General features: G+C 37.7%; 3 protein-coding genes across 5 annotated transcripts; 1 reads left to right on the forward strand and 2 right to left on the reverse strand.

Annotated features, from left to right (window-relative positions):
- Nucleotides 1-6,081: 6,081 nt before the first annotated feature.
- On the reverse strand, nt 6,082-18,093 carry LOC589352. Of its 3 annotated transcripts, none has more exons than XM_011670245.2 (10): nt 17,926-18,093; nt 14,040-14,167; nt 13,750-13,798; nt 13,363-13,444; nt 11,583-11,722; nt 11,152-11,228; nt 10,029-10,401; nt 8,791-8,890; nt 7,288-7,456; nt 6,082-6,405 (listed from the first exon to the last, which is right to left on the reverse strand). In XM_011670245.2, exons 2-10 carry the CDS (start codon nt 14,141-14,143, stop codon nt 6,264-6,266), a joined length of 1,236 nt encoding a protein of 411 aa, XP_011668547.2. In that variant the 5' UTR covers nt 14,144-14,167; nt 17,926-18,093; the 3' UTR covers nt 6,082-6,263. The 3 variants fall into 3 exon arrangements, with proteins under 3 accessions (XP_011668547.2, XP_011668546.2, XP_800553.4); XM_011670244.2 differs by having other exon boundaries at nt 14,040-14,175; XM_795460.5 differs by having other exon boundaries at nt 6,253-6,410; nt 14,040-14,175.
- Nucleotides 18,094-19,964: 1,871 nt separating this feature from the next.
- Nucleotides 19,965-36,513, forward strand: LOC589303 (deubiquitinase DESI2). The gene is made up of 6 exons (XM_788947.5): nt 19,965-20,101; nt 22,252-22,593; nt 25,236-25,308; nt 32,741-32,834; nt 34,012-34,153; nt 35,455-36,513. Exons 2-6 carry the CDS (start codon nt 22,480-22,482, stop codon nt 35,650-35,652), a joined length of 621 nt encoding a protein of 206 aa, XP_794040.3. The 5' UTR covers nt 19,965-20,101; nt 22,252-22,479; the 3' UTR covers nt 35,653-36,513.
- A 4,497-nt stretch (nt 36,514-41,010) lies between these two features.
- On the reverse strand, nt 41,011-48,242 carry LOC115918580 (coiled-coil domain-containing protein 97-like). Its single transcript, XM_030983795.1, has 3 exons — nt 48,104-48,242; nt 45,670-46,408; nt 41,011-44,809 (listed from the first exon to the last, which is right to left on the reverse strand). Exons 1-3 carry the CDS (start codon nt 48,113-48,115, stop codon nt 44,352-44,354), a joined length of 1,209 nt encoding a protein of 402 aa, XP_030839655.1. The 5' UTR covers nt 48,116-48,242; the 3' UTR covers nt 41,011-44,351.
- Nucleotides 48,243-72,089: the final 23,847 nt, after the last annotated feature.

Genomic DNA, 72,089 nt, shown 5'->3' on the forward strand with positions numbered 1-72,089 from the left:
CGGACGAAATGTGAGGGACGAGGGAGCAGTGGCGTAATGAGCAAAAACGTTTTGGGCAGAAAAAAATCCACATCACCACCACTCTTACATGTAACGCATGCACTGGGAACGTTTTTCAAAGTAGGGGGGGGGGGGGGGAGGGGGCTAAAGTATTTAAGATCAGGTAGAGCAAAGCAAAGCAGATTGGAGCGTAAATTGGCGTGGGGTCCAGGGGCAAAGCCCCGGCGGGTGTCAAAGCTCAGGGGTGTTAGGCATTTATTAAGGTCAGATGAGCATATTTTGATACCTTATTTGTAACAATGGCATGCAGGTCACTCATTGGAGTGGGGTACAGGGGGCAGAGCCCCCAGAAGCTCAGGGGTTTTAGGCATTCAATTACGTTCAGATGAGCATCTAGGGGCCACCTTAGGGCCCTTGATGGGGTCCAGGGGGCAGAGCTCCGGAAGCTCAGGGGAAAATCATGCCATTTTAGCAACATTTGTAAATCACTGGCATCATATTGGAAATAAACCACATTTGAATTTCATTCGGGGGGAACTGCCCCCAAAGCCCCCCCCCAAAAAAAAAAAATAAAAAAAAATCAGTACGCAAGTGCGAGGGAGCAATAGTGAATGAAAGGGGTGAAGGTAACGGAAGTGACTACCCCCTCAAGGTTTTGTTGTATTACAAAATTACAGTCCATATAGCAAAACTACAGTATAAAAACAAGCAATATACTTTTTTCACACTTCAATTTTCTTGGCATACATTACATCGCATAGGATATTATGCGAGGTAGCGTAGCTACCGAGTGAGAAGATGTCTGCATTTGTATTTGTTTAAACGCTGCACTCTTGGGCCCTCCAGAGCCTAAAAGTGTGTTGCAGTCTTTAGTCAGTATTCGAAATCCTTATTTTTTGAGGGGGGACGATCCTCCTAAAAAAAATTGAGGGGGGGGGGGGACGTGTCCCCCCGTCTCCCCCCGGATCGCCGCCCCTGGTCCGGAGGGAACTTAGATATCATGAAACAAGAAGTTAGTTTGACCAAACTTTGTAAAGACCCTAGTGCTCGGTCAACCGTGGCAGAAATATTATGAAAAGGTCATTGGACAGAAAACAAGTTACTTTTCAAGATTGAATTTAACTCATATTGGTTATCACTTTTTAATTAGGAGCTACCAAAGTTGGGTACACTTTTTGTATACGTACTAAATGGCACAACAGTATCAAAAATTATATTACTGTCACAACCACAATTAAGGTTTGCGTCACCTTTGAAACATGCGAACAGAGCAGTATCACATACTATCACATAGCATGATTTCTATACGCCGGGCAATACGATATGACATTTAGAGTTAATTCTTCGAAAGTCCTTGCGATTGTGTTTTGTTTGAATGTCATAACTGAGGTATATACTACTACGGTGGAAGGGGGCTGGTGTTACAGTTCTTCTTCTTTTGTCAATACATACCACAGATTTATACAATAATTTGGCTATAGGTTTCTCTAGAGCTCGATCGCTCCGCTCCCTCGCACAATACAACAACATGTAAAGCCCCTCATTGCAGGTCTTGTTATTCTTTGTGTATCATCTTTACAAAGACACAGGCTTGATAATGTGAAAAAACGAGTTTCAATTGGCCCTATATACCAAAGTGTCTAAATTAACGATTTGAAGCTGCCTTACACCATTGAGAGAATGAAGAAAGGGACGGTCATCGAAAGTGATGAAACTACGTAATACACATTTTCTTGCTTGTATTTCACCCATGTTTGTACTACCAGGAGATTGCTAGCAATAGCTAATAAATCGAAATGTTCTTGATATATATATATATATATATATATATATATATATATAATATGATGAATTCTAGTAAAGTATAACATTGTGGATCATACGGTCAGGCTTCTTTTGACAATGGTTCTGGTACCATCCAAACATATGCTTCAATGAATATTTATCATAAAGCTAAAAATAATAAGCTGTTATAGGAGGTTGTGTCTTACAATCTGTGTCTGTAAATTGAATATAATATACAAATAAGCAATTTAACTTTTGAGAAATCTTTAGAATAACTTGAAGTCTTATTGAAATTTGAAGTTTAGTTAGATGAAATTGTACTTCACTGGCCCCTACTGTACACATATTTCTGTTATTCCCCAGTATTTCTTAGGGAAATCGCCAACCATGCAATGTTGTGTTCCTGGGTCTCGACTCCACGCCCCTCCCCCCCGAGAAAAAATTGCAACAGAAGCACATTGCAACACAAATCATCCCCCAATTTCTTCTAGAACTGAGCCTTCGGGCATGTTCAGCACCCCGCCTCCCCCATATAAAAAAGTACTCTGTGGTCCCTATACTAATGCTACTACTACTACTACTACTACTACTACTACTACTACTACTACTACTACTACTATTACTACTACTACTACTACTACTGCTGCTGCTGCTGATGCTACTTCTGCTACTACTACTTCTATAATGATACCATGCAATAAGTTACATCGATTAAGGAAATATATAATAGAGTACGTCATGACAAATAATTTCTTTATGACTTAGTGGACAGTTCATACCCCCAATACAGTTTTACCTAATATTACAGCTGGAAAAATTACCACAAGAGCAATCAGATTACAGAAGATAAAATTAATCTAGATAAAAAAAAGTATTCAGATAAACAGATGTGACTGTCACAGCGTCTCTCTAAAAAGGATAAACTTAGGGAGGGAGGAATATTTACCAAAGATAATGATTGACCTTAAAACTTTGTTTATCATTATCATTATCATTGTCGTGGTCGAGTGGTTTAAGGCGCTTGAATGGAGATGCGAAGGTCGAGGGTTCGAATCCCGACACGGCACTAATATCCTTTGGCAAGATATTAACCTGCACTTGCTACTCTCCACCCAGGTGTCAAATGGGTACCCGGTAGGATGCGGCCGTCTCTGTTCGTCAAACAGCTTGTGAGCGTCAAGTAACCCCAGCTGGAATGCTCCCCAGGGAGTGGAGATTGTGCACACAGTGTGTGCGGGCAAGCACTGAATTCAATGACCGGGGTAATAGTATATTTGTAAAGCGCTTAGAGACATTTGTATTAAGCGCTATATAAAAATTAAATATTATTATTATTATTATTAAGTCATTGTTGAATTAAAAAATTGCTCTCAGCCAATCTAATGCGACTGTTTTCTGCAGTAGCTAACATCACTTACTGTGACTTTATTTATTATTTTAAAAAAAGCATGAAACAGGGCCCAGGTATGACACCAAAAAAGCAATAATGTGATTTTAATCAGTATTTCCCTTAAGCTAGCGCTACCGACTTTTGTTCTGTTTTCAAACGATTTGTTGTACAGTATTGATAACTAAAAACCATAATCCATACCTAGCTGAAGTTTTAACACACATCTTTAAGGAATATGTGTATACACTTTAACTATTGTTTAGAATTATCAATGTTTTTACTTTCTGAGTGAACCAGACCAGAAAACTTGTATGCATCAGTAATGGTGATAATTCAGAAAACAGCAAAACTCAGTTTACAACACATTTGCCTTTCCACAACATTTTCTTACTTTTATAATATTAACAATTCTGCGTTTATACATCAACAACGTCTCTAAGCACTTTACCCAAGTCATCGCACTTCTGCTTGCCCGCCAATGTATGTTCATTCTTACAATAAATACAACGTGGCATAAATAAAGAATTAAAGAAGATAGATTTGACATGCTGGATAAGTAAACTCAAACATATGTTGTCTTCCTATAGGTTTCCATGTTATCTAAAGATAACTGATTACATGTACTTATAATGGTGTCAGGCTAACTATATGCACACACTTACAAAAAAAAAAGGAATTGTCATATGTAGACACTGCATGTACATCTCGCAGGGGCATGTTTCACCAACTAAAATTGATTTCGATTTTAAGATCAAATTTAAGACTTGATGAAACACCCCTAAGACAAACATGTTTTCACACCAACCATATGCAGCATGAAAAACATTTGCTTGCAGACCAACTACAATGCATGTGCAACAAAGAAAACACATGTTCGCAGACAAACTTTATGCATCAAGAAAAAACAAAACAAAACAAAATTATATTCATTCATAGATCAGCATGATGTACCAAGAAGAAAAAAATTCCAGATAAACAATGAGACAAAGAAAAAATACAAATACGAAGTACAAATTTGTCATCAGCTCAGCTATATATCTGCAGAAAGATAAACACAATCGTTCTCAGACCAACTCTATGCATCCAGAAAAACACACATTTGTTTCAATATCAGGTTTATGCACATCTGTTACCAAAGTCCGCCATTATTGGGAATCTTTCCTCTGCTGAATACGTAACACATCACAATGTAAATTAATACCTACATTTTATACACAAAATGAGTGGTGCACATCAAATTCAATTTTCAAGAAAATTTTGCTTTAATGTATATCCCAATCATAGAAACATAGTAAAGCATTTACTTGCAAATGTTGAGTTGCAAACATAAATAACAAATAAGTATACATGTATTGGCAAGAAAATGGATGTCCGTTTCAATCTACATGTCGGGATATATTTACATTTGGTACCTGACTTAACTCAAAATAGAGATGACATTTCTTTGCTAAAGAAAGTTACAACTTTCATATGTGAAAATTCAATTAAGAAACTTCAATCTAGATAATGGTGAACATTTATCTTATCTTGTAATTCACAACTGAACAATTTAAGACTGAATCTAAAGTAGCTCATGCTGTATGGTTTTGTCTTTCATTACTTCTCCAATAACTGGTATACATGGTTCAAAGGTTCATTATCTGAGACATCTGTCTGATTGTTCGAGATACACTTTTTGGTACCTTCATCAGAGAGTATAATGAAAACATGATTCTTTAACTCCTGTAGTAAATACTGGTAAAAATTTGATGAAAAGGAGAGAACTATAGAATCAACTGATTGAAAGCCATATGTAAACACAACACATTACAATGAATAATGATACAACACAATCTTGTTTTAAACAAGGTGGTTTTTGTATCCAACTTCTCTGTCATCTATTTTTTCCCTTTGAATTCCCGACACCATAGGGATTCCATATAACAAGGATTATTTAGGAGAAACAAATTTGTAAAAACAAGGTTCCACTTAAAGAAGGAATAGAATATATTAAAGGCAGTTGGTAACTTGGCTTGTTATCTAAAATGATATTTGCTGAACTCACACCTGCTGTTCATAGATATAAACACTATACTTTTACGACTAAAAACTGAAATGTCAAAGCCTTTCACTTCTTTTAAAATCATATATGTGATTGAAATCTCAAACACAATGACTCACAAGCTCTATTGGACATATATACATCATATACACACACAAGTCAGAGCATTGCTCATTGCCGCCCTGTGAGAAGTTCTGCGTAGGGTGACTTTGGCATATTGTTGTCATGCCGAAAGTCATAACTATGGGAGTAGCTTCACTGGAGCATTGCTAAAGCTTGACGAAGGAATGCATCCACTGCTAAAAATCAAATTTCGCTTTTGCATACTACTTACTGAGCACAGTTTTCTTTTCTACAACTTTCTGACTTGCCTCTTAAAAAAAATTCTAGACCACATGTAGATTCAAACAAACAAAACATTTTTTGTTCATTCTATTTGCACTGTTACCAAATGGCTTTGATATTTGGGATTATCTTTACCCCATCACAAAAGCCATTGATTCTGAATAAAAGTAAGGTACATAAGAATATCGATACATACCAGAAAAATTTCGCTAAAAGCTCAGGGCCTAATTAAAAAATATCTACCCCCCCTGAAAAGACCTTATGCAGCCATGAATCTTTTGATGCAGTTAGCCCCTGAGGAAAGAAAATCCCCCACTCAAAGATTTTCAAAATCTGTACCTCATTCTGAAAACTTCATTTTTATTCAGCTACGTAGAACAAAATGAGAGAATTCTATCAAATGTTTAAAAGTAAAGAAGCATCAATAGCCTTGAACCTAATTGGTCAGGCGTCTAATAGTTTCTATATAAGGTATAAGTAAAAGAAAAAGAAAACCACAAAATAATTATAATCTAAATGTTTGCTATGTAACTGATGCTTTTAATATAAATAATAACTACATGAATAAATAATTTTTGACAGGAAAAAAGGTCTAGATGAAACTAAAGTATTTTTCTTTCCAGTGTGGCAGAGTTTTCTTTTGTCAATCTTTATACATTTTTTTGATCGGCATATTCTGTCTACAAATTTCTCTTTGGGTAATCATATAAATGCAAGACCTTCTAGCTGAAATTTTGGGAGAGGAGAGAGGAAAACGGAGGGGATGGCAGCCCCAGTCTTGAATGGACAAATGTCCTGGTCTTTCTTCAGTCTCGAAAGAAGAACTTCTTCACTGGCGTCACAACTGCCCTGCAAAGAGAGAAACCGAGAGAGAAAGAGAGAGAGAGAGAGAGAGAGAGAGAGAGAGAGAGAGAGAAAAATGGGAAAATTAATAAGTTAGCATTCTTCAAACTTTGCCAGGGCAAACAGAGGCTGGTCAAATGTCGTGACTGGGATTTGTCCTGGGTTCAGAAATTCAACAGCTTGGCTCTCGACATCCATGCCATGCTCAATCATAGCAGGAGTTGCAGACTTCTCATAAAAGAGAGGAAGGAGTGCACATTGTGCTGGAGGGTCTTCTACCAAAGGTTGATTAGAGCCCTGTACCAAAAATAACTGCAAACCAATGTGATCTGTCATGATATCTAACACGGGGGCTCTGGTATGACGCCCCCACCCCTAAAACACACCTATATAAATGTTTTGTTGGGGGCTCCAACCCTAACATCGTTTAGTAGGTCCTGTTTTTTTGTTTTACCTTATATATTATTAGGGGGGGGGGGGAGGAAGCCCTGTACCAAAAATGGCGCTTTTGTCCACCGTGTAATGATAATTTTGCTAAGCCACCTGACTAAAAAGAGAGGGCAGAGAGCTTTCTGGTCAAATCAAAATCATGATAAACATACTGTTTTGAGAAATGAAACAACTAGTGAAATTATTAAATGGTACAAGGTACATAACAATCTCTTTAGAGTAGTCGATTAGAAGAGTTTGGCCAACTCAGTTTGAGTTGGGCACAATATGGCGATTACTGCTTTGTTGGGCAAGCAAAAAATAGAAGAATATACACCATGTTGTGACCGACTGAAACCAAGTTGGCCAAACTCTGTGTATAAATGGCTCTGACAGGGTCTTTCTGTAAAACAGTACCCTTCGACAGAACCACCCAACTGTTCCATCAACTTACTCAAACATGTTATGGATTAATCCTCCTCTGTCATTGGGCTGTTCCTCTGCTTTGGCATCCCCTACTGGACTGGCCATCTGCTGGAGCCTGAGCTGCTCCTGCAGGACGTGTTGCTCCACCCGCTCCCTCCCAGGATGTCCTGGGACACCCACCCTAGCTGCTCCTCCATCTACAGAGGTTAGAGGTCAGAAGAAAAAGAGTGACTGGAGGAAATCGCACTCATCTTGCAAGAAAACGTAACCTCCTATGCCTTGCTCAACTATGATGAGGCAAAACTGTGGCAGATGTTTCTATGATGATGTAAAATGTTAAACGCTTCACATTCCTACATATTATAATGCATAGCTTAGGATCTTTGTTGCCATTCATTTACACAAACAAAAAAACATTAAAAAAATTTGCGGTGGCTTGCCGCATATCTGAAAAAGTCCTGAGTGCTCCCTAAAGGCTTGTTCGTTTATGGCATGGTAAATCGCTGCAAAAAAAAAAACCCTCACCATTTTTGTAAATGAATGGCAACTGCACACAACAAATGGCTGGCATGTATTCACTGATCTCTGCATTATAAAATACAGACATTAGAAGGGTATTAAAGATAAACTTGAGTTCTGGTAAAAAAAAAGAAAATTAATTCTCACAGAATCAAACGAAACTTACACTGAATGTTCAAGATTACAAATAAATGACATGTGCCAAACAATTTTGGAAGAAAATGTATACTGGCTGAGTAACGAGCATAGAAAGACAAGGAAATCAAGGTAGTACCAGCCCCGACACCATGTGTGTTGTCCCATATATAGCTTTCTGTGTCAGTGCTTGTTACTTTACCAAGACTCGGTCAAATTTATTATGATTTTGATGACTCCAGAACCTTGCAGTGCACACCAATACTTACAGGCTACATGATCAACTGTTTCTGTTCCTTTCCACACCTTTTCTTACACAATGCAATCGCATTACCAGTACTAAAGTTTATCTTTAAACTTTACGTCATGTCTTATCTGAATGAGCCTTTAGGTGATCAACACTTGCTCCACTCTTCATTTCATCAATGATATCGGGTTAAACTTGAGTTGCAAGTTAAGTTACATTTACGTTACATTTACGTTACATTTAGCATCTGGGCCAGGATTATAGGAAATAGTCTGAGCACTACTTTTTGTAAACACTTCTTATTCATCTCCTTGCTACATATATCAACTCTTTTAATCTTCTGTTCATACTCTGATAATTGTCCCGAATAGATTATGGATCATACACAATGTACAATGCAATTTTTTAATAATTTATAGATGTGCATTGAACAGTGAATAGAAATTAGTTAACATGTTAAACATTGAAAGGAAGGAAGAAAAAAAAAATCAAACATTTTCCAGATCAAAACTTTAGAGTAGTTAATACTCCATCTTCAAATTTGTGTTGTATATGTAAAAAAGAAAAATCAGCAAAATAAAAAAACAAAAACAAACAAACAAACACACAAACATGTACGTATAAACTCACCCGATGGCCTGGCAGGCATAGGCCCCTGGTCTCCAGTGCATTCAACATGGCTCTGATCCCTATCCGCAGATTCATTTGCCCTTGGAAATCTTTCTGGACCCTTCAAAGTCACATGGAAAGAAAAAGTAAACAAATGCATGTATGTGAATGCAAATTCATTGTGTGTTGCATTCATTCAATGATTATGTAGAGAAACATACTCATTGCCTTTAATCAGAGTATGATGCATGTACTAGGCAGACATGGAACAACAATCTAATAGAAACAACAATTCCTGAACTTGATACAAAACATTGTTAAGTTGTCAATGAATATTACAGTTTGCTGTTATGAAAACCTACAGGTTTAGTCCTCATTATGTATGATACTGGTAGTGAAAAGGAGAAACCAACACTAAATATTCAACACAGAGAAAAGAATACCTACAAATGTACACATTTTCTGAACCAAGAAAAACAAGAAAACACAACCACTAATTCAACGATAAAAAATAAATAAACAAAAAAAAAACCAAAAAAAAAGTTAAACTAACAAGTGTTATAAAACAACTGGATTAAGAAAACTTTATTTCTCAGAACTGTTGAGATTCTAGTATTTCTGCAATGAACTGAGTATAAGTAAAATTCTGCAAAAAAATTTCAGAGTAAAATCAAACTTAATCTGAGAGCCAGAAAGGCATAAACTTGTGTACCGGGATATGAGTTACACCCCTTTTCCTCTAAGCAGAGGGTTTCTTGCGTTTGCACCATACCCATCCCCTTTTCCTAGAAAACATGTCTTCCTCCCCCACCATTCTTCTCTTCCTCTATATGCCTCCTCAAATCTCCTCAAATCTGTACAACTTTAAAACTTACCAAAATAAACCTATTACTGCAACTAATGAAAACGAACTAGTTCAAGTGGGACCCACATAACATGATTATAGGAACGGTAAACTACCGCTGCTGCTTGAACACAATTCATTTCCATTGCATCCCACCCCTTTCTGCATATCTTTATCAAAACTACCAATTAAACCAACCGGAATTTAAAAATCAAAATTAACAAAAAAATTAATATATGGAACTGTTGTCAACACATCCTAACACTGCAGTTACAACAGAAGTCAACTCCAACACATCCACTTACTTTTCAATTCCATAGCAATTATAAAAATTTAAAAATCCAAACGATAAACTTTAAAATCAAACTCATCAAAACAACTTTTTTTTTCTGGACTTGTTGACAGTACAACCTACCACGGCAGCCTTCCCTTGCACCAGCCTACTAAATCCCGACTCTAACTCAGGTGAACGTTCCCTCTTCTGTCTCTCTATATCTATCCGATCCCTATTCCTTCTACCTGTCTGTTCATCCCAACCATCTAACATCCCTGCTTCATCTAATCGTTTATCATCTGGTGGGATTGTGTGGCTACCTCCTCTCTGCAACATGTTGCTGTTGTTGCTCGTGTTGTTGCTGGTGGTGACCCTCAGGGCACGCTTCCTCAGGATGTAGCCTGGCTTGTTGGAGCTGGAAGCAGAGCCGCGTGATGGTGCCATGCGCCGGTTTGAGCGTCGGGGAGAAGAGGAGCTCGATATGGGTCCCTCTTGAATGAGTTTCCTCTTTGGTCTATAACAGTTAGGAAAAAAAAAGAGATTATTATTCTAAACATCAATTAATTATAATGCTAGTTACATCTTTACACTGTAAATTCAAACCTGTCATTCAGGGGAAATAAAAAAGTGGCCATTGTAGCCAGGTAGCAATTTTTATTCGGCTTCTAAAAAAAAAAAATCCTGAAGAGAGACAATATAAATGACCCCTATGAGACAGTTGGCCTAACAGAAACACGACAAGAAACTACCGGTAGGCTAGGACAGGTTTGGATGTACTTCAAATTCGATGACAGTTTTACACGTTGAATGAAATGTCATCATCTGACTACTGACAAGATAATGAACAAGAGCCACTCCCGTCACCCATCCTCTCCAATCGGCGCTATAGTTCTCCTTAGAGCTATAAGCTAAGAAAGATAACCAACAGTCTTTTTCAAAACTACACCAACAGTCCTTTTCAGGACTATACACCCCCAAGAAAGACTACCAAGAGTCCTTTTCAGGATTCCTCAATCCTTCCTCTCTCTCACATGGTGTAACCGCAAGTTAACTGTATAATGAACAACTTGTTGCTAGCATTTCTTTTAGTAACGAGTGGTCTCACAAATAAAAAAATTCTAAACCTGTAATAAAAGGCTGTGATAAGCCTATGGGAATGAGAGAAATCAGGGAGGGGTTAAACAAAATAAAAGATTGTAAGAGAATTTGAGAAGATCAGGACACTTGAAAACCAGATCTATTTGTTTTCTAGTTCCTATTGTACCTTTTGCTTTGTTCAGTTGATTTAGATGGCGATGACGATCGTTCAGCTTTCCTCTTGTTTGATTCCATGTCCTCTTCCTGTGTATAAGATGGAAAAGCATAAATATATATTAGATACATGGCTTTTAAAAACCTGATGCAGTATATTTGAATTTTTAAATATTTCAATCTACAAGACAGTTTCGTTTAATTATTCATTGATCATGAAACATTCTGCAGCATCATGGAGCACAGGTCGTTTACCCTTTCCCCTTCTATTTGGAGACAATCATTTCTATTCTGAGAAACATTACATGAAAAGGACCCTCCTCAATAACAGTATGTTCCTATGATAACCAGTGTGAATCATAATTATTAATACTAGTCCCATTTATGCATTTCTGTGTTTGGCTGCCAAATTATAGATAGACAAAGAACATGCTTGGTCCATACCTGAATCTGTGGTTCCTCAAGGGTTTCCTTTTTAGCAGCATAAAGTTGAAGATTAAGGACATACGTGTAAGGAAGAGCAATGAGTGTCTGACCAGGTTGTTTGAATTCAACTTTGTGAGGTAGGTTCCATTCTTTTTTCTCTGCAGATGTGAAAAGAAACAGTGAAATCATTAGAAATTAGAGAAATCATGCCTCTGCAATAGGATGAAAATGAAAGTGCAATATGTATTTTTTTTTTTTTTTTAAATTTATTTATTTATTTATTTATTTATTTTTTTTTGGGGGGGGGGGGGAGTATTTACCTACAATGCTTTCTTTAAAGGTAATACAAAGTTTTGGCATGGGGTCATGAATTTGGTTCAAATGAACATATTAGAAGCATATGCGACCCTACAATATTCAGTGATCGTTGTCGCGGTCAAAATCGAGTCTTAAGTTATGAAATTATAAATAATAATCAGTTTATGTTGTATAGCTCCCTCTCAATGTCAAGATATTAATTCAGCTATAAAACAATGATTCTTGACCAATATCGACCAATTAGCTATTCCCGTTCGCTAATTGTATACCACAACTACCTATTCTGAGATTTCCATGGTCGCATCTACCATAGTACGGCCGTAGGAGCCATTTGAAATTTATCAAAATTTACCGGGAGCACCGGTAAATCTTTATATTCAATTTTTCTCGAAAGCAGAAGTGTTTTAGGGGCTAAAATTTCTAGTGCTTTTAATACATCCACATGGGCATCCAAATATATAAAGGATCACTATCCACCCATTTTTCAAAATTTCCCAAAACTTTGTAATACCTTTAATTAAAAAACAAGAATATCTACACAACTTGTCTTAAACACTAACCCACAGTGTGATAAAACTTAATGTCTTCCTTGCAGTGATATGCTATTCTTAGTTATGAATATGATATTACTTTTTCTTTTTATGTAGAATATACTTACTCCTTTTTTTATGCTAATGCTGTATTGAATAATTGTGTTTCTAACTGATGCAGATTACATGACAACAAGCCAAAGAGACACAAGAAAGAAAGAAAGATTGATGAATGGAGAAATAATGACTGAGCAAGAAAAAAAGACATGCATGCATGCTTCAAATTAAATTGTATCCAACTTTGATAATTGAAATAATAAACACATTAATAATGCTTCTGACTACGTTTCTAAGCGCTTTAAAATTTTAAATTGTAATTATTATTACGGTGGACATTGGATTCTGCTAATCCGCACTTTAGTGTACAGTTCTGCTCCATGGGGAGTAATCTGGCCAGACGCCATTTTACAAGCACACGCATACCAATCCAACCACATTAATGTTTGTATCCTACCGGATACCCATTTAACACCTGGGTGGAGAGTGGCAAATGTAGATTACTGTCTTGCCGAAGGATGTTAGTGCCACGGCGAGACTATAACCACAAACGATGCAATGCTGGGGGGTATTTCACAAAGATTAAGATTGACTTTAAGCTGGACTTAACTATTGCAGGCCGTTCATGCCACTGTTTGCTCTCACCATTTACAGGCATTGGTCTCTCAAGGGACATACAAATCATGGTCACAAATCTACATTTTTTGATAATTCATTACAGAAGGAAAAAATATTATCTAAAGATCATAATGGTGAGAGCAACCAGCGGCATTAATGGCTTGCCATAGTTAAGTCCCACTTAAAGTTAATCTTAGCCTTTGTGAAACACTCCCCTGGACTACTATATACTTGAAATGGCATTAATAGTGTCATGGCACACCTAGAGGTCTTACCTGGCTGTACAAACAAGTGTTCTGTCCTCAACGTTACTGGGTCCACACTGTGGGGGATGCGCAAGACAGCCCTGATAATGTCCTGTAGATACATGTGAAAAAAAGGATGTGTACAGATGAGATAATTACATAAGATTGTACTCTTAAACTGAACCAAGGATCAAATGCCTGCTCAGTATCATAACTGAAAAACAAAGAAAAAGGTAAATTATTTTCAAGATAAAATATACATGCATGAAATAGAACATGGCATAAACCCATTGAATTTGAATTTTGTTTTGACCTATCATTGCTGCTAAAGTGACCCAGCTTTAAAGATCAAAATTATCAATAATTTCTATAAATAGTTACTCAGACTCAAAATTAACCAAAACATAGTATACTAACCTCAAGTTCTTCTTGGAGAGTTTTGTTATCAATGTAGTCACCGATGGTCCTGAAAAGAAAATTATTATAGAGATATAATAAAATAGCACCCTCCTTAAATATCACAGAGCCATTATGAAGCTACCAAGAGCAAATATGTCCCCTGCTCATTCCTCCTTCAGAAAATATTTTTTAAAGTTAAAGACAGGTAAACAGAGAGAATAAAAATAAGTGTCTTTAAGTACATTTAGTAATCTAAACATTGCTTGCACCTACATGTCTAGGTACTACATCTTAAAGCCTATACTCACCCATCTGTGAGGGGTGGCATCAAAGTCTTGATCTTGCACACTTTGCCCTCGTACACGATGCAACGGCAGTCCTTTCCAGGTAGGGTAAATTTTGTCAGAGACATCTTTTGGCTGGCTATTCTTAAAACCTGGATGTCTACAGAATAAAGAAGACAACACACACAAAAACATCAGGTGCTGAACTGGCACTGCTGCTGAATATGTGCCTCTTACTAGGGAAGAATCTTATTCAAGTTCAGGCAATTTTCTTTTCCGATGTGTACTGTAAACAAACTAACCAGGGTAGCAAGTTATGTAATACAGGTGCATTAGTTTAATTTCAATATCCCCACTCCAGCAGCCAAGCAGTTTGCACAATTCACTTATAGTTATAGCTAGCGGAACGTGCATACTCTCTGGGCGGCTGGATTATGAGGTAAAAGAGTACCTCCATTGTTCATTCTTTACTTTACTTTACATGATGTTGTAGGTCTAAGCCTGTTCATCGATCTAGGACTACAGTACGCCTAGACCGGCTTATACAGAAGGCTTGGATTCTTTGACCAATGACTATCAAGCCTACCGGGTATTCTTAAAAGAGGTGACCGACCCAGTTCACAGCCTCACACCACCTTTTCTCAGAGAACGTTCCACAGCTCCACAACTCTATCGCTAAAAAAGTATTTTCTAATATCTAGTCTGGAATATTTCTTTTCAGCATTTCAGAGGGTCCTTGAGGTCTATCTTCTGTACTTATCTTAAAGGGAATCTCTTGCACAGTGTACTGTACAAGCAATTCAAGTACTTCAAGTACGCTCCTGGTATGATACACACATGTATATTAAAAGCTGTGCTATTGATTTTCAACATTTCAAACACCACTGTACAAAACTCAACTAATTTCACTAAAAATCGGTACTTTAGTGACCATTGATGACACCTAAATAGCAGTAAAATACAATTTTTTTTCAACTTTCCAATGTTAGAAAGAAAAATTCAAATTCAAATTGTGAGTCTACAGTCAAACTTGCCGATCAGCCGCATCGGCATGATTGTGTGCATTTGTGTGTTGTGAGTGTATTGACTATTCATGTATTCAAATACTGCCCATTAACACGTAGTGCAGTGCTAGTATAGTATTAATGACTGCTTTGAGAGAAATAGTTGTTTTATTACGCTCAAGGGAAGGTTAGAATTGTGCTATTCCCCGAGGCTTGCCGAGGGGAATAGCCCAATTGTAACCTTCCCGAGAGCGTATGAAAACAACTATTTCTCGAATATTAAAGCAGTCATTAATACTTTTATATGCCGAAAAAAAATAGACTAAAAAATAAAAAATAAAAAATCCTTTTTTTTTTTGTCGAAGGTGAGAGTCGAACTCTTGCGTATAATGAGTGATGAATCTTACACCAACGCCTTACACCACTCGGCCATCGCGCGCTGTTCACATGCTTGGCAGTTTTGTACAATATATACATTAAAATGGATTGAAACCGGCTTCGGCGTGATGAATGCTTCGCAAAAGCACCCTTCTTTTACTTTTGCAATGCATATTGGCACGAACTTAGATCAAGATCTATCGGCAGATGTTGTTTTTTTGTTTTTGGAAGTTTATTTTCGTCTTCATGTCAACAATGCAAGATAAAATTGTCGGTAAGATCGATCGAGATTCAATTGTATTGAAATTACCGACCAATCCTTCGCACACATACGGTATCCTCGATCGCTCAAACCATTTTTTAACATGTAAACCTATGGGGTAACCATGGAGGCTGACCTATTTTTTTAATAACCATGGTTATTAAAAATATTAAATGTTTTATGCATGGTTACCGGGAATTTTACAGGAACAGTTGAAGTTTATGAATGCAATTCGACCAATCAGATGGCTGGATTTCTTAAGTGAGGTATATAAAGCCAAATATTCCTACATACATAGTCTAGTCTACCAGTAGTCTAGATTTTCTAGGTCTAAATCCTAGAAGTATTACTAATGACTGTGAAAACCTTTGCAGACATACCGTACAAGGTTTAAAATTTCAACATACAATTGACCTCCAAACGTTTGAATTTCCCAATCTCATACCCATGCTTATCATGCAGCAAAGCATAGAGAGTCAATGCTAATGCGTATTGACCTCGAGTCTAGCACTGCATGCTTGCTGTGAGGCAGGTATTATTAGACCTATACACAAATACACACACCGCATAATATAGCATAGACTGTACACAATCATGTCGATGCAGCTGTATGCAAAGTTTGACCAGTAGGGGCGCTGGTCTGAGAACGAGGATAATCCTCATAAATGAGGATATCTTCATAAACGCAGACAAAATGCGTCCTCGAAAATAAGGACCGTCTGCATTTTCGCGGACGTTTTTTTTCATAGGCACTCTGCGGGTTTCGGGTTACCAAACAGCCTGTTGGCGATCCCAAAAATGGATTCCCCAGGGGAAAATAACCCTAGTTCACCGTCTTCCCAAGGATTTATTACTCATAATGTGAAAGTCTCTGTACAAAGTCAATGTATCAATGCATCAAGAAAATCATTGAGCAATCCGTTTTTTGCATCGCCAATGCGCCGATCAAAAATATGAGACGTCTGCAAAAATGCAGATGATCCTCATTTTAGAGGACGCATCAGTCTGCGTTTACAAAGACGATCCTCGTTTATGAAGACGATCCTCATTCTCGGACCAGCGCCCCTACTGTTGACACGAGACTTATGAAGGGGTGACCAAAGTTCGCGGACATTTTAGAACATATTACAAAATGTGATATTCGATCTATGATTTCTCACATTCTACACAACTTTATTCTTTTCAATTATTACCAAATGGACGGCAAAGTTTTTTACTACAGATTGGTTCAACTAGAAAAATTTACCGTCGAAGGATTTCGGAGATATCGCGATCTAAAAATTCGATGTCCGATCGTGCGCGCGCGCTGCATCTAAAAAAGTCATAAAAACAATGAGACCTAACTTCACGCACGGTGGTTTACAGTTGATTTATCAAAAAATGCGATCCATCAAAAATAAGGTAATATCATAATTTGCAAGGCAAGATATCGTACAATCAGTTCGTACCACTCTTTACTTACAATTTTCAGGATTTCTGATCTCAAAATGAAGATTTCCAGACCCTTATCGATAAGTTGATAATTTTTCGGAACGGACGCAAATAACTGCAAAATTTGCCGATCTTTTGTCAATATTTTCACAATTTCGCAACCAATTCTAAAGAAAATTTCGTTTCTGGGTAATTTTAAGACCCTCTTTCCATTGGTGATATCAGATTTTCGAAATCTTACCGATTTTTTGAGAAAGCGAACTTTGGTCACGCGCGAACTTTGGTCACACCGCCATACAATTTGAATTTTTAAATTATTCTTTTTAACATCAGTAGTAGATGTAGACTCTAGATCTAAATTTAAAGTAGAGGGTCTAGGGTCTAAGTTCGAGTTCTAAGTTAAAAAAAATGTATTTTAGACTCTAACTTTAGGTCTAACAAAGTTAGATCTAGATAGATCTAGACCTACTGCTAGATTTCTATTTAGGTGTCATCGATTATCAGTATCACTAAATACCGATTTTGAGTGAAATCAGTTGAGTACTTGAGTTTTGTACAGTGGTGTTTGAAATGTTGAGAATCAAAAGCACAGCTTTTACTACACAGCCAGGATAGTGATGCTCCTATGTGTGGCCAGAGGCACATCCGCAAACCTGCAGCCTGCGCCCAGCCCACAGCCGTCGCATCGGCCCGAGAGCTGGCAGCGCTCCGCACTTGCTGGCCCGAATCATAGCCGTCCGTCGCCTGGGATCACCTGCCAGTGTTCCTGAACAAAATTTTATGAACCATCAACGAACCATTAGCTCAGTGTATTGCATTTTGGAAAGTTTCTTACCTAGTTTTCCCGGTTCTCAATTTTCGTGACCTCCCTTGGGTAGTCGAGCTGTCTTAACGAACGAATTTCAGGTCCAAAAATAAAAAAAAACAAGCTAGATTTTGACATTACAATTTTTCAGTTTTTCCCGCTTGACCAGGTTCCAACGTGAGATGGCGCATATGTGCTGTAATATTCGCGGGGAGTGTTCACACTAAGAACAAATAATATTTTTGTTGTTGTTGGTAAATGTTTTATGACGTTCATTCAGTATTGAATATATACGCCATAAATATCTTCAATTTTATAAGAAAATCAGTTATAGTCTTCATAAAAAAAACGTTTAAAAAACCCGATAATTTTACCCTTTTTTGGAGTGTCCCCCCCCCCCTGGCGCTCACCCCCCCCCCCCCCCCCAATTGAGCGAATTATCGGCCGGCGCGATTTTCTAATTTTCGGGAGCAAAAAAAAAAAGGCTATGTTTGGAAGCTTCCAACTTCAATAACCAATACCATGGCATGATCGGGTGAGGGAGGGGTAAAAGGGGTACGCGGCCCCAAGGCACATAGGTTAAACAAGAGAAAGAGGGGGGGGGGAGGAAAGAGTGTGAGATATGGAGACAGTGTAGACTAAAACTAAAAAGAAGAGGGAGAGAAAATGAGAGAGAGATGCGAATGCCACCCAAGTTTATTGTCAACCCGTGTCGTCGATGTGTTTATAAAAAAAGGATCGCAAGCTTTAATGTTGATATCTTTGAAATATCTTCTATTTTTTGAAAAGTTAAAAGATACAATTTGTGTCATTGTCCTTGAAATGAGAATATGAAAATCAAATTTCTTTTGATATTTGAGTTGCGTTGTATTAAAAAAAAATCATTTAAAGGTCAACTTCCGGGGCGGCGGACCGTCATCCAAAGATGGGCGGGGGGAGGGGGGCACCAACAAAAAAGGGTACTTTTAGGAAGGTATCTACAAACTGTAGTCTTAAAAAATATACAATTTTATTTAATATCTTCAGACCATACTTTGCAGATGTGAGTGATGGTCTGAAGTGAGGTGAGCATAAATGAATTGAATTGAATTGAAAATAATAAATCCTGATGGGATTTTAAACAAGGCCTTTCCTATAAGCAGTTGCCTTGAGTTTGAAAACCCATTGTCTAGTCAAACCTAAAGCGACAGGTAAAAGGGGACACTTATCAATTGGCAGTGGAAAGGAAAATTATCAAAAGTAACAATGGGAACATATGATATAATTATGAAAGGGTCGCCTTTTTGTTAACATCAGTAGTAAAAAGGGAGCATTTATAAAAAGGGGAAGGGGCACAGAATTGGAAATGAAAAAAAAAAGACACATATCAATTAAAGTAAAAGGGACACTTATCAGAGGTGAAAATGGGCATTTCTTAAACGTACAAAGGGGCACTCATTAGAGATCATAGATGAAAAGGGCACTTATATTTAGAAGAGAGAAAGAAGCACTTATTAAAAAGAAAAAGGGGCACTTAGGCCATTAAAAAAATATATACATGTTTAGCGTCTCCGCCCGCTTCCTTTTTGGGGGCCGCCTCCTATTTTTTAAATTTTGTTTGGATTTTTTTTTAAAAGAAAAAAACATGAAAAACACTGCTAAAATGGTTTTATTTCTGATTTTATAAAAAAATGTCGGCGGCCATCTTGAAAAATAGCCCGACTGTGAGGATAAATGGACCGAGCGGCCATTTTGAAAGAATAAAAAAAAAAAGGGCCTCCTCCTTCCTATTTTTCGAAAAAACAGGACGCTAAACATGTTTTTTTTTTTTTATTTGGCGTTATCCGTGAGGTAAAAAAGGAGCATACTTACCTTTGTAAAAGGGGGCAATTTGGGGCGCTTGAAAAGGTGTGTGTGTGGGTGGGGGAGGGGTGTAAAGGAGGAATACAAGTGGACATGCCAAGAGACAACTTAGCAGTGACTAAGAGGAGTTTTTACATAAAAGAAAGAAAGAGAGAGAGAGAGAGAGAGAGAGGGGGAGAGAGAGAGAGAGAGACAGACAGAAGCGATATCACGATAATAGCGATACTATATCGGATCGTATTTTCCAGAAATTACAGATGACGAATGTCGTCGTCATTTTCTTTGTTCCGTGATATTTTGGTGACAAATATGGGTTTCTACATATACCATTGATACATATTGTAGAGTTAGATGCTCACAGAAGGTAATTCTGACATTTTTTTGTTTGTTTACTAATTCTAGTGTAAGAGATCTTTGACTTTCGGATGACAAACGCAGGCAAGTTGGTCGAACGTCGACGTGTGTTGTCTGTCCACGAATTCATGTTCCAGCCCCCCACAACTTCAGGCACAGGAATATGCACTTGCCTCAACACAACGAGCTACTGTACGCGCACTGGCATGCACTGCACCGAGCTGAATTGACTGCACTGACAAATCTGATGCACGTCATCTGGTCATTGGTTGCAAACGGTGTTATTGATAAATATTCAAGTCAATATAGCTTTTAGAGTCTTTTAAATTTTTGAAGATAATGCTATTTGTCAATTTAAGTGATGTTATAAACCCCCTTTTTCTGAATGATGGGATGATCGATGAATGAGTGGTGACTAGATCTAATGAACATTGAATTGATATTGATAACAGAAGAAGATGTTGTTGAGTCTTGACTTGTCTTGTCTCTTGAGATTTGTGACTTGTTGAAATATATGGGCTATAATATTATTTTCATTATCTCATCATTTAGAATATAGACCCTAGAGTCTACACCAATTAATATTTGATGAAGGTTAATGAAAAATGAAGAAAACTATCAATAGACTAGAGTATCTAGTGAGACTAGATCTAGACTGTCACTACCGGTATTAGGCTATTCCAAATTCAGGCGCGTAGCAAGGGGGGGGGGGGGCAGTAGGGGCAGTCGCCCCCCCCAAAAAAAAAAGAGAGAGAGAGAGAGATTGAGAGAAAGAAGAAAGGAAGAGGATGTAGGAAGAAAAAGGATTAAGAGTCGAGAATGGTACAACGATTCTTCTTCTTTTTCTAATAATTTAATGAAACGTCAAGGCTTTGGCGCTTCGCGCGGGAGGGTGAGGGGAAAACTGCATTCAGATAAGGATTAAGAGTCGAGAACAGTACAATGAATCGTCTTCTTTCTCAAATAATTTGATGAAACGTCAAAGCTTTCGCGCTTCGTGCAGGACGGGGGGCAAACTGAAATCAAACAATGATTAAGAGTCGAGAATGGTACAAGGAATCGTCTTCTTTCGTAATAATTTAATGAAACGTCAGAACTTCCGCGCTATGCGCGGAGGAAGGGGAACTTGATTCAAACAAGGATTAAGAGTCGAGAACGGTACAACGAATCGTCTTCTAGTAATAGAAACTGAATTTAGACAAGGATGAAGAGTCGAGAACGGTACAACGAATCGCCTTCTTTCTCTAGTAATCTAATGAAACATCAAAGCTTATGCTCCCCCTCCCCCCTCCCTGCACCCACCCCCCTAGGGAGCGCGCTATGCGCGCTCTGTAATCTTGGCTACGCGCTTGTCCAAGTTTGAACCAATTTTTTTTGTCCAGAAAACTATAGACTAACTGACTCATAATCGTACTATAGAGTCTACATGTTTGATGGGGTAACAAAAGTTTACTTCACGCACATTTTTAAATGTTAAAATATTTCAATATTGCTCCATCGACATCAAGCTGATTGACATCAAGCTGATTGACATCTCATTTTCTGCCAAATACTGTTTAATCAAATGTTCAACAAAAGTTACAAAACCAAAACAAATCAAAGAACAACAAATCTTGAGCCTTTGCACGTACAAGAAAGCAGACATGGCCATGGGATAACTCAATAACTATTAATCATTTCCCAGAAATGGAAAAAAGGAGGATTGTTTAGTTCTGTAATTTGTAGACTATGGCCATTGAAAGATTCAGTACATGCTTTGTATTTGATTGAATGAAATCTGTTTTCAAACTCGCTCTCATATTAGGAGGTACAGTACATGTATGTAGCATCATTCGACCCTAGAAGTTTTTGAATCTTTTTTTTTTCATTTGTTATATTTGTATTCAATTTTGCTGTCATGTTGAAGATTCCCTCAACTTTTAAGTTTATACTTCATTAATTTTCTTGTACAGGTACATGTACATGTACATGTAACTTCAAGCATCTTTTCTGAGCTTGAAACCTCATACATGTTCATGTAAGTATTTTTTGTACCTGTACTTGTACATACATGTACAACTAAATAGGCATATTTTTGTACATACATGTAGCTTTGGATTCCAATTTTCACCTGAAACTTGAATTATCATTAAAAATACTCTTTTCTTATTTGATTGTCAGGTGCGAAGTATGGATATCATTTCTTGGGCACTTCACAATGACCTAGAGTACATGTAGATCTACAATATGTGCTGAAGCTCCCTTTATTAAGAAGATATACCAATCCAGTATTATCAGAGTAAGCAGAGTGCATCAAGGGAAATCATCGCACAGATTGTGCAGGCCATCCTACTTAGTGGTTTGGTGAGTGGCTGTGTTGAAATCAATACGTGACTCCAGTCTTTGGACATGACTGCAGTAGAGTTTTGTGGCTTATACAGAATGTCTTCTTGTGACAGTGACAGCGAGGATAGGAGAGAGAAAGGATCGGGAGAGGAGGTCAGGCTAAATGTTTATGATATGGTAAGTAAACAACAAAGTGAAGGGGGGAAAAAAAGTTACCGGTATTCAGGTGTTAGAAACTTTAAATCTGATATTTTGGGGCAGGTGAAAAGGCATTAAACTTTTTAATTATTAAAGATGGTAGACATCAATGTTGATCATTTCTAGTATGGAAAGAATAATACATTACAATAGTTTTCCATTTGCCTTGGTATGTTAAAAGTAAAATTAAAAACAATCTGAATGTTATTTTCATGGCTGACAACTGTCAGAAGAATTTGCTTGATATGATGTAGAGAACAATTGTACATGTACATGTACATGTATATTGATGTCAGTGTGATACTCGATACATAGTACATGACCAAGTGTTTTGTCATAAATGTAACCTTATCTGTGCACTTTGGCACTTTGGACATTCACTGCAAGTTCTGTGCCAAGATCATTGTCCCAGTGAAAAGTTTTGAAATAAACTGTACATGAACTTGAAATGTCATAGACTCAAGAGTAAAGAAAACATGAATTCTTTTTGTTAGAATGGAATTGATGGAAATAGGATGATGTCCTTACAGGTTCATTGTTTTAAAACATGATTTCTTACTAATTTTTGCTTAGTTAAACTGTGCAGTGTACACCACTGCAAAAATCACGAATACATTTACATACATGCCTAACATAATACAATGTATAGTACTTTTATCACAGCCTACATGTTTCCCCATGTTTTAATGCTTGAACTCATCTCAATTTTACCATCTGCATAATCTAGTTTAATACATGTGTACATGTAGCTATTTAAGAATGAATTTCTTTTAGAATAAGCATACATTATTACAGGATGGTGGTCGTAATGTGCTGATTCAGGGTTGGACGGGCTGGAGCAAAGATCTGGGCCCTGTTTCATAAAACTTGTTATCAATAACAAATGTTATGTCTACGGCAAATTTGCTCTCAGCCAATCAAATGCCACAATTTCAGTAGCTACATGTATTATTGTAACTTGTTACCAATAACAAGATATGATAGTATACCGGTACACTGTAACAGTAAGTTACTGAAAATACTAAAATCCTTACATTTGATTGGCAATAAATATGAGCAGATTTTGTTATCAATTGATCTGTGGCAGTTGTTATTGAAAACATTGACAAGTTTTTATAAAACAGAGCCCTTGTTTAATAGAAGAATAGGAAGAGTGTTGGAATGCACTAAAGAAAAGATGATTTGCGAAAGAGGAGAAAAAAAAATGAGATTAGAATGGCTTCACACAACATTTTGAAGGCTCAAAGGCCAACTCCTGATGATGCAGGACGCCAATGTCTGATGCAGGGGTATTATTGCCATCCATATGGAAGCCTCTTTTCTTTTTTCATGCATGTTGGCTCAATTATTTATGATAGGATGGTCATAATGGGGCAATTAACCTTGTCCTCAAGATTAAAATGTATTCAGATAAAACAACATGTACATGTACATTACCTGCATGTACTGTTCTTGTATTGTACATATTCATTGATATTGATGTGCTGCATATATACACATGTACACGAGCATGGGCCTACACTAAATACTAAAGCTACCATTGAGCTACATGTACACCCATCTTGTTTCATACATATTATAGTACTATAAGACCTATTTTATTCTTAATATGAAAAGAAGAGAGTGGCCTAAATTTTTGATAATTTTCTTATATATCCTGTAAAAACAAACACAAAGAAAGAAACAATTTCACACAGCATTACAGTAAAACAAGGGGGGGGGGGGGAGTGGGTCTACTCGTACACAGACGTATTAGATATTGTATACATGTACTTCTATACACCACTACATTCGCACAAATATGCTGAAATGTACCAGCATGGTTCAAATGATTGATTGAGCAACTATTACTTTACAGAGAGGATCAAATTGAGTCAAATATTCATTTTGTGTTGTGAAGACTTAAAATGCAGTATGTAAACTTGTGCAGTATCCATGTACATACAAAATGACTTATAATGCACTATATACCTGGAGACATTTTATTCTAAGTGTCCATGTTCCCTTTCTCCCGTTTTCTTCATTCTTCTTTCCTAACCTTCCTCTTTCCTGTCCTATCATGTTGGATTCTGGGTTTGCATTGTACAAAATGCAATTTCTTCCAAAATTCTGTTTGATATACTTTACTTGATATACATGTATGTTTCAAGCCATTTATGTTTACCAAATCCTATTTTATCAGGGAAGCTGTCTTGACAAAACCTTGTTTTTTTTTTTTTTTTTTTTTTTTTTTTTTTTTTTTTTACGGCTGTGCCCAATTTAGTTTTGTCATCATTAACGTATATTTACATGTATTATTGTATATCATTCAGATCTATTTAATGTATGAAATTTCATATTTTTAATTGATGAATTTGTATACAAATGTTTTATAGAAAGATGGAATCTAAATAAAATGAATTGAATTTGATATATCTTTGTAAGATATTCTTATTACAATCAGAATAACATTAACATTGTAACCGGAACCCACCCCTTCCAAAATGAGACAAAAGAAATGATACTGTTCATGTACATGTAGATAGTCTATTCTGGAAATGTAAGTACTAATAATTGGTTCATACAGTACAAAATACATTTCTTGAACTGGCCTGTCACTTCTTTTCTTGTTTCTATTGCAGTATTGGACTAATGAATATACAACAACACTAGGATTAGGTGTATATCACACTGGAATTCAAGTTTATGGGAAAGGTAGGTACAATTTTACACATTTGAAAATTAAAATAACCATTTTCCTGTTTTTGCATGTAATGTACAGGGTAGAAAATTTTCAGATGTCGATATTTTGAAATGAACTTGTATTGTAATGACCTTAATTGTAGCAGTACAGCTGTCTATAATTATGTATCATTTTGAAGTTTTATCATGCAGATAATCTTCTGATGTCCTCCTTTCTCTCTCTGGAGATCTATGCATTTTTAATGAAGAGAATCAAGAGTAGGATTGCAAAACAGGAGACATGTAGATTTTATCTTCGTATGGAGGGTTGAAAGAAATGCGGGACATTGAATAATTGATTTGAAATTTATTTCTTTTATTCCACTGCTGTTGTGCAGTTTTGAATTGTGGTGTATACTGTATGTGCTGAAGATGCTGAAAGTGATTGTACTCATTACTTTGTTTTTGCAACGTCTTGTTAGAACCGTCATCTAAGATTTCTTCTCGTACAACGTGTAACTATTTTTAGGGTTAACTGTACAATGTTTATTGCCCCAAGGGTAATATCAGAAACAGCACTGCTGGTACATGTATGCAAGTTGAGAGGCTTAATTCTGTAATAGATTCAGAGTCTTTTCAACAACCATCGTCTGAAAAATACATGCAGGACCACAGCATTCAGTACTAGTTATAATAGAGATGTCCTTATTTCCCTAGAAACACAATTTGTCAAAAATGTACCAGTGGAAAGGCTTTGAATTTGTCTGATAGATAGATGTTTGATAGATGTATCTGTAATTCTTATCTGCCCATCCTCTTTAATGCACAAGAAAAGGCTCACATAATACAGTACCGTAATTAACAGTGTATAAACCGCACCTTTTTGCCGCCGAAAAAAATCAAAGTCGGGGGTGCGGTTTATACATGGTACACCAAAAAACAAAAAAAAAGTTGTGATTTATGCCCCTCCATCTGGCGCTATGCCTGGCAATGTCTCCCAGCTCAGTAATCGGTGTGTTGACTCACCACTAGGAAACTAGAACAACACTCAAATTTGTCTGTCATCTTGGTTTGAAAGTAATCTTTCTGATAGATCTCAATATGTAGTTTATAATAATAATTCCTACACACGGTGTACCACAACGTGCTATTCTAGGTCCTCTACAGTTTTTTAATTTACATTAATGATCTTACACATTCAGCTGCACCTCGCAGTTAAATGAAAGGCCTTCCCGTATGGTTTTTTTTAACACGGACAAAAAAAAAAAATTAAGGGCGAAAAAGAGGGGTGCGGTTGATACACAAGGGCGGTTTATACAACGTTAATTATGGTATGTACCGAAACATGTCAATTCCTGGCATACATGTTCATATGCCATTTATACATTGTTGTATGATGTACCATGTACATGAAATCTCAAATAGTCAAAACTACAGTGAGTGTACTTGCCTGCATATTTAATCAAACAAATGCATTTAAGATCAAATTGTGGGAGGGGGGGGGGTGGAATAATGTACCAGTACAGTACTACATTTATTTTGTGTCGAGATGTACATGTACATGTACATGTACAAACTGTAGATGCACATTATATGATATGAAATCTGATCAGAAAAGTACATATACAATATGTACAGGTACTCCTTCTTCCCTTTAAGATTTGTTTTTTGTACGCCACTTTCACTACCCTTTGACCTGTTTATAATCCATGATGGTCCCAGCTTACCCCAATTTTGGCCCTGATCAATATTTAATGGTTTGCTCTCTGCCTGCTCTCAGTTACCATCCACATAAAGATCTGCAAAATTGATTGCTTGCTGTGCAGTCTGGGGATATTAATTTGGGGGAGATGGATGGAGGAATAATGCAGACTATTTTCTCCATCGGGAGAGTCGTGCGAGCAATCAAGGCTATTTCGTCTCTTGGGTATGTTTTTGAGGGAGGATGGAGTAAGGAGTTAAAAGACAGCATTGATCAGTGAAAATGTCATGTACATGTAGGTGTTAACGCTGATGTGACCTTTCAAATAAAAAATGATCAATGCGTCATATTTGAATTAGACTGGTATGAAATCTTATAATTGAACTACTGCTTAAAGGGAAATCCAACCTTATTATCAAACTGCTCTAAAAGGATGGAGAGAAAGTATACTGGTGAAAGTTTGAATGAAATCTGACAAAAAATGAGAAGGACAGAAGGTTATGAGTTTTTGGAAGTTGCAATTACTATAGGTATGGGCTCTTCAAATGAGCTGAATCAGTAATGTCGGTGTGATGTAGTGGCAGACAACTTTCCTATGTGTTCCAACACACAAAATGACTCAAAACGTGTGTGACTTTGGATGTTTTTTTCTTTTTAGAGGACCTGTTATAATATGCATGTACATCATACACTCCATATTTTGAGTAGTGCCCTATTAGGGTGAAAGCACTCAGCAGAAAACCAAAAAATAGTGATACTTTTGTACACAAAAAACAGGAGAGTTATCTGCCACTAAGCCACAATCCACCGACAAAATTGCTAATTTGAGATTCGCATACCTTAGCTGTCATGATCTCATGTTTCAAGCATTCATAATTTTCTTATTATTGGTCAGATTTATTTCAAACTTTCACCATTTCTGTATCTCTGATTTTTCTGCTTTCATCCAAACTAAATTATTATAAGGGTTGGTTTGCCCTTTAAAACCACAAATCTTCACTTTGTATAAATACCTTACACAGCCTTTAGACAGAATAAGAATACTGTACATACACCCTGTACTGAACACATACATGTACGGTAGTTATTGAAGGAATTATACAATGTGTAGGAGTCAGATAGATAAAAAGCTAATGGAGAAGATAAGTAGTAGTTGGTAGGACATAAAATATATGTTGATTTGGGTATGGTAAAAAGAATTTGTAAAATTGCCAAAATTGCCAAAGCATCTTGATACAATTGTACCTACAGTACATACATGTACATGTACTGAATAATGAGGGAAAGGCTACTGTTCACTAGTGCTCAGCATACACAGGTAGGCATTAAAGAGTGATGAATTATCAAAGAGATGAAGATGTACATGTACGTACTACATGTACACTGTGTGTTTGCAAAGTCTGGCTTCATTCTTGTGTTTAGTTATTAGTATCAAGTTGAAGATACTAATAATAATATTGGGTTCTTGTATAGCTTATTTTTTATTGAGACTCAAGGCACTCCTGATTGATACCTTTGAAAATCTTTCTCAGGCTTTAATACTGGCACACACTTCAATGACTTCATGCTCATTAACTCAACTCAAGAGTCAAGACTCATGAATACATATTGACTTAAAACGATGGATTTACAAACTCATGCAGAACGAGCTTGTACTGTACAAATCTTTCACATGCCATTAGAGTCTGAGCTACATGGAAGTCTATTACGTAAATACAAATGCATTTTATAATTAACCTTCACTTAATGTCTCCTACATGTATGCAAGAAAAAGTGTAATTCAATACATCGGTTAATCTTATGGGTTTAGATTTCGGTATGCTTTTCATTTACAGCATCAAACTAATTAATTTTGCCTGTGGTTAAAACAAATGACCTTAATACCCCTCCCCCATACAATTATTTAGAAATTATATTGGGTGTGTGTTATTCATACATGTACAAGTACAGTACAGTAGGTTGATCTTTGCCAGTGATTCATGTACTAACACTGTACATATCTCTTCATTTCTTTGAAATTCTTTCATAACAATGCAGTACATTTATCTTTTAGTGTTGTGTTTGAAATGTAGATGATCACACAAATTATGCATCAATTTTAATGTATTTTATTCTTGAATCAAATGCTTGCACAGTCCAACCATGATCATTGTACCGCCTGTAGATACAGCTGTACTTGTATTTTGTTCTTAACACCAAACAAAAAAATATCCATTTCATATTCTTTCATGATTTAGACATTTTTTGGGATTAAAAAAAAAAAAAAAAAAAAAAAACCCATTGATACTAGAACTTGTATTCTGTTTGCCTGTGCAGTTGTATGTCTCCTAGATATTCTCAAATTTGTGTCTGTTATGACAGTCCTACCCTGTACAAGTGCAACGTTCAGAAGTCCTATAAGCCTTATTGTGAAATTTCACCCTCTAATGTTCATGTATATTCCAGCCTAGGGAATTAGGAGTGTATGAATAATAAAGCCTTCCTAGCAGGCCGCAATCCCTCATCTCTCTCCTCAGGGTTGTGACATTCACAGGCAAGCAAACAGGCATCCAGTCACCTGATGTCCTGCAGCTTTTATGCCAGAGTATAGGGCATGTTTCCTCTTTGGAATTGGAACCCCATTCAGACGAGTACAATTTGTTGTCTAGCTGTACGAAAATCATAAAACCTTGTATAGCTACACGTCAATGACCCTATCCGATGAAAATACAACTTGATATAAATGGAAAACTGAATGAATGTAGAATACAAATATAAAGGAATAAAAAGTAATTACCCTTTCATTATTGCCCAAAAGCAAATTAAAACCTTGTTTTTCGCACCCCTCCAAATTATGGGTCAACAGGGGTCAAATTTGCTGAAGTTATAGTGAAGACATAGCATGTGGATATAACTGAGGCGCAGAGCCGTGCTTTAATTAATGCAAAGTCATTATGAATATAAAGATGATGTCATCAAGTTGATAGCAAGTTTTTAGGTCGACAACTTCTGATTTTCAAAGCTTTGGATTTTGACAGACACTTAAAAGTGACATATGGTTGATATTATTGTAATCCATGGCTTACACCTGTATAAGCTTTCCATTGATACACAATCCATCCATTTCATATTTGCAGTTCGGATATGGTCTTTAAGTAATAAACTTTTTCAACCCTGAACAAGGCACCTACAACAAAATATTGTACAGCAAAATGGAGGTGTGACAAACAATAAGTTGATGAAGAACAGGGTCCCTTTCCCGCATAAATATCACATTGAACGAAACGGTACAATATGGTCAGCTATCACTCATGTGGTTTGCGCAAGCTGTTATTTTGTACCCTCAAACCATAGATACACAAACAACTGATGAATGAATTCATATTTTGTATGTAGACCTACTACAAAAAGACTGGATTTCTTTCTTAGCCGGTTTAGGCCTACCATACTATAAAGACTGGGTGATTTCCCTCTTATCACACACTCTTGACTTTATGCCCCTTTCATATCAAGGAAAACCCTGGCATTTTGAAAGGGCAAGGCCATAAAGTCAAGATCAATGACAAAATATAGCTTTATTTTGTTTATTGTTCAAAGGCAAGGCCTTTTTTAAGGAGGAGGTACACATACACATGTACATGTATCTCCTCTATATACTTGAACCTCGGCCAAACATGAAGACAAATACCTTTTGTAAAAAGTCAAATTCACTGTGTACAGTGTATATTTAATTTTGACGGAAATAATAATTTATTCTCTAGCCGCTCATTATATATTCAGTTACAGAAAGTTAAATTCTACCAGCTTATTTGCAGGAAAGATCCAGCGTTGGATTATGGTAATGAAACAAAGCAATTGTACTTGAATTGTATTTTTGTATTATCTGTGCATTTGCTGATCACAGAGTATACAGTACGTATGGAGGGCCTTCAGCCCTTCACTGTGAAATTCCACATTTACTATGAGACAGTGTACTGTGTATACAACTGTATGTGTAAGCCTAGTATTAAATAAAGACCGTGTTTATATCTTGTACATGTAAAACTGCCATCTTAGTTGAGATGCATCTAAAGATTCTTTATAGACTGCTTGATGATCTGATGGCATGATCTTGAAGACTGGCCATGACTTTGGCTCACTTCCCCCATGGATTCCATTACTTACATGTATGAATGCCTATGAATGATATAATGCCATACTATACCCACCATCTACTGTAACACCTTTGCAACATCATACTGCTTGGATGCATGATCATCAGGATTAACTGTACTGGAATCTCTAATGCTCATTCAGACTACTAAAACTACATTGTATAGCTACATGTAGTTAGCTACACTGTACATGTACATGTTACTGTAAACAAAAACTGTGTAGCTACAGTATATAATAAGCCATTTTGTTTCCTAGTCTAAATGTTTTAAAGCAAAAACTTGTAATGAAACGTTAAAAGAAACATCATATACATGTAGTGATACGCTTTGATCATATAAAGGCAGGGCTTATTGTGAGCATGTACTGATGATTGGCCAGTTATCATGTCAACTGACCTCTTTAAAGAAAATTCTTTGCATGTTTATATGTCCTTATGATATGATATGATATTCTTTTCACATGTGTATGCCCGCTGTATTCTTGGGAAAAAACATATATGCACCTGGCAGGGCTAAGAATCATGATTGGCCAGTTGTTGTAATGTCAATTGACCTCTTTCAAAAATAATTTATTTTCATGTGACGTGTCTTTATGATATGATACTCTTATTTATTTATTTTATTTTTATTTATTAGTCATTTTTTTTTTAGTAGGGTGGCTCCATCAGTAGTTAAATACTGTTTTCAATGGAGGCCCTACAACATAAATACAAAATTTACAAACATATTGATGTAAACAATCCAAATCGAGACAAAATAGATTCAGTTACAACATTTTCCAACTCTTTTCATGTGTTTATGCCCCTTTTGCCGTACAATGATGCTCTAATGCTCTATGTAAGTTTTGTATAAATGGCCTCTAGTCTGAACGAGCTACATGGATAAGGGCTATAGCTGTCAGTGATGTGAGATGTGGACCGTTTAATTACATACACTCTGTTAATTCCCTTGTGAATACGATGCCCCAGCCACTAGCCTATTAATTGTATACCATTTGAGAGGCGCTTTCCTCAAGGACTAATAGCTTATTTGGGTCTACAAGGTATGTACGTGTTAAATGTACATACTTTTAGTATGGCTAAGTGTGCAAAGAAACCTGTCAATTTGAATTCTGTGATACAAAGTACACTGTATGTATCTCTTCACAGTATACATGTACATTGTACATGTAGGTGCACTATTTCTTTGTATACAATATAAGCCTACTGACAATGTGTATAACATGTATTCTACAACATTTTATTTTATATGTATACTCAATAAATAAATAAATAAAATCGAATGCTGATTTTGCCATTTAAAAAAAAAAATTTGTCAATCAATTTCCAACTTCAGTTTTTACAGATAGTACTTAATGAAAAAAAAGGTATACATGTAAGTACAGTTTCATAATGACCTGCTCAGATTCCTATGGTATCAAAAGAGACAAGAAATTATTTGTGTATTGAGTATTGACAGTTTTTTCTCTTTCAATTCACAGTTTAAAAAAAATATATATAGAAGTAGAACTAATGTAAATAACATGTATCTGAATCCTTCTTTATGGATTCAGATATCAATACAATAATTTGATTTTTTGTTAAGTTATTATTTAAATCCTCTTCCAATCTTTTTTTCTTTCTTGGTACAGAGTATGCTTACGGAGGACACCCTTTCCCGTTCACTGGAATATTTGAGATAGAACCCAGAGATGTCACAGATTTAGGAGAACAATTTAGTTTTAAGTAAGATCTTTTTGTTTGAATTCACATATGATATGAGTGTCGAAATATAAAGTTAAAAAAAGGTGGCATTACAATCCAACTAATCTCTAACGTTGAAATAAATGATTATACACATATACAGTATGTCGGATGTCCTATTTGTATGATACTTAAAACACCATGTTTTGAATAAATTGCTAATTCATTTGTATTGTTAAATTAAGAGAACATTTTTTTTAAAGAATGATTTTAAAAAATGGAGAAAAAATAAAATAAAGTAAGAATGAAATAAATGATTATACATATATGTCCTAAAAAAAAAATGTTTTGAATAAATTGCTAATTCATTTGATTTGTTAAATGTTAGCTTCTTTGGGAAAAAGTATTTTTTAAACACTAGAAAAATAAATAATCAATATATGGTAAAAATGTACATCCTTGAAATACATGTACATCCTGTACATGTACCATGGAGAGTAATCTGTTAACAGCTGAAAAAGGGGTCAGACTGCAGTAAGACGATACACAGTGTAATGAGTCTATTAACATTAAGTATACAAGTAGATCTGTTAGGTCATAATATTTGTATTATTTCTCTACCACCAGACAATAATAGCAGAATAAGAAATATTTACTCTGGCAGTTGACAAGTTTGTGCAAGCTGGAGAACATAGGCTTCACAGCAGGTAGTAATAGACAGGATAAATTTGCCAGTTCTGTATTACGTTTCCAGATGTGTACATGTACATTGTATATTGATGAAGATTTCAGTGCTATTGCAACCAAAATGCACCTTGGATTGCAAGTATAGACTACTGTTAGCAAGCTATCATTGCTGGAAATGAGAAAATGAAATTGCAAGTGTATTAAATTGCAATTAAACTCTGATCAAAGTTATATTGAAGAATAAAATTGTTCATAGGAATGACATTGTAAGGTATTGGCTTTAGAATGTCAATTTTAATTTGGAAAATTACATTTATCTATCCATAATTTACGCTCCATATAATTTTGTTACACTCATAAGTGGTCTGGATTGAAAATCATAAGGTTAATATGCATGACCCCCTTGGCCTTGTTAATATTTTAAATATGAGGGTGGGGGTAACCTACATATAGGTGCCTGTTAAGCATGAGCCATGCCATAATACTCATTCAGCAGCTGTATTGACATGATTTCTTTTCATATGATTGACAGGGAAACGATAGTTCTAGGCCAGACTGACCTCACAGAGGAAGACGTAGTGAAAGTAGTAGACTGCCTTGGAAAGAAGTATCCCGGTGAAGCATATCATCTCATTCACAAGAACTGCAATCATTTCACACAGGAACTAGTACAAGTAAGCAGCTCAAAAGCTTTCTAATGGTATCCTCTACAGTCATTTAAAGATAAGAAATGGAAATCCAACTTAAAAAAATAGAAGTTTAACATTAAATTCTTTCCCCATCACTAAAATTAAGACCATCAGAAAGTGTAACTTCTTTGCTTTCCCATAATACATTAGTTTGGTTGTATTTCCAGGATCATGCGCCACTGAAAACCATTGTCTGTAGAATTTTGTGCAGAAATTCCATTTGGTTCACTTGCAAAAAGCCCATTCGGTATGGTGTCAGGGTAACGACTTTGTCAACCGGCTTAATTGCTTCTTCTAGCTATCAGTTGTTAATTAGATCTCGCCCTGTTCGAGTTTAAGCCTTAGCGAGACAAAGCGTTCCCTTCATTAAAAGGATTACAAAGTGGCCTCCCAATGCGTGGGTGGATAATTATTGTTTGGTGTCTCATTATCACAAAGTGTTAAATATTCAACGATAAATCGCTAAATAAGGTATCATCTAAAAGCACCTAGGGTACTCACATGAACATTACTCCTGCCTCAATGGCTGAAGTGGACCTACATGTTAAAGTGTAAAGGTTTGAAGCTGTGCCACAGGATACATAAATATATATATTTTGAAATACAGCACCTTTGCATTCAAAGGGGTCCAGATTGAGCTGTCCTTATACATGAGTGCTATGTGAAAACTTCAAAATCCTGGGGGTCCAGACTTAGATTTTGGTCCCGGGCACCTGGTAGTTTTGGTTTTATCCCTGCTCATTGGAAGGATTTGGGGAATTTTTAAGAATTTGAGAAATGAAACAAGGCATAAGTACGGTACTAGTCACCATCGCGTAGTTTTAAATGATGGAGAGGGAATTTCCCTATTTCATATCCATTTCATTGAAACAAAATATTTTCCACTGGTAGGCTTTGGGAAATTTTGAAGAATTTGAGAAATGAAACAAGGCATAAATCCTGTTTTGATATTAGCCACCATCACATCCTTCTAATAACATAGTTTTAAATGATAGAAAGGGAATTTCCCTATTTCATTGTAACAAAATATTTTGGCACAACATGTTTAGTCTATACCTAGCTCATTTTTCTTATAAAGCCGTTAACAATCTTATCTGAAGGTATCAGGTTTTATATGTACAGCTGCAGTATTCTTTTGAAACGATATCTGCTAAGAGCAAGAACGGCATTGACTATTTGTTGAATCATATGAGTTAATATCCATCTGGCTTCCAGTGGGCAATGTGTTTGTTTCAGACATAATACATTTTGATCTCTGATTGGATTGATACCCTTCTACCCCTCAGATACTCTGTGCCAAGGAGATACCGTCGTGGATCAACCGATTGGCTGCAGTAGGAGCCCGCCTACCCTTCATGGAGCGCATGCTACCCAAGGAGTGGCTAACCCCACTAGCCCTGGTAGAGAACAACTCGGTCAAGGAGCCCGAACCCTCAAGAACACCCAGTGACTCAGAAACGGGCAGCAAGTCATCATTGTTATGACAACCCTGATATCACCTCAAGGGAATGTTTTATATACAGAGTGCCACAAGGATGGGATGTGTACTTGCTTTTTATTGTGACTTTATATTAAAGGAAAGATGACAGAGAGGATCACTCCATGGAGCATATTTTCTTGAAAGCATACTGTTGATCCATCATTTCCTTTTTCAGACATATTCTCTTATTTATATGAATGTATGCAGATTTTGATAGGATAGTTGAACCTTGCCTAAACTCTCATGAAAATCTAAACTGCTGTAATACAACTAGACTAGAGTCCAAAAAATTCACTGACCAAGTTAATAGCAATCAAAAACCCATTTCCGATGTCGAAATGAGAGTAACGTGCCGGGTGCCAGTCAAAATGGCAGTTTGAAATATGGGACTGATTGAAATTCTCTTACGTTGAAAGGCAATATTAAGCAAATAAAAAAAAAGTGAAAATATTTTTTTTTGGATTACATGTAGCAAGATGTATGAAAATGAATATGCAAGACATTCTTTTTTTAAATTAGGTCTACCGGTAGATGTTTTAATTGTGTCATTTTTATTGAACCACAAATCTTTTGCTTTTAACCAGGCAGTACGATAACCATGATATTACAGTTCCTCTCAATATTTATCATGCTTTGATTTGATCAACTCTTTTCTTTTCTTTTCTTTTCCAACATTTATTGGTAGATTTTCCTACCTGTTTGTAGGATGGAAAGACAGAACAAGCTTGCAGCACTGTGCCTTCTCAGATAGTATCTGCTAATATTTAACAAATACTATTAGCATGTGGTCATTCATTCTAATAGTGATAGCTTAGGCTTTAGATAATGATACCATTCAGCAGAGGTGGATTGCCATAATGTAGGATGTCAAATGAGCAAGTAGATCAACTTTGTGGCACTCTGGCCAAATTTTACTAGCTCTTTTATGAACTTACCGTGTTGAATATACAAGATAGATATCTATTTTTGTGTGCTTACACTTGTAAAAAGCTAATTATATAACAAAGTAAATTGTTTACAAAATATATGTATATATATTTATGGAGGTAGAGTTGGATCATTGTCTGCATAATTTATTCTAATAGAGGTTGAAGTAATAATTATCCTGGTAGAATGTAGATGATTAGATGTATATATTTGCATTGTTCCTATGGGTATCAAGTATTAAGGAACATGCGGACTGTGCCTTTTGGACTTTATAGAAACTTCAGAAAGGTAGAAGGATATTTCTTATATGAGGGAAAGAGAGTGACTTTATTTCCTAGCTCAAATAAGATTGCTTTAAACATGTAGGTCAAGCTCATATGATTGTTGATTATTCTTTTGAGAGGGTATATGACTAGCTGCAACCACTCCTTGGCATGGAAACACCTCTGTCAAAACATAGTCAGCCTTATTGTCTCCCTAAAGATGCATCTTGAATGAACTGTAAGCCTTCATACCATCCATAGGTTATTAGAGCTCTTGGAAAAAATGACAAGTACATGTAGCACATTTGGAAGGACTAAACCCCCATAAATGCAGAAGATGAATATTTTCTTCAAAAGATGTAATCTCTCCCTGTTTTCAGTGAAACAGGTTGTGCGTTGAACCACAGTTAAACAAATTTTGAATTGAATTTAGGAGAGAGTGAGATATATTTCCTTTGCATTTGGGGAAAGAGAATTGTTTGAAAGACAAACTCTTGTTTTTATCTTTTGCCACGGAATACAAGTAGGCAAACCCCATTTTACTGATGTCGAAAATTATTTTCAATGGAAGACAATGTCAAGGTGTTCTCTCTGGAGACAAACACCATGGCCCGAATTCACAAAGGAGTTTTGTTGACAAACCTCCTTTGTTGATTATTATTTTGAGAGGATATATAAGCTGCAACCACTGGTTGGCGTGGAAACACCTCTTTTACATCATGTGAAATCATGTAAAATCGGGCCAATGACTGTATGAACATGACCATAGTAGTTGGAATGTGATGAAAAGGATTGCTCAGGAATTAGGTCAAAAGAGAGATGATAAAGAACATCAAAGTAGCATTCTATGTATCCACAATGCTCAGTAAATGGCGTGAAGGTAAAAAAAAAAAAACCTGTTTTGGCAAGGTATCGCAGTATCTGAGGCGAGCTTTGCTATGAAAATGAAATATGTTGAGTATGTTGGGCGATTTTTCTAGCATGTTACTCTGATGCTTGAGAAAGTGGCTTTGGCAAAGAAAGATTGAGCGCATGAAACTTACTTGTTTGGTTATATATTTCCATACCAGTGATTTATTGTGTACTTAAGTTTGCTCATATCGCTATATAAAACATTGAACTTTTATACCTTGCTTTTAGTGTATGCAGTATTTAACTGTATCCATAACAAATGATGCAAACACATTAGTAGGAAATGAAAGAAATAGACGGGAATTGTAATATCTTGTCAGATCTGATGTTACAGACAGATGAGATACCAACCGAAAGGTCGAAAATGAATTCACATTTGTTTCTTTTAGTCATTTAGTCTTTAAAAAATTATTCTGAGCTTTGCCATCAAATACTGCCAGGAAGCCTTACATACAAACAAATACCCATCTGTAGATGTATTCCAGTATGCAGGCACTATAACATTTTGGAAATATGTTTTTTCTTTCATTTTCACATTAACAGTGGGGCAAATATTGTAAAAGCACAAAAGAGATCAAGAGAAGCAACAAAATATTGTGTGCACAGTGAACATCATTACATCTATAGTGTGCACATATATATACACCATCGTACAAACTTAGGATATTCAAGCTTTCACACCTTTTGAAAAAAAATATTTTTGGCTACAAGGTTGATTAAAGAAGACAAAAATGTATTTATCCGGAGAAAAAAACGAAACGTTTGAAAGAAATCCTTTTACAACTTGCTTGCACAACAAATTTAAATTGTAGAGTATGTTGCCTTGTGAATAATGTAAGACCTCCATGTACATCATTATTATTCTGTTTCTATACCGGTACACCATTAATTTTATTTTATTTGGTTTATTCACTGCTCATTTGGTCATTTATTTGGTGCTTATAATGCTTGAAAATACTAGTTCAATGCAAAACAAGGTCAAACTAGATACAAGGTACATGTTAATCATAGGTATGCTGATGAACAAATGAGATTTAAATCTCTTGGGGGAAAAAACCCCAACAAATAAACAAGATGTAGCTTGATACAGCTGCATAGCAAAGACACAGTGTATATTCATGCAAGGTTGTCTAATATTTGGTGTAAAGATATACACAACTATAGACTCAGTACTGGTCATTGATTTTTCACACTATTTCATTCACAGGTTTGTAGATCTGTGTGCTGCATCATGGGTGCTTTCTCACTGTCGCCTTATTGAGTTCACTTTTCAAAATTATGTAGAAAACTCAAAGATCAAGCATTGTCAGGCTAATGGAATGCTGCTTGAAAGTCTAACAGATTTGTCCGTGGCCCAGGTCTTGAATTAGTAAATTATGCACCTTGAAATTTAGAATTCTATCAGGGCTATTAGTTTTATTAATGTACCGGTCGTCTGTTGTATTATCAGGGTACATGTGGAAACTAATCCACTACGTTGCTAATACTACCCAATCTTAACATTTGTAGTTTCCTTCCTGCATGTGTAGCTAATTGTTCTGGACAGTGTGAACACATTCTCCCTTCCTTTAATAGTCCTGGCTACTATGCTTCAGACTGTGAACACATCCTTCCTTTGTCTCGCTCTATCACACCTTCGTTTCCTTTTCCTGTGTGAAATAGACAAGGACATTGATTTATCCAGTTCTTATTGCCATGGTGACACACCTCCGGTACATGAAGGGGTTTATACATTTATTCAAGCACAGAAAGTAAATAACATATACGGTACTCATATATATATCTTTTTATAAATATTTTAATTCAAGTGCCCAGTCTATATTTACAAGATGGTTGCCTAAAATAAAAATATCTAGTTGTAACAGGAGAACAAGAACAACAACAAATATGGAATGTTATATTTAAAATGACCTGCATTTATGTGTTCATTTGCACCAATTTGCACCATCCATGCCAAATTAAGCCCATCAATCTATTATTACAAGGGTTTTGGGTCAAGTTATTGTAATTTATTTATTTAGTGGAATCAGTATTTCTATCTAATCTGTGTGAAAGTAATGGTGCATATTTTTATTGAAGTAGATTATTGTGAAAGATGATGTGTGAGAGTATCATTTTATTGGATACCCTTCATAAAACTGATAAGAAGCCAACAACGGTTTCATCTCTTGATAGATATATAAACAATATAATCTTGCATTTGGTGAATTGCAGATCGAGAGAATTTCAGGGAAAAACATTATTTTGAGAGATTCCTCCCCCCCCCCTCAAAATGAGTAGTACCATGCAAGGTAAAGTGTTCTTGAAGGGCTACCGGTATAGCCTTACAGCTGGGAAAAGGGAAGGAGACAGGCTGCATAATAAGCTCAAACATGGCAATATATTTTGTATGTTATTGGTACTCGGTATGATGCCCAACACTGATTTCAGTCATGTTTAATGTAAGTCTTGGTGAGAAAAGAAAAAGTAAACTGCAATTAAAAAAAGACATATTTCTGCCAGTCATTGGACCCATCCTCCCTTACATTACACGAGTCATTTGCATTTGACAATCTAAAGAGAAATATTTTTCTAGTGACTAGAATATACACTTGTTGCCATATATATCAATCCTCTTTTTGTAACTCTAAATTAATCATAAACATGTACTCGTGATCATATCCATAGATCTATAGATTGTGTTGTATTAAATTTGTACTGTGTTGTTTAATCCTTGAATTGCTATAAAAACAAACGAAAGTTTGTGGATTTTGTCTTCATGTATGACTTAATAGGTGCATGTGCATTACTTTTGTAAAGAATCAGTATTATAAGAAACTTTTAGAAGAAAGGGGAATAGTCAATAGTACCACAACATTTGTATGCCTGTAGATACGTGAACATGTATAACATTAAACTAGTGACTTTAAGTTCTATCGGAAGTACCACATGTTTGTTTTTAACCATAGCTTTCAACACCACATACCCAAAAAGCTCTCAGACTCAGACTGGCCTCAAAGTTTAACCTCATAGTTTGAGCATCCCTGCTCAGGATACGACAGTAAACTATAAATGTAATATGCAGAAGTGCAGTACAAGGAATGCCAAAATTTATACCAGTTCACATGGGAGACGTTAAACCACTTAAAACTACATTTACCTATGATGGCAAAAGTGAGATGCATTTAAATAACCTCCACATATACATGTATCTGTTTAGTATAACACAAAGATCATTGAGTGCGAGTAGAATATTTTCTGGCAATTTTTTTTCTTCACCCCACGGTATTGCATCTTGACGTTCATGTACACACACAGTGATGTTAAAGTTGTATTTTTTTCTAGGCTGTTTAAAGTTTTTATGATTGTCTCATCATGACTGTCTCAGGGTATCGTGACTGGGCTCAATCTCAAAAGGTATATTTTTTTAATGGAAAGGAAGAGATGAAATAAGGTGAAATATATAACCCTGTGTGTAGCTTTCTAGGGCCTAATCATTGATTTTGGAGATTGTGCACACAGTGTGTGCGGGCAAGTATTGAAATCCAATGACAGGGTTGCTAGTATATCTCTAAAGCGCCTAGAGACATCGTAGATGTATTAAGCGCTATAAAGATAACGCACCTTGAAGAGTTATTATAAATTGAACACATTATCACTACGATATCATTGCATTTGTTGGGGTTTCATGAGCCTATGTTTGCATTGTGTATGGGCTATCTTTCAAGTTTTAAAGCTACATTTGAAAGTTCAGATCAAATTGATGGAGACGGTCAAGAGAATGATTGCTATATTTATCATGTATTTGAATTTTGTGCAATTCAGTGCTGGAATTTGGATTATGAAATATCTTCGATTTTACATGTACCATGTGTGTAATCTGCTTTAAGAAGAAATCTACTGGATGTAGGAAGTTGGTTTGTAGACGGTCCCATTTTTCTACAATAATAAGGCGATGTTTCTTTTCTTTTCTTTTTAAAACTGTTTTGAGCTCCATATGAGATTAAAAGAAAATGAAGTGTTAGAACAAATCTGTGTGATATATTATTTTGAGTCATTATGGCTGTAATATGTTCCAAGACATTTCATATATGCTTTTGAATATATACCGTACACAAAATAAAAATAAAACTGTTATTGAATAGTGGTTTCCTACTTTTGAGTTGAATTCCTTACAACAATGAACAAATGTGTGTCTTACATGTAGAATATTACATATGACTTGATAGTGCAGTAATTTGGAAAGTGATGTGCACCTTGTTTATCTGACATGCTTATGACAAGAGAGGGAGGGCTGCACTTTTGCTACATGTTTCATTTCACTATAATGTACATTTCATAAGTTTACATTTAAAATACCATTAAATATTGGTTGGAATGCTGAAGAGGAAGAATAAGAACAATATTTTTTAAATCCAAGTGTTTCTGTGGAACAGGTGTTCTTGACGTACAGTCAACTTATAAAATACAAAGTATAACTGCTCAAGGAATAATGAACATTTTTGTTTGTACAAGTTGCTGCCAGGGCAGTTTTGTTTGTAACTTTCTTTGCTGTTTATTTGGAATAGTAATAGTTGCTTAGTACTAGATGTGAATTTTAACCTAGAAATGTTCAATAGGGTCATATATTACATATGTTAATACATGGATGACACTGCCTAGTCTTGCACATGAACTATTTAACTATTAAAAATATTGCCTAGGTCTCATTTTGGGGGAAAATAAAATTTACTATCACATTTTTGTATATAAGTCTTGTTTCAGTGTGTGATTATTTTGTCTTCGCCCATAGCATTTGCTGTAAGTTGTATTTGAAATGAGATAGAAGAAAGAGATATCATTGTCATCATTTTATCAAGTATTTATTGTAAGAAATGTAATAGATTTTACATCTTGAGCAAATATCATATCCATCGATGAAAAAGCAAATAGGGGCACTGGCATAATTTCTTTTTCCTTTATTAGAGCTATTTGATTTGATGGGGGAGGGGGAGGACACATGCCTCCCATGCCCATCCATCCCCAGATTGGAATGCATACAATTTCTCAAGAGGCTGGCCAAGTCCTAATATTACATCAATCTCTAGGAAGTTGGAATTCTCTAATTATCTAAATTGAATGTATGTCAAGGAGCATGGTACATATTTAGGTCATATGCATCAGTATAAAGGGGCAAAATACATTTAATGTTTAATTAACCGAAGCCAATAATGGTAATACTAACTACATGTATGTATTATAAGACACAGACTTTTGGAGTGTATGAAAGTATATGTCATCTCACAAAAATATGCCATTGTTAATACTAATAGATCATTCTACAAGTACAAATATGGGACCAAAATAAGGGTATACCCTTTAGCTGGGGAAAGTTTAACAGGAAGCCCAAAGGAGAGTTCAAGCCAGTGATCTTCCGACTTAAAATATTGTTTTGTCTTCACACTTTTACATATTAATCACTCAGAGTACCATTTCATCCACTGAGAGAGTCAGGAGGGCGTCGACTAATATCATTCAACACAGTCAACATCCTTCTGGCTCTCAACATATGATATAAGATCTATGAGGAATACAATGTGGGGCACTGTTTCATAAAAAAATTGATACCATATTAACAAGTTACAATAACTGTTATAAGCTACTGAAATTGTGGCATCTGTTTGGCTGAGAGTAAATTTATCATAGAAAATAAGAAATTTAGCATTTGTATTGATAACATGTTTTATGAAACCGGGGCCCAGGTGTTAAAATCACACCACACTGAGCTAAGCACAGATTCTCTGTAAACAAAGGAATCAAATAGGCAATCCAGTCCTTTCTGCACCACCATCCCTGGTCCATGTGCAATATAAAATAGGGTGAACATGAATGCATTTGAGCTGTTTAAGAATCTTTGCTATCCTCGATATCCTGTGAATACCAGGCAGACACAGTTGCCTCTTTGATGGTTAAAACTGGAGCAAATCTGCTTACTTCCTGAACACATATTTTATTTGAAAAAAGGGTTTGTTTAAAATCCTCCATGCATTTCACCATCAAAATCTGATAGTTGAGAAACTTTGCCACTTACCAAAACTTACACAATGGAGGGTTTATTCCTCAGGGAAGTATGTTCATTAGGGAGATACTATTTAACTTTTTAAATAAGATATACATTGCATGTCTCTTTTAGTGGAGTGAGTTAAATACTGATGGAAATTCCGGACTCTCCGGAGCAAATGAATCCATCACTAATTGGTGTAGAGATAAAGAAAAAAAACAACTAAATAATCATTGACTCATGCTCTATGATCATATTGGGTATTGTTTACATGAAAAATAAATATATTTGTAAAGAGAAAATATCCCCACTATATAAATGAAAATAGAAGAAGCTGGCTATGAAGATGATTTTTGTATTTGTTTCTGTTTCATTGAGTTTTGACATATATGCAAAAGGATAATGTCAAGGAAGATGTCGCTCAATGAATCTCTGTCTTCATGATGATGCTGTAAAAACACAAAACATGTAAATATTTCCTTGGATGACTCTGTTGCAAATATGACAATGATGAAAATTTAGATTTGGTGCCCATATTTTACTCAGTAAACAGACAAGAGTTTGGGCAGCAATGGCACTCTATCATTCCATAGGCTTTTCATTTGGCGTCCACTTTTCATAATCGTCCAATTCCTCATTGTCTGTTCTTGATGGTAACACATCACTGCCATCTTCTTTGTTTCCTCGTTCTTTTATTCTATACACCTCATCCACTTCAGCTGCACCCTCATCATCATCAAAGTACTTCTCTTCCTCATCCCATCCACGAATCGCCAGTGAGTCGTACTCCGTGTTGTTGTCAACCGCTCCGTAGTCAAAGTCTTGATCGCCTCCACTGAGGAACCTCTCCCTCATTATGTTTTGGAACTCTTCTCGCAGGAGGTGCTTCTCTGCTTCCGTGGCAGGGGTTGGTTGGCGCCGAGTCATGGGTGCCACATCTTCATCCATCATTTCATCTTCCTCCTCCTCCTCCTCTTCCTCATCATTGGCATCTCTCCCGACATTGTTTTGTAGGGGATGATCCATGCCCTTGGAATGACCTGAAAACAACAACCAAATAAAAGTGTGTTTGAGAATGTTTAGATCCTGTATACAAAGCTCTAAATTAGATTGTCTTTCAAATGCCGTTGGAATTTAGCCTTGTCATGTTTTTGGCCTGCAAATGGGACATAGTACCTTTAAATGATCATGACAATCAAATAACAAAATTAAAAAACAACAACAACTACTATCACTTATTGCATTTATTAGGGACACAAAATTCTGCAAAGCTGTGAAGAAAGATATATGAAGTATGCTTCTTAAAGGCAATGTGATACTATGTAAATCTTGTTTGCCATCTCAACTTGATCATGATGGGTGTGATATGATTAATGCACTTGTTATTTTCCCACACAAATATACAATTAATATAACTCCACGCTTACTCCAGTCAAAATTATTGACCAGATTTGATGAAGACAAAGACATTACACTGGACAATAAATTATTCTTTATTCTTATTACTGAGAAATCAATCATCACCTGTTCCTTTAAAGGTAAAGACCAGTTATGGTCATGCGATTGCATTGTGAAAGAAACGTTGTGGAATCAATCAGAAAAGGTTGATCATCTAGCATCTAGCATCTGCAAGGTTCTGGAATCATCAAAATGATAAGAAATTTGGCCCATTCTTCGTAAAGTTACAAGCACTATACACAGAAAGATGTATATGGGACTATCCTATATCTCTCATAGTCCATGAGAGAAACAAATTTACCAAATATATGAATTAGTAGGCGGTTTCCTGGCAAATTTTTTATCATCCTGTATCAGTCAAAACATATTCTTTCACATGATTGGTAATGAGAGCTTCCATTTCATTTTTTGAAATTGGGGCATTTCCAATACTGGTCTTTACCTTTAACATCTGCCTTCTTCTCCTCCTTCTCGTCCTTGTCTTCGTCCTCTTCTTCTTCTTCTTCTTCTTCTTCTTCTTCTTCTTCTTTTGCCCCTTCCTCTTGATCCTGTTGTCTCTTGTAAAACTTTTTTATTTCCTGATCCTGCAGGAATGACATGAGGATCGTTGAAAACTTCAAGTCTGTCTGGTCAATTTTAGTCCTAGTCTCCAAACGCTCTTCATCCGTCAGATACTGTCCAATAAGCTGTTCGTACATGAGAGGATCTCTGGCTCTCATCTCGTCATCACTTAAATAACTCCCCTCCTTCTCCAATTTCTTGAGCGCTTCATAACGTCGGTTCTTCACGACCACAGACATTTTTCCAGCACCGAGTCTCCTCTTAGCTTCCTTGAGGTAAAACGATACCTCATACACATCAGAGACAGGGTTGAAACAAATGAGGTCGTCTTCACATAGGTATGGGTGGAAATTTTCAATGAATACTGCAGGAGAATGGTGAAACTGTTCAGAGAGGATTTTGATTCTTTCCCTTGTTGATAGTTCCACATCATCTCGTTGCTGGTTCTTGATGCGGGCATTGCTTAGTGCAATGTTCTCAAACATTCGAAGTTGGGCATTCAGCAGTTCATCATCATTTGGGTGGTCTGAGGTGTCTGGTTTAGGAGCTGTTATTGCTTCCATACTTTCTGGAACTTGGTTACTTTCCATACTGGAGACTGCATTTACCGGTATGTTTCCCTTTGATGTAGAAAATGACACAAAACATTTATTATAACATAAGTAATACAATAAATTAAAATGAAGATCTTTATCGTAATTACATACCATGAGTCATGAGCAGTAACAGTACCTATGCACAAATAGGTGTGGATGAGTACTAATATTTACGTATCAATCAAAAGTACACTCGTACTAGGGATTGAAAGTCTGCACTGTACAGTCTGTACATGGAGGCTTTAGTGTTAAAGGTAATACAAAGTTTTGGGAAATATTGAAAATTGGCTGGATAGTGATTCTTCACAGTTTTGATATATTTGGATGTATTATAAGCACTAGACCGAATTTTCCGTCTCTTTCGTTCGTTAGCCTCTTATTGGGGTAGGGTCGGCCGGCTCTCTCTTTAGAGACGGAAACCGTCTATACACATTCCCTTGATAACGCCACGGCCATTTCAGGTCGTAGCATTTTGCCCCCAAAATCCCCCAAAATGTCATTTTACCTCGTGCATTTTATATTGTAAATTAGGCCTAGGCTATAATAAATCAGTTCCACTTACCAACTTGACTGAAATAATCAGTTTAATAGTCCCTTTTTAGGAATTTATGGGTCAAAATCGAAATCCATGTTGAAAAAGATTTTCAAAATGGATTTCGATTTTGACCCATAATTTCCTAAAAAGGGACTATTAAACTGATTATTTCAGTCAAGTTGGTAAGTGGAACTGATTTATTATAGCCTAGGCCTAATTTACAATATAAAATGCACGAGGTAAAATTACATTTTGGGGGATTTTGGGGGCAAAACGCTACGACCTGAAATGGCCGTGGCGTTATCAAGGGAATGTGTATAGACGGTTTCCGTCTCTAAAGAGAGAGCCGGCCGACCCTACCCCAATAAGAGGCTAACGAACGAAAGAGACGGAAAATTCGGTCTATATAAGCACTAGAAAATTTAGCCCCTAAAATAATTCTGCTTTCGAGAAAAATGGTATATAAAAATTTCAAATAGCGCCTACGGCCATACAATGGTAGCTGCAACCATGACAATTTCAGAATATGTAGTTGTGATACATACTTTTCAGAAGGGAATAGCCAATCGGTCTATTTTAGTCAAGAAACATTGTTTTATAGCTTAATTAATATCTTGACCTTAAGAGGGAGCTATACAACATAAAGAGTTTATTATTCACAATTTCATAACTTTAGACTCAATTTCATAACGAGGATCGGAGACATTATGGTAAATAACTTCACACAGGCGCGAGCCCGCCCGTAACCCACCATCGGTATATAGTCTACTTGTAATGTGCAGCAGTTTGCTGTGAAACCTGTGAAAAAGTAAATAGACCTATTCAACGTTTATCCGAAAAATACTCCAAAAATAACAAGAAAATTGACACGAAACAGGTAATAAACATAACGACTTTTAACTCATGATCTTTATTTGGACATTTAATGAATATTTACTTCATTTTGGTATGTTTCAGTAGGGTATCTCCACGCCAGAGTTACGGGTCAAATTTGGATAGGTTTCTGAACAAGCGCCGAATTCGAATTCGTGCATCATAAACAAGCGTAAGCGATGCCCAAATAGGTGGACACAATTATGAGTACGTGGGACAGCACAAAAGGTTAGTACTTAAAATGCATACAAATAACACATTCAAATGGACATAAACTATGACATTCTTCCTATATTTTTAATACCACTAACCTCATCTCTCATTTAAAAGACATTAGATCACAGATACACGGGCGCAGAGATTTACTTCGCCGTCGGAAACGAGTCGTTGTCGATGAGACCTCTTGAAAAGGTGGATGATGTCTAAGATGATGTACTTTTACGTTTGAACGGATATGCCTAAGCCTACGTACCATACCACCAGGGGCGGCGGCGGCGGTGGGGAGGGGAAGGGGAGGGGGAGGGGGGAGGGGGGGAGGGGGAGGGGGGGGGGAGGGGGGAGGGGGAGGGGGGGGGGGGGAGGGGGGAGGGGAAACCAACAAATAAGGACCCTTTCTGGAGGGAAAAGGGCATCTTGAAAGGGATACCTCAGGCTCAAGCGAAAATAAGCAATTTTTTAGACATTGCATTGTGATTATATTATCATGGATGATTTAATTCAATTATGTTTGTATCGGGCATCATACTTTGCAGTTGGGTGTGATATGGCAGGCGCGGATCCAGGATTTTCCAATAGGGGGGGGGGGGGGGGGGGCCCGGAAATTTGAACATTGCGCAGACCGTTTTTTCAACTCGACGTACCAATATAGTAGAGGCTACTATGAAATCCCGTGAGATAATCGTGCCAAAATTGATTTTTTTTGGCTAACTTTGTCAATTTGGGGGTGCTGAATCCAAAAAACTTTGGTACCATTTTTTTCGACCACGTCTTAGGCGGCCATTTTGAATTTCAAAATGGCCACCATAAAAAATGCATTTTTTACCATTATTTCATATTATAGACATTGGAGAAGGTGCAAATGTGGGATAAAATGTATGCTTATGATGTCTGATATATCAATACACATTTTTATAAAATTTTGCTTTATTTCGATTGGCCGCCATCTTGAAATTCAAAATGGCCGCCATTGCTAATCCTATTTTATCTCATGTCTCAAGTTATAAGCACCTGGAAAGGTTTGTACCGTAACAGTATCATAATATTGATGGTATGTGTGTTTTCAAACAAAACACAAGCTCCCAGTAACTGACCATTCGAATTGGCCACCATTTTGAAATTCAAAATGGCCGCCATGGAATAACATTTGCTATATTAATTCATTTGAAAGTACCTTAGAATCATCCATTTTGAGAGATCATCTGTATTTAAAGCTTGCAGGACCTGGTACTTAGAATACCGGCTGTCATCTTGATCATCGTATATATGCCTAAACGCATCACCCCCCCCCCCCCTTCTTCCACCCGGGGGGGGGGGGCTTAATTATAACATATAACAGTTACTGAATGTGGTGTTAAAGAAAAACTAGAAAAATAAATGCCTTGGACTGGACGTATTAAAACTTCAGTGTGCAAATACAGGCCTGTTATTCCAGAGATAAGACATGATGAGACACGCATCACATCAGAATGCAGTATCACGTGTCTATGCAGATTGCCAGCATACATCTTTGATATGACATGTGCTCCCCATGTGCTCTCACCCACGTGGATGTATGTGTATAGATACACTATGTAAGTCTGTGTCCCATACAGATTACACACAACTGACGGATTGTTTTACTGTCCCACTAAACCTATTTACTTGTGTAAAGACTCAAGACCTCTACAATGTTCTTCTATGCATTCTGATTTTGTCAGAGCAGCTGTCACCATACCACATGATTTGAGAGGTAGGCCTTTTAAACTATTAAATTTGCCTACAATGTACATTTACCTTTGTTGATAAACAGATGTCAGTTGCTGTTGTTTTATAAGAATGTTTAAATAGACATTTGAATATGTGTAATGTGAAGTATTCTCTTTGCTCAAAGTCAATGATGTTACCATCTCGCACATACGTACTGTACAGTAGCTATTTGTATCTGTGTTATTTCCTATGAGTGCTGGGTGTTGAACAGTTTATCAAAGTTATTATAATTAACCCAAAATGATCGGAATAGGCTCCAAGGGAAGCAAATTTATCAATGATGTATTTGTGATCCCTACAATAACAGTGTTTATCATAATGGAATCTAGGGGGAAATTTTTATGCCAACATGGACATCTTAATTCACTACAAACTAGTAACAGATTAGTGAATCTGTAAACAATTGATGCATAATCTTTGCTGTTTTTCCCCTTCACTCCCTTCAGGGTCTGATTCAGATCTTAAATGATGAAAGAGTGGATATGAGGAAACAAAACTGTCACATGTGTGTCAATTTCCAGGTTAGCCAAGAGAGAACATAAATGATTCATTATTTTTTTATCTTTTCAATACAAAAGTGAGTGATGCATTAATGAATGAATCAAAAATATATTGAAATCTTACTGAAATAAGATTTTGTGAATAAACGTCAACAATACATTACAAACGATTTACACTCCACCTTTATGCTGTCATTGTTATGACTTCATTAATTTGCTCGAAATGAAAGAAAATCTAAAGCTCATTCAGTCATCCGGTCTCTTTCCAGGACTGAACGAGCAGACAAGATGGAGACCTCCGGCCGAAGTTCAAATAAGTGTATCGTATGTTTGCAAGCTGATGAATCAACGCAAATGAACTTGACACCATCCAAATCATCCCTAGAAAAACTCAAAGACTTTGCAAAAAAACGCTCTTCTTTGGGGGAAACTACGATTTCTCCTGTTTGGGAAAGGATAGTAAGTCTTACAGATGAACAATATTTTCAGTCTGTTTTTCATTGGGCATGCTACAAACAGATTGTAAATAATGCGAAGTTGAAAAGGGCAGAGAAAAGGGTTCTTGATGCATCATCATCATCATCAAAGACAGCAGTCCAACCAAAGAAAGGACGGCCTTCAAGATCGGTTTCACCGTCATGCAGCAAAGGAGATGTACCAGGGCGACTAAGAAGATCAAGCTCTGCACCGAATGCCAAAAATTGTGTGTTTCAATGCAAAAATGCACATAGTGGTGAACTACATAGAGTAGAAACAGAGTCTATGGGGAGAAGATTAATGTTCATCAAATCAAACACAAAAGATGAAAAATTACGTGTGGCGTTAGCTCATGTTAATGAGCCTACAGATTGTTCTGCATTTGACTTGATGTATCACAGAAATTGTCTAAGGGATCATGAGCGAAAGGTACAGGGCTACTCCAACTCAGAGATGAGGTCCAAATTAAACATTGGCAAACATATTGCTGATATTGACATATTGAATGCTGTGAAATGTTCTTTGAATGAAGGGTTTACTGTGACGATGAATGAAGTTAATGAGTTGTACGTTTCATTCCTTGCTGACAATGACATCGACCCCGGACCTTATCACCACAAAAAACACCTGAAAGCAATAATATCAGAAAACATTGAAGGAGTAAATTTCATAAAATCACATCGTGCCAATGAAAGTGAACTTCTCGTAGGTGAAAAGCTGCTTGGAAAAACTGTTTCTGAACTTCATGAGCAACAAACAGAAGAAGCTGATGTTGAATGTCTTCAGGAAGCAGCTACGATACTAAGAAAGGCACTTGCATCTTCATCTGCTAAATGGAAATTTACAGGTATCCAGTCGATGTCAGAATTTCAGCATCCTCCTCTACTGACCAGTTTCCTTCGTTGGGTTCTCTTTGGCACAAAATGCGTAGGCATTAAGGGAAGACGTAGCCAATCATCAAGAAAAGCAGTCAATCTTATGGCGCAGCAAATGTTGCTTAACTTCAAGACTGACCGTCAAGCAGCATATTCACCAGAATCAGATGCCGAATTCAGAAGGAGGCATGAAACGCCGTTATCAGTAGGATTGGCACTCACAATACACAAGAAGACAAGAAGTAAAGATCTAGTTGATCTTTTATCCCATTTGAACATTGGATGCTCGTATGATAAGGTGCTGCAAATTGAAAAGCGGATTGCCAGTGGAGTTGCAGAAAGGATGGAGACATCTGGTGGGTTTTGTTTGCCACCTTTCATTGAGAAAGGAAAGTCTCTATTTTTCGCAGCGGACAATATTGACTTCCTTGAAAACACTGCCGACGGTCAGAACACTCTCCATGGTACCATTCTGGTAATCAATCAGAACCAGGGTGGGGATAGTGACTCAACCACAGGTCTCCCGGTCAGTGAACCACTCCGGATTCCAGACGATGTCAAACCCATTGATGTAGACATCAAACTACAGCATCCACCATCTCTTGAAGTCAAAACAATCACTGCCAGTTCATTTGAGTTTGGCTCCTTTCAGCATGCCATCAGCGAAAATGAGATGTATGACAAGGCGTGGTTCATGGCATCCTTTTCTACAAGGTCAAATACAACTTCAAGTGCAACACACCCTGTAGCTGCAAATGAATCTCTACACATTGATATTTCTCAACTGACTGAGCCTCTTGATAGTCAATCACCGCTTACAGAACAATCAAGTGATGATGAGACTAGCCTCCACGTCCATTCTGATCAGAACAGTGATACACAACCTGAGGGCGAGCAATCTTTGGAGTCGGTTACTTCAGGTGCAACTTTTGAACATTACCTTGTTTCGGATATTGAACAGCCTATGGCAATGACAACTTCTAGTCTAGACAATTCAGGTGGGAATTCCAGAGTCCATGGAATTGAACAAAGTGAAGGAAGCACTAAAACTTCTGAAGGACCTGGTGTACACTCATCAGCCAAAGCACTGAAGAAGACAGTAGTGCCAACCTGGGCAGCCACCAATTCCTTACTCGTTCAGGCACAGCAGAAAGGAAATCAATCCTTGACAAAGAGTGCGATTGTTGCTCCTCTGTTACGCCGACCTCCCACTGACTATTCATCTCTCTTTACAATCTTAAGTCTTGCTCAAGGGATATCAGCTGCTGTGGTTGGTCCTCATAAGAAAACAGTCATCACCCTTGATCTTGATTTGTATGAGAGAGCAACCAAACTTCAATCTTCCACAGGGAACAAGAACTGGATTCTTCGAATTGGTGAACTCCATGCCTGCTTCGCATCACTGCATGCAATTGCAAAATATCTCGAGGACAGTGGCCTGGAATCTATTAGCATTGAAGCAGGCCTCTTTTCCCCTTCAACGATCCGCCAAATATTCACTGGAAAGTGGTTCAAACGTGGTATTGAATTCCACATGACCAACATCATGGCGTGCTATGATCTCCTGTTTGAAGCATCAGTACATCATGAGCACTTGGACAGCATGATTAAGAAATGCGAAGAGCTTCGTAAGAAGTTACACGAGAGAGATAGTGACATTAAACAGGTTTTTGAGGAGGTAACTTCGATGATTAAAGAGCATTATCAAACCACAATCATCCAAGAGAATGACGAGATGGCAACATTCTTACTCAACTACATGAAGCAAGTTGAGAGTTTACTGCATGTGATTCGAGCTAGCAGACAGGGGAACTGGGAGCTGCATCTCGCTTCCATGGAAGAGCAGGTCAAGTACTACTTTGCACATGACTTATACAAGTATGCTAGGCTCGTGCCAATCTACCTTCTTCAAATGCATTCGCTGAAGACATCTGATCCTACTACTTGGGATGCACTAAAGGCAGGGGACTTCATGGTCACTAAATCTGGCATCCCATTCACGAACCTATTTGTTGACCAAACATTGGAACAGCTGATCAGGGAAGTGAAAGTAGCTGGCGGCATCACTGGAATAACACAAAATGAAGAAGCACTGGGTAGGTTTTTCCTGATTGCCCCTGAATTGGTCATCCTCATTCAAGACTTCCAAGATGCTTACTGTTGTACCACCCATGACTCTCAAACTACGAAGGAGCACTATCAGCTCAGTGGTTCTGTGGCTCTTCGCATGCACAGAAATTCCTCAACAATCAAGAAAGCAATCATACGACACTGCGAGGGCAATCCATTTGAAATCAGGTCAATGAAGCTGATGAATATGGTATCTAACATGCAAGTTCCTGAAGCTTTCAAGGAGGACATTCTTGAAAGAGATGTAAAGGGAAAGATCATTTTCCAAGAATTTGTATCTGACAGAATAGTTGAGTCATCGGCCAAGAAATCTATCTGGGACCCAATGAGGAAGGCCAAACTAAAGACATTCAGCTCTTGCAGAAAGAAGACACAGTGTAAGATTGGAGCCAAGCTCGTCAAGCTAAGAGAGGATCGCCAACTTCTTGCAAGATTTCTCGTTGTTCAGCAGTCCAGACCTGGAATGATACATTCACTGGGTGACACAATTGGAAAATATGAATTTTCTGTCATTCCTAGGTCGCTATTTACCTCAGATGGCCTTCTCCTTATCCCATCAGACAAAAGCTCTTTCATCCATGCCATAGAAACCTATGGAACTGAACCGAATAGTCAGTCTGAAGACCAGATCAATGAGCAGCAAGATTCACCCAACATAGAGACATCAGGAGAAGACAAGAAAACAGACAAACTGTGCATCATCGATGCCATGGCAGTTGTCCAGGCCATAAAGAAGTCCCCATCAATGGTTGACTGCTCCGACTTTGCTGCTGCTTTTGTTAGGAGCATAAGGAAAATTGCATCCCAGTACGATGAAGCACGTGTTATCTTTGATAGATACATTGATGATTCCCTCAAGGCACAGACTAGAGGGAAAAGGACTGCAGGTATTGAACCAGTGAAGTTTGATATCAAGGACAATACCAACATCAAGCTCGTTTCACTGAAGACTCTTCTGTCTCACAACTACACCAAGTCGCAACTGACAGAATATCTTGGAAAGGCTGTTCTGCATGAGTATACAAATAGTAGCAAGAACGTTGTTGTCGTCTACGGAAATGCTACATATTCCAACAAGCCAGATATGTTTGATCCAGAACTCACCCATCACACACATGAGGAAGCGGATACACTCATCCCATTGCATGTACTGGATGCTACCTCAAAAGCAGCAGAGAACATCATAGATATTGATGTTTATTCTCCAGACACTGACGTCTTTGTATATCTGATGGATCTTTGTTCTACACACAATGTCTTAGGTCGCCTTTGCTTCATCACTGGAAAGGGAAATGCGAAACGTACAATTGACATTGCTGAGAGATGTTCTGCAGTTGGTAGCGAAAAAAGCAAAGGTTTGCTTGGTCTACATGCATTCAGTGGTGCCGATTGGGGTGGTAAATTTGCAGGCATCTCAAAGAGCAGATGGATCAAGCAATATTTGGGCCTTGACCCAGAATGTGACATAGTCCATGCATTCCAAACATTAGGTGAAGAAGACTTCAACCAGGAAAGTGTGTTATCAGTCTTGGAAGACTTTGTCTGCAAGGTGTATGCTAGAAACAGCAAAGCCACAAAAGTGAGTGACCTTAGATGGGAGTTATTCAGGGCAAAAAATCTTGAGGCAGAAAAGCTCCCACCAACCCTTGGATCCTTGACACCACACATCCAGAGGGCAAACTTCGTAGCCAGAGTCAACAAGGGATACAAAGTTCCAAAACCAAAGCTGCCCCCTCTAGATGGAAATGGATGGGAGCTTTCCCCAGAAGGAACATTCAGTGCAACCAAGTGTTTAGAGCTTCCTGCGCCGAAGGCAGTCATGGAATTGGTCAAATGCTCATGTCGGAAGGAATGCAAAAGCCATTGCTCTTGCAAGAAGAACCATCTGCCTTGCACAGCCCTATGCAAGTGTTGTGACTGTGAAAATACACAGGACTATGATGTGAATGTGAATAGCCCCGATGTTGACTAGGTGAATATAAAATTGTAGATTATAAGAAATTGTTGTTTCAATGTCGCAACTAAACTCACATCCATAAGATTAGTTGTCATTTTAGACACAGTTGTAAGGAGGTACATTTGGTAGACATTTGGTCTTTGAAATCACAATCGCATGATTTATCAGTCTCAGGTTATGCCATGCATTATATGTCATTATTCAATTCAACATATCGCAATATAAAGCAGGAGTTGACTGCCGTGATTGATTCTAGAATCACATGCCTTCCAAAATGATTGATTTCGCATTTTAAGCGCTCCAATACCCAATATGTGTTACAAATCTGAAATACCATATTATGGCGGCCATTTTGAATTTCAAGATGGCGGCTAATTAGAATGGTCATCATTAAACGAAGCATGTATTTCCTTTTAAAGCATGTATATCATCATAATGATGATACTATAACAAGTTTTAACCTTTCCATGCACTTCTAACTTGATATTCAAGTTGAAATAGGCTTAACAATGGCGGCCATTTTGAAATTCAAAATGGCGGCTTATCCGGAACAAAGCACAATTTCATGGAAATTTGTATTACTATATCAGACATCAATGCCATGCTTTTTATCCGAAATTTGAACCTTCTATGATGTCTATAATATGAAATAATGGTAAAAAATGCATTTTTTATGGTGGCCATTTTGAAATTCAAAATGGCCGCCTAAGACGTGGTCGAAAAAAATGGTACCAAAGTTTTTTGGATTCAGCACCCCCAAATTGACAAAGTTAGCCAAAAAAAAATCAATTTTGGCACAATTATCTCACGGGATTCAATATTGTGACATTACAGGCTGTACTAATACTGACAAGGTCATATTAGAAGCACCATACCAGTACAATTTTTTGACATATTCATTGGGGGGGGGGGGGGGGAGGGCTATAGCCTCTTGCCCGAAAAGTAATTTTCTGGTTGCACAATTCGGCTCGTGAGCGATCGAGCGAAAATTTGAGCATATGTATTCTGTGAAAGTGTTATTTAATTATCACTAAAATAAACGAGAAAAGATATCAAAAATTCATATTCGGGCAGCTCGCTGTTCCACCCCTCCCCCCCCCCCATTACGCGAGAAGCGCAGAAGTTTTGATGTTTCATGAAATTATTAGATAAAGAAGAGGATTCGTTGTATCATTCTCGACTCTTAATCCTTGTTTGAATTCAGTCCCCCCCCCCCTTCCGCGCGTAGCGTGGAAGCTTTGACCTTTCATTAATTATTAGAGAAAGAAGACGATTTTTTGGTACCATTCTCGACTCTTATTCCTTGTCTGAATTACGTTCCCCCCCCCCCCTCCCCCTCCCGCGCGAAGCGCGGAAACTTTGACCTTTCATAGTTTAATGAAATTATAAGAGAAAGAGAAGATGATTCGTTGTTCCATTCTTGACTCTGAATTCAGTTTCCCCCCTCCCGCGCAGACGCTTAACGTTTCATTAAATTATTAGAGAAAGAAGAGTATTCGTTGTACCATTCTTGAATCTTAATCCTTGTTCGAATGCAGTTTCCCCCCTCCCGCGCGAAGCGCGTGGAAGCTTTGATGTTTCATTAAATTATTAGAGAAAGAAGACGATTTTTTTGTACCATTCTCGACTCTTATTCCTTGTCTGAATTCAGTCACCCCCCCCCCCTCCCGCGCAAAGCGCGGAAACTTTGACCTTTCATAGTTTAATGAAATTATTAGAGAAACAAGATGATTCGTTGTTCCATTCTCGACTCTGAATTCAGTTTCCCCCCTCCCGCGCAAACGTTAACGTTTCTTTTAATTATTAGAGAAAGAAGGCGTTTCGTTATACCATTCTCAACTCTTAATCTTTGTTTGAATGCAGTTTTCCCCCTCCCGCGCGAAGCGCGTGGAAGCTTTGATGTTTCATTAAATTATTAGAGAAAGAAGAGGATTCGTTGTTCTATTTTCGACCCGTAATCCTTGTCTGAAGTTAGTTTTCTATCGCCCGCGCGAAGCGCGGAAGCTTAGACGTTTCATTAAATTATTAGAAAAAGAAGACGATTCGTTGTATCATTCTCGACTCTTAATCCTTGCCTGAATTTAGTTGCGGCCCCCCCTCTCGAGCGAAGCGCGGAAGCTTTGACATTTCATTTAATTATTAGAGAAAGAAGACGATTCGTTGTACCGTTCTAGACTTGTCAGAATTTTCAAAAATGTTTCCTTGTCTGCTCTGTTTTCGTCCTACATGTATGTCCTCTTACTGCCCCTACCACCCTTGGCTACGCGCCTGCTTTACAGGGAAAATGAAACAATCATGATTGTGTGATAGCACACAATTAGGTTAGTAGAAATGAAAGGGGAAAAAAGAAAGATCTATTACACCAACCATGGATAAATCACGGCCGGGAGCGTCATCCCAATAAACAGAACACCAAAAAGTAACCTCTTTTGGGAGTGTATTTTAAGTGATTTTAAAGTATAGGGCCTTTTGAACTAGATTTAAACGTTATCGACACGTGCCTTCATTTAAACAAAAAAGGTACTCCTGTTCACGTTTTCAACTAACCTAAAAACCACCAGTTTATCACGCGACTGGAGTAACGTGATTCCACTTACCTCTGTAAATCAAGTGTTTATGACCAAATAACCGCTTGACCAAGCAACGAGTTTTTTGTCAGTTAACCGATGGGGGCGATAAAAACGTAATTATTTGGTCTTGTAAGCACCGTTATTGATTGGTTTCACAGGTTATCCAAGGTTTATGGTAATAATCACGTTACTTACACCGGCTAATCGTCTTATTGTTCTGTCCGTGAATCTCTGGTTATATTCAACTAGTAATTCTGAGGTGTCTTACATACCTCTTTAAAAGGTTTCAAAGTTACCATAAATATCTTGGTTATGATCACGTGGCTCAAGCTGATTACTAATCTAAGCTGTGAAAACGTGATATGTAGGTGTGAAAATTAGTAATTATTAAGTGTTTTAAAACACCTTTTTAAATGGTAGTCAAAGTTACCATAAGTTCCGCGGTGATGATCTCGTGACTCAAACGGATTATTGATCTAAGCTGGTCATACGTGACTTTTAGGTGTGAAAAATTAGTCATTATTAGGTGTCTTAAAACACCTATTTAAATGGTTTCAAAGTTACCATAACTTTCTTGGTGATGATCACGTAGTTAAAAGTGATTACTAATCTAAGCTGTGAATCCGTGATATTTAGGTGTAAAAAATTAGTAATTATTAGGTGTCTTAAAACACCTATTTAAATGGTAGTCAAAGTTGCCAGCAGTTCCGCGGTGATGATCTCGTGACTCAAACGGAATATTAATCTAAGCAGGGCATACGTGACTTTTAGGTGTGAAAAATTAGTCATTATTAGGTGTCTTAAAATTAAATGGAAGTCTAAGTTGCCATAAGTTCCGCGGTGATGATCTCGTGACTCAAACGGATTATTAATCTAAGCTGGGCATACGTGACTTTTAGGTGTGAAAAATTAGTCATGATTAGGTGTCTTAAAACACCTCTTTAAATCGTAGTCAAAGTTGCCAGCAGTTCCGTGGTGATAATCCCGTGACTGTTGGCATATTTCTATGTTCACCAGTTGATAACTGACTGTTGGCATATTTTCATTGCACCAGTTGACCCAGCTGACACCAATTCATTTGCATATTGAATATGGGGTGCGTGCAGATCTATGTTTTTTAAACAATTTATCTGAATTTACAGCATATTTCTTAATTACTGATGATTTAGTTATATGCAATTCATTTCGAAAATACTACAAATATAAATTACCAGTTATTAGGACATTTCGCTACTTCGTATAAATAGTTAAACATGAATAAGGGAAACATTAACTGTGAACTAAAATAATTTCAATAAAGTACAAGTATACGATTTTTTTCTCGATTAATTCAACTATGTAAGTCTACTTATTACCAATGCCCTTACATTGGAAATACAGACGTACCAGTATTGAAGTATTGTTGCTGTTCAACTGGTTGGAAGTTTTACCAAATGGTTCTAATGGCTCAGCTAGACCAGTTGAATTATAACTGGCCTGGATCAACTGGATCAATTAGCCCATTTCAATTTCCAGGGTTACCAGTTGGCATTAAATGGATCATCAACTGGACCAGTTGCAACTAGCTTTCTCTTCTGGGAATTTTGCACCCCCCCCCCCCCACCCAACCCCCTCTAATCCCAAACTGCTTCCGGCGCGCCTGGACGTAATTATGGAAGATCCAAGACACGATGTTCAGAAACGGGATGAGAACGTCATTATTTTGGTTCATTTATTGTGTAACATTTGCGTAATTATTGGGTTTGACCGCGGGTTACAGTAACATACTTCCTCTTCGACGTAAATTTCACGTGAATGTAGAACATGATTCATCTCAAGTCAGCCTCGTAATATTCACGTGAATTTCACGCAGATATTTTGACTAAAACTATCACTAACGCTTCACGTGTTTCTGTGAAGCGATAATTTCGTGTATGAAGATGTAATTTCATAACCAAACAAACACGGGAGTATTAGGTTTACAAACCATGGTCTCCAAGGTAGGGATAATCACGTTATTATAATGGTGATATTGCAGTGACAATTGCGTGATTTAGTGTACGTGTGTTTTAAGTTACCTAATGCAATAAACGTATTAACACATTTACGTAAATGTCCGGTGTTTAAAGAACGTAACTCTCCTCAAGTCGATACCTTGATATTAACGTGATTTTCACGTGATTTTGTTTATTGGGATATCATAGTTTTGTGTTATCGGGCGAGGCAGGCGCGGATCCAGGATTTCTTAGGGGGGGGGGGCCCAAATTTGAAATTATGCGAGCCAAATATTGGTACGTAATGGTGACCAACAGTGACGTAATGCCGGGGGGGGGGGGTTGGTGTAGGGAGGGGCGAGTTTTCCCCACCCTCCTCCACGAAACGCGGAAGCTTTGACGTTTCATTAAATTATTAGAAAAAGAAGACGATTCGTTGTACCGTTCTCGACTCTTAATCCTCGTCTGAATTTAGTTTTTCCCCTTCCGCGCGAATTTTACGTTTTATTAAATTATTAGAGAAAGAAGACGATTCATTGGGGAGTTCTCGACTCTTAATCCTCGTCTGAATTTAGTTTTTCCCCTTCCGCGCGAATTTTACGTTTTATTAAATTATTAGAGAAAGAAGACGATTTGTTGTAGAGTTCTCGACTCTTAATCCTCGTCTGAATTCAGGTTCCCCCTTCCCGAGCGAAGCGCGGAAGCTTTTCATTAAATCATTACAGAAAGAAGACGATTCGTTGTACCGTTCTCGACTCATAATCCTCGTCTAAATTTAGTCTCCCCTCCCCCTCCTGCGCGAAGCGCGGAAGCTTTGTCGTTTCATTAAACTATTAAAGAAAGAAGACGATTTGTTGTACCGTTCTCGGCTCTTTATCCTCGTCTGAATTTAGTTCCCCCCCCCGAGCGAAGCGCGGAAGCTTTTACGTTTCATTAAATCATCAGAGAAATAAGACGACTCGTACCGTTCTTGACTCTTAATCCTCGTCTAAATTCAGTCCCCCCTCCCCTTCCTGCGCGAAACGCGGAAGCTTTGACGTTTCATTAAACTATTAAAGAAAGAATACGATTCGTTGTAGAGTTCTCGACTCTTAATCCTCGTCTGAATTCAGGCCCCGCCCTCCCGCGCTAAGCGCGGAAGCTTTTCATTAAATCATTACAGAAAGAAGACGATTCGTTGTACCGTTCTCGACTCTTAATCCTCGCCTGAATTCAGGTCCCCCCCTCCCGCGCGAAGCGCGGAAGCTTTTACGTTTCATTAAATCATTAGAGAAAGAAGACGATTCGTTGTACCGTTCTCGATTCTTAATCCTTGTCTGAATTCAGCCCCCCTCCCCTCCTGCGCGAAGCTTTGACGTTTCATTAAATTATTAGAGAAAGAAGACGATGCGTTGTACCGTTCTCTATACTCTTAATCCTTGTCTGAATTTCAAAGATGTTCTTTGTCTGCTCCTTTTATTTCCTACGTCCTCTTCCGATTTGGGGGGACCGCCCCCCCCCCCTGGCTACGCGCCTGCGGTCAGATAAACACATTTTGATAACTTGTCCGGCCCCGGAAGCTCAGGGGTTTAGGCGTTTAATTAAGGTCAGATGATCATTTTTTTTTAATACCTATTATTTTGTGACACTGGCAGGTCACTATTTGGGGGGCGAATCCCCCCCAAAAGAGGGGTTTTAGGCATTAAATTACCGTCAGATGAGCATCTAAGGGCCCGCCGTTGCACCCTAGGTGGAATCCAGGGGGCAGAGCCCCCGGAAGCTTAGGGTGTTTTAGGCATTTAATCACGGTCAGATGAGCATATTTTGATGCCTCATTTTTTAACACTGGCAGTTAACTATTCTTTCTTTCTTGCTCTCATTCTATTTTTTCTTTTTAATATGCTTTTTCAAATAAAGTGGGGGGGGGGGGGGGGGAGGGAGTTCGAGGCTCCCGATCCCTGCCGTACCTCGGGCCCTGACATGTAGGAATCTCAAGAATCATATTTCGTGCCTGGCTGTAAATTTAGGAATTTGTCATTTTCCAATAAACACATATACAAACGTATAATTTACTAAAAAATGAGGACAAATCTGGGAAATTATGTCATTTCAGCATTATTTGTAATCCACCGTTGTGGAATTAGAAATAAACCACGTTTGAATTTGATTTCTCCAAAGCACCCCCCCCCTATTAGTACGCCAGTATCTCCTCTTTTCCTTTATTCTTTCCCTTTCCTTCCTTTCTCCTATTTTTTTAATTGGGGGGGGGGGGGGGTCAACAGCCTGGGAGGCAAGGCCCTTTCGGTCCCCCCGATTTCCTTCTTCCCCCTTTTCTTTTCCTCTTCTTCTTCTTCTTTCTTTCCCTTTCTCTCCTCTTTCCCTTTCCCTTCTTTTCCTTTCTTCTCTCTCTTTTTTTTTTTTTTTTTTTTTTTTGCGGAGGGGGGGGGGGGGGGGGGGGGTGGGAGGCCAAGGCCCGCTCGGCCGCCCAGGATCCGCGCCTGGGGCGAGGGCCGGGGCGTAGCGGCCAATCGAGATTTTGCAATGTTGAATGCTGAAATTATGCATTCTAGAAAATACCTATGCCTATGCTTCAGTCAGACAGTGCTACAATAGTCATCATGGGCGACTTCAATGACCTTGCTACCGATGATATTGAGCACCAGACCCTGCTATCCCAGGTGGTTACTGAACCAACCCGGGACACTGCTACTCTTGACAAGATCCTAACGGACATGGCTGATGTATACAATGATCCTGTCATCTCGGCACCGATATCGTCTAGCGACCATTGCGTAATCACATACCGGCCACTTTCAGAAGTCCCTCCTAGAAAGTCGTTCAACATATCATTTCGACCTTTCCGGGACTCATCTGTACGTGCGTTTGGCCAATGGATTACGCTGATGGATTGGTCTACGCTTCGAGAATCTGATGCTAACGCCCTGGCTGCCGATTTCCACGAACTACTCAACATCAAGTACAGGCAATTTTTCGAAATTGTCACTGTGAAACGACGCCCTAACGACAAAGAATGGATTAATGATCGCATTCGCAGAGCCATCATTAAGCGTAATACTAGCTACAGAACCGGCTCAGCAACCTACAACGCGCAGAGAAACCTTGTCCAGAGAGAGATAAAAGATGCTAAGGACAATTTCTATGCTCGCAAGGTGCACCATCTGAAAAGAGCGGAGCCCGGTAAATGGCATCAACAAATCCGCAATTTAGCCGGCCTTTGCAAAAAATCACTTTGCCTCTCATCCGACGACAAATCTGATAACGAAATAGCTAATGATCTGAATACACATTTCGCTAACATCTGTTGTACATTGCCTCCACTCGACCCGTTTGCTATGCCGGCATACTTACCTGCAGCATCACCGCCTCCGACGATCCTGCGACATAAAGTATACCACAAACTTAGCCGTATCAACACATCGAAGGCCTGTCATCCAGGCGAATGCCCTTCACGTCTTTTGAAGGAGTTTGCCTTTGAGCTGTCCGAGCCCTTAACCCACATTTTTAATTGCTGTCTAAGAGAGGGTTGTTTTCCTAATATTTGGAAAAATGCTTCTGTGTGTGCAGTACCGAAGGTTTCACCAGTGACTAGTTTTGACCAGCTACGTCCCATCTCGATTACCCCTATAATATCTCGCATCTTCGAAGGGTTCCTTGCTGATTGGATATTGTACGACATCAAGGACAAAATCGACCCTAAGCAGTTTGGTAACAGACGCGGTACTTCGATTGTGCATTGCCTCGTCAGCCTGTTGGACACCATCCATACAGGTATCGACACCTCTGGAACCTTCGCTAATATGTGCACAATAGACTTCAGTAAGGCGTTTGACCACGTTAATCACGCGATTGTGATCCAGAAGCTGATTGGGTTAGGAGTAGATCGCTCTATCATCCCTATTTTATGTAGCTTTTTGTCTCAGAGAACGCAAACTGTCCGCTACCATGGAACAACCTCCCAGGAGAGATCCATCACTTGTGGAGTGCCACAGGGAACACGTTTGGGCCCGATACTTTTTTTGGTATTAGCCAACGATGTTGCACAGATGACTGAGAACCGCTGGAAGTACGTAGATGACCTAACTTTGTTGGAGGTCATTAACAAATTTCAACCGTCCCAATTACAGTCTCATGTCGATTGCCTTACTAGTTGGTGTCAGGAAAATGATGTTATCCCGAATGCCGCTAAGTGCAAGGCTATGCAAGTCTCCTTTCTCCGAACTCCACAGCATCCTCCTGATCTGCTCATCGACTCAGCTAGCCTGGAGATTGTTTCCGCGATTAAGTTGCTCGGGGTCATCATCCAATATGACCTCAAGTGGGATCAACAAGTCGATCGCATCATATCAAACGCGTCGAGGAGATTGTTCATCATCAATAAGTTAAAAAGGAATGGGGTCAACACTCAAGATTTGGTGACAATCTATCAGCTCTACATTCGACCGGTACTGGAGTTTGCGGCCCCCGTTTGGAATTCTGGTATAACGAAGGCTCAGGCTGAAACCATCGAACGTATTTAGAAGCGAGCCTTGAGGATAATCGTTTACCCAAATTTACTGCCATATAGTGAACTCCTCAAAACTTTAAAACTAGAATCCCTTAGTAATAGGCGTCTCGAACTAGCAACTAAATTTGCCAAATCAGTTTTAACCTCTCCTGACCATCGCCATCTCTTGCCACAAAGTAGAGAATCAATCACAGGTCGCAATCTTCGGAACTCTACACACATGACATTACCTCGTATACGAACTCAAAGACGCATGCTTTCTCCCATTCCTTATTTTATACAACTTCTGAATTCAACTTCTTAGTTATGCCCTCATAAATTATGTTCGCCATTGTGAATTTTTAAATGTTAATTAATTATTGCATAATGATTATCTCAAGCATTAGTATTAATGTGATCTCCCAAAGCTGTTTTAATTTGTTTTTAATTTGAATTCCAAGTCCTTTCACTATAGCAATGATCATATTATATATAATTATTCATGGTAATTGTATGATCTCCCAAAGCTGTTTTAATTTGTTTTTAATTTTCCAAGTCCTTTCACTATAGGAATGATCGTATTATATATAATTATTTATGGTAATTGTATATACTTATTTATTTATTTATTATTATGTACTTATATACTTATTATATATTTTTTTTTACTTATTAATGATTTAATTCATCCATGTGTTTTTTTACCTTGTTATATTTTTTGTTATGCATTTTATATTGTTAACTGACTTGTTTAGTCTTCGGACTTTTTAATCAGTACTTGAATAAAACCAAATATCTATCTATCTATCTATCTAATGTACCTCCTTTCCGCTATATTTCTTTCTAGCTATATTTCGAAATTTCCTGGGGGACGTGTCCCCCTATATCGGGCCCAGGATTGCCGCTGAAGAGTGATGACCTTTGTAGCGCAGGGGCTGTTTTTAACGTTTAACTTTGAATCCGCGGCTCGAGATTTTATGCGGCCGGCCCCGAATAAATATTTTTCGAGAGCGGTACAACAAATCTTCTTCTTTCTCTAATAATTTAATGAAACGTCTAAGGGGGGGGGGGGAACTGAATTTAGACAAGGATTAAGAGTCGAGAACGGTACAACGAATCGTCTTCTTTCTCTAATGATTTAATGACACGTGAAAGCTTTCGCGCTTTGCGTGGGAGAGGGGGGGGGGGGAACTGAATTAAGACAAGGATTAAAAGTCATAACGGTACAACAAATCGTCTTCTTTCGCTAATGGTTTAATGAAAAGTAAAAGCTTCCGCGCTTCGCTCGGGAGAGGGAAACTAAATATTTTTCGAGAGCGGTACAACAAATCTTCTCCTTTCTCCAATAATTTAATGAAACGTCTAAGCTTCCGCGCTTCGCGCGGGAGAGGGGGGGGGGGGGGGAATTGAATTTAGACAAGGATTAAGAGTCGAGAACGGTACAACGAATCGTCTTCTTTCTCTAATGATTTAATGAAACGTCGAAGCATCCGCGCTTCGCGCGGTAGGGGGGGGGAAACATAATTCAGACGAGGATTATTTTTGGGAATGGTACAACGAATCGTCTTCTTTCTCTAATAATTTATTGAAATGTCAAAGCTTCCGCGCTTCGCGGAGGAGGGAGGGGGAAAACTCGCCCTCTCTGCACCCACCCACCCCTAATTACGTCACTGTTTGTCACCATTACGTACCAATATTTGGCTCGCATAATTTCAAATTTGGCCTCCCCCTAAGAAATCCTGGATCCGCGACTGCATGGTGCTAACTTCAGTTAATTTAATCTCCTTGTTGTGATCATGCGTGCAGGCGTGTACTATAGTTCAATGTGCTTGTCACTACATCAGGATGTAGTGAATAAATATATATTTCTACTAGTTTTTAAGAGTCCTATTACGAGACTACCATAGGGCCTAATGTTTACTCCGAGTCACAAAGACAGAAAGTTCTTCGTTCTCTCCAACCATGAGTTATATGGGAGGAGCTAACTCCAGTCATTCTGAGTGTCGAAGTGATGCAGTAAGGTCCAAATTACATAACATTGCAGCAGAAAGTTTTGAGTTATTTTGTGGAACAATTAAACTACAGTTCGGTAAAAATACAATATCTATTTCCATATATGTTATTGGATATAAACTAGAATGCAAGGATGTATCTTCATGTAATTTCAGTAAAGTTTGGTAGAATTTTATATGAGTTTCGTGAAAATGATGCATGTACCTTTTAGGAGTAGACAAAGAGATGAGTGTGTCTAATGTATAGTGTATGATTATAAGCTGAGTTCTAGGTCTTTGTCAGCAGAAATTACAGTACATTTTAGTGTTTCAAAGTAGCACAATTCTGCAACGATGTAGATGATTACTCGTTTACTATTATAGTTCATGTCAAATTTAGAGCAAAACAAAGTGTTTATAGGAAAGAAACAATTTTCTTTGTTAGTTATTTATGGCACCATCATATCCATATGGTAACAATGGTAATTCAATTGTTTGATACCATGGTTACCTTGGTTGGAATGGTGTATGCATAATTTGGCAAAGAGCCAAGGGTACCATTGTACACTTTAAAAAAAAAAATGGGTTGGCATAAGAACTTAAAGGGATAGTTGAGCTCTGTTTTCAGATCGCAAATACCTTTAAAGTCCATGGTTATTGCTCTTATTCTTATCTATGCATTTCTAGTGCTCTGTTAGAACCTAAAATTGCTATTTTAGACCCCAAGATGTGTGACATCTAGCCAATACGACCATACGAATTCAGCTCCACTTTTAAAAAAATATGGTGACCGTTAATTAATTATTTAATTAAAAAGAAACAATACATGGGCCGGCTGGTTGTGCGTAATATAACTAACACGGAAATGCCAACAAAAAAAGCCAACATTGGCATTGGCTCTGAAATACGACGAAAAAGGCGCTATTTCGTTTGAACGGCTTTTTCACATTATCTAATATTTGTGGTGGTACACAAGTATTAGAAATCGTTATATTTATGGATATTCAGCCGTCTCTGAACCGATTTTGATCAAACAAAGATGATTTTGTCATTTAAATTGTATGTTCTTTCAAATTTGACACTCAGTTTTTCATTATCTCACCAAAAAAAAAAAACATTTTGTGTAGCGCCCTCTGCACCAGAACTCAACTATCTCTTTAAGTGACGGACCACGTCTAAATGTGGCCCTGTTCACACTCATATTTTTTCTTGTATGTACTGCGTAATAGTAAACATAGAGATTTGATCCAGTTTAAATTCAATCTTGTGTCATATCATAAATAGTCTTAACGTGTAGTAATCGATATATATATATCTTACTAATTTAGCTATAGGGTTGATTCATACTTACATACTGAAACAATTGTTTATTATTTGGTTGTTCGTTTATTATCATTACAGATTGTTATCTAAAGGTTTTACCGAAGATATTAAGGTGAAGTTTACACCATTGTTGGAGTTGCTGAATAAAACAGAAGTTTGTTGGAATTTAGCAAATTGTTTCTAGGCCTACATCAGTGTGCCTTTGTGAATACTTAGAGCAGTTGGACATTTATTGTTAGACGACACTCCTCCATATAAAGATTTATGAAGGTAGCCATATCCATAATGATATTAAAATTCCGTTGTAAAATCCCTTTCAGGTTTGAAACGATTCTATGGTCTACCTTTGTTATGCATACACGGTAGATTGAGCACTTGGACTGAGGGATAGTAAGAGTATACTGTTCATAGATCAAGGCCGGGTTGTGCACTCCGACTGTATACGTGAGTTCAAATAGTACATCCTCTCCCCAGTTAAACACGATTCGTCCTAAATTTCCGCCAGCATCCACATAACAATCAATGCACTCGTAAAATCATCGCAGGTCTGTACCATTCTTGATCTAGAGGAGCATACCAAGCATTTCAGCTAAGGGAAATCCTGTTTCAAAATGGGAGGCTTGCTAGATTCACAAGATGGATGGAAGTACCTCATCGTCCTGACTAAATTCGTTTGGTATCATTTTTTGTGTGGTATGTGTTCACGCTTGGATGAACAGGAGGCATTGTTTGCGAGAGTGCAAAAATCGGCTTGCGCCAAAATGATGCCTACAGCATGTATTATGGTGGGATTTGCGGAGTGAGAGAATGAATTGAATGTATCAAATTAAATGCATTGCATATACCTTTTGCAGAAGCAAAGTCACACACACATACACACACGCACACAAATTTTCGTTGATATTTGATATTCGATATTTGATATGTGTGGCATGATTAATTTTGTTAGGGATGTTATTTGGATCTGCAAAGACCGAATTAAAACCCAAACCCCAATAGGCCATTTTCGTATATGTAACCAAATTTATTGCGTAAGTGTTTGTGAAGTGCCTCAATATCTGCTAGACTCCTGCCATTAGTTTGCTTTTTCAGGCCTCCCTACTTCAAGGTGAAATTCCTTCTTGGTCCTTCTCCCTGTACTGATAGGAATAATAGTATTTCAATAGTCAGAATGCAACTGCATATATTAAGTGTTGCTAGGTAGGTCAAGCCATACTTGTCCAACCTGACAACAACTAATGTATGCAGTTTGGATTCTGTCTACTGAAATACTATTATTCTTATCAGGTGAATGAAATAATTTGTATTGAGGCACTTCACAAAGACGTATGCATTAAATTTGGTTACATTACGAAAATGGCCTATTGTCCCAAATCAAACATCACACAAGCAACTTTGGTGCAAATCGATTTTTGCACTCTCGCAAACAATGCCTCCCGTTCATCTAAGCGTAAACACATACCACACAAAAATGATACCAAATGATGTGGGATAAAACACTCTTTCATAAGATGTATAATCATTTACTGTTCATAGATGATTTAAACAATAATTAGCAATTTTCTAGGTGTAAACTTTTTTTTGACTCACACTGTACATGTTGATGTTTATGCTTATGTTTAGGTTCGAAAAGGTGCCATGATCTCCCTTTGTTATAGGAATATACGGTAGACTGAGCAGTTGGACCGAGCTCCCTGTACTGAGGTAGTATGTTTTCAATGCGACTGTTCATGCGATTTCACATAGTACATACCAGTGGCGTACCTGGGGTACTCCGTCAGGGGGGGCAAGCGACCGAAACAAACAAAAAAGGCGATGCTAATTTTCACTTCTGGCGAGCGAGCGAGCAAAAAAAAATCTTTAAGTAACGTTTGGTATGTAAACTGGTATTGTTGCAAGTTGGGGTGGGAACATTCACTTGTTAGCGAAGTTAATTTCATTTTTTTGCAAACGAGCGTAGCGAGCAAGAAAAAATCACTCTTTTTTTAATAATTGCCACTTAAACTTGGTTCAATTGTCCCATGCAGGGCGCGGGAACAATATTGTGTTTATGGTGATTTCATACCCATTTTAGCTAGCGAGCCTAAATACATCTTTCTCTCAATGAATTGCTATATAAAATTTGTTTCATTGTTGCAGGTCGGGGGCGGGCACAATCGTGTTTAAGGCAATGTCAATCCCATTTTGGCGGGAAGGCAACCCCCTACATTTCTCTTTTTAATGATATTGTAGCAGGTTAGTGGTGCGCACATAATTCCACGAGCTAGCGAAAAAAATCACTTCTCGTTTATAGGGAAAATACGGTACATAAAACTTAGGTTCATTGTTCCATGTCAGGGACGTGATTATTAAAAGCGGTGTTATTTCTATTTTGGCGAGCGAGCGTAGCGAGCGAGCAAAAAAATCACTTCTCTTTTGTAGGGAAAATATGGTACATAAACTTGGGTTCATTGTTCCATGTCAGGGACGTGATTATTAAAAGCGGTGTTATTTCTATTTTGGCGAGCGAGCGTAGCGAGCGAGCAAAAAAATCGCTTCTCTTTTATAGGGAAAATATGGTACATAAACTTGGGTTCATTGTTCCATGTCAGGGACGTGATTATTAAAAGCGGTGTTATTTCTATTTTGGCGAGCGAGCGTAGCGAGCGAGCAAAAAAATCACTTCTCTTTTATAGGGAAAATATGGTACATAAACTTGGGTTCATTGTTCCATGTCACGGACGTGATTATTAAAAGCGGTGTTATTTCTATTTTGGCGAGCGAGCGTAGCGAGCGAGCAAAATTTTTGTAATGATAATTGGTTCATAAATTTCAGATTTTTTTTGTTGCAGGGCAGGGCTTACACAATCATGTCTAAGCTTGATGTTAATTCCGTTTTGGCGAGCACGAGCACACCAAAACTTCTTTGAATAACGTTTGGTACATAATTATTAACTGGTTGTTGCAGGTTGGGGCGGGCACGTTAGCGGTGTCAATTCCATTTTGGCGAGCGAGCATAGCGAGCAAGCAAAAAAAAAATTCTCTTTTAATAGAAATTAATAAATAAACTAGTTTTTATTGGTGCAGGTCAGAATGGACGCAATCGCGTTTAGCGCGATTCAATTCCTTTTTGGCGAGAGGGCGTAAAAACTCTTCCATTTTTAATGATATTGTTGCAGGTCATGGGTGGGCACAATTGTTTCCAAAGCAATATCTATTCATTTTATTCGCGAGCAAGTGTAGCGAGCGAGAAAAATGAATTACTCTCTTGTAGTAACATTTGGTACATACACTGTGTGTTATTGTTGCCATGGTTGCAGGTCGGTGCCCGTCGGGGCAGGCACAATTGTATTCTAGGCAATGCTAATCCTTTTCTTTTTTTCAGGGGACGGGCAAGTGAAAACATTTAATACAAAATAGGCTAGCAAGCAGTTCGCGCCAGCGAAGAGTTTCGAATTTGTTATATCACTTATATTTTCCTATTTTCATTTGTCTAAATTTTTCAGGGCCGTATGCGGAATATTTTTCTGGTGGGGGAGGGGGAAAAGATGCGTTAAAAGTTTTCGAAGAATCTCAAAAGCAAAAGGAGTGAAGGGAGTTCGAGCGACCGAACTGGTCATGAGGGTACTTTTGCATTTTCAAAAGTAGAATTGAAGGATTTGGTATAGGCCTACACTACATTTGCAGGAAAAAAACTGTACGTTTTCAAAATATCTGGGGTCAACTGCCCCCCCCCTGGTGCGTACGGCCATGGTCTTTTTTTTTTTTAATTTCCCCATTTTTTTCCTTTCCTTTTCTTTTCCCTTTTTTTTCCTTTTCTCTTCTTCTCCCTTTTTTCTTTCCTTTTCCTTTTTTTCCTTTTTTTTCTCTTTCTCTCCTTTTTTTCTTCCCTTTTCTTTTTTTCTTTTTCTTTCCTTTCCTTTCTTTTCTTTTCTTTCCCTTTTTCTTTTTTTCCCCTGGAGCCCGTCAGGGGGGCACTCTGCCCCCCCCTGCCCCCCCCCCCCCATAGGTACGCCAGTGGTACATACTCTCCCCAGTTAAACACGATTCGTTCTAAACTTCCGCCATCCACAC

This window comes from Strongylocentrotus purpuratus, unplaced genomic scaffold (assembly GCF_000002235.5).
Source record: "Strongylocentrotus purpuratus isolate Spur 01 unplaced genomic scaffold, Spur_5.0 spur5_contig_831, whole genome shotgun sequence".
NCBI lineage: Eukaryota > Metazoa > Echinodermata > Echinoidea > Camarodonta > Strongylocentrotidae > Strongylocentrotus > Strongylocentrotus purpuratus.

What these genes read in the sequence shown, in the direction of transcription:
- LOC115918580 (XM_030983795.1), bottom strand. An exon ending in GAAGAAGGCAGATGTTAAAG is followed by an intron (nt 44,810 to 45,669) that starts GTAAAGACCAGT and finishes TGTTGTTTTCAG; the next exon opens with GTCATTCCAAGGGCATGGAT.
- LOC589352 (XM_011670245.2), bottom strand. Translation starts at nt 14,143, where the DNA reads ATGTCTCTGACAAAATTTACCCTACCTGGAAAGGACTGCCGTTGCATC. An exon ending in CTCTCCAAGAAGAACTTGAG is followed by an intron (nt 13,445 to 13,749) that starts GTTAGTATACTA and finishes ATGTATCTACAG; the next exon opens with GACATTATCAGGGCTGTCTT. An exon ending in TGCAAGGGAAGGCTGCCGTG is followed by an intron (nt 8,891 to 10,028) that starts GTAGGTTGTACT and finishes GTGACTTTGAAG; the next exon opens with GGTCCAGAAAGATTTCCAAG.
- LOC589303 (XM_788947.5), top strand. Translation starts at nt 22,480, where the DNA reads ATGACTGCAGTAGAGTTTTGTGGCTTATACAGAATGTCTTCTTGTGAC. An exon ending in GGCTAAATGTTTATGATATG is followed by an intron (nt 22,594 to 25,235) that starts GTAAGTAAACAA and finishes TTTCTATTGCAG; the next exon opens with TATTGGACTAATGAATATAC. An exon ending in GGAGAACAATTTAGTTTTAA is followed by an intron (nt 32,835 to 34,011) that starts GTAAGATCTTTT and finishes TATGATTGACAG; the next exon opens with GGAAACGATAGTTCTAGGCC.